The sequence below is a fragment of the Anastrepha ludens genome, chromosome 3, assembly GCF_028408465.1.
Source record: "Anastrepha ludens isolate Willacy chromosome 3, idAnaLude1.1, whole genome shotgun sequence".
NCBI lineage: Eukaryota > Metazoa > Arthropoda > Insecta > Diptera > Tephritidae > Anastrepha > Anastrepha ludens.
This window is the reverse complement of record NC_071499.1, coordinates 107354586-107426674: the sequence shown is the minus strand read 5'-3', so window position 1 is coordinate 107426674 and position 72089 is coordinate 107354586. Positions and strand designations below refer to the sequence as shown.

The 72089-nt window shown below is 37.3% G+C and overlaps 4 protein-coding genes across 4 annotated transcripts; all 4 read right to left on the bottom strand.

Moving 5' to 3' along the window:
* Positions 1-17934: 17934 nt before the first annotated feature.
* On the bottom strand, positions 17935-18354 carry LOC128856688 (eggshell protein 1-like). The gene is made up of 2 exons (XM_054092003.1): positions 18244-18354; positions 17935-18161 (listed from the first exon to the last, which is right to left on the bottom strand). Exons 1-2 carry the CDS (start codon positions 18296-18298, stop codon positions 18046-18048), a joined length of 171 nt encoding a protein of 56 aa, XP_053947978.1. The 5' UTR covers positions 18299-18354; the 3' UTR covers positions 17935-18045.
* A 15090-nt stretch (positions 18355-33444) lies between these two features.
* Positions 33445-34240, bottom strand: LOC128856687 (uncharacterized). The gene is made up of 2 exons (XM_054092002.1): positions 34087-34240; positions 33445-34006 (listed from the first exon to the last, which is right to left on the bottom strand). Exons 1-2 carry the CDS (start codon positions 34166-34168, stop codon positions 33498-33500), a joined length of 591 nt encoding a protein of 196 aa, XP_053947977.1. The 5' UTR covers positions 34169-34240; the 3' UTR covers positions 33445-33497.
* Positions 34241-40309: 6069 nt separating this feature from the next.
* On the bottom strand, positions 40310-40576 carry LOC128857644 (uncharacterized). Its single transcript, XM_054093391.1, has one exon. It carries the CDS (start codon positions 40574-40576, stop codon positions 40310-40312), a length of 267 nt encoding a protein of 88 aa, XP_053949366.1.
* A 6258-nt stretch (positions 40577-46834) lies between these two features.
* Positions 46835-47760, bottom strand: LOC128858727 (uncharacterized). The gene is made up of 2 exons (XM_054095207.1): positions 47541-47760; positions 46835-47237 (listed from the first exon to the last, which is right to left on the bottom strand). The coding sequence occupies exons 1-2, from the start codon at positions 47611-47613 to the stop codon at positions 46840-46842; spliced, it is 471 nt and encodes a 156-aa protein (XP_053951182.1). The 5' UTR covers positions 47614-47760; the 3' UTR covers positions 46835-46839.
* Positions 47761-72089: the final 24329 nt, after the last annotated feature.

Genomic DNA, 72089 nt, shown 5'->3' with positions numbered 1-72089 from the left:
GATACTATTTCAGATATGTCCAGCCCATCTGTTGGGTTTCATTCGAATTATTAACAGCTTATGTTGGTCTTTTCGTTGTAACAAAGTCCGTTATTAGCGACCGTTTTTTGCTTTTTCGAATTTTTTATACAAGGTGGAGCAAAATTAATCACCCTATCGGAAAACTTATAATTTTAACAAATGTCATCGTACGTCAGTCATATTTGACACTTGTGAACTAGACAGCTGCAGTACAGGTATAAAGAGACAGGCAATGGAACGCGTAAAAGTCAAATAAAGATTTCCATCATTCAAACTGTGGGCAAAAAGTAAGGTGAATTTGGTTGTAAAATGAAAAATCTTTATTTATTCTTGTAAATCAATTTCATCCCCTTCCAAATAATCCCCTCTCGATGAAATACACTTATGCCAACGATTTTTCCAATCCCCGAAACATGCCAAATAATCCATTTCCGCACCTTCTTCGATTCAGCTTTTATCTCCTCAATCGACTCGAAACGCGTTCCCCGGAGTAGCCTCTTGAGTTTTGGAAATAGCCAGAAGTCACACGGAGATAAATCAGGCGAATACGGTGGTTGCGGAACGATATGCATGGAATTTTTGGCGAAATGGTCACGAAGAACGAGTGCAGTGTGAGACGGTGCATTATCGTGATGCAAAAACCAAGAGTTATTGGCCCATAATTCTGGTCTTTTTAGACGAATTGCTTCACGTAAACGACGCATAACGCTCAAATAATATTCCTGGCCAGGTGGAAGGAGTTCACAGTGCACCACACCACGAAAATCGAAAAAAAACTGTCATCATGACCTTTATTTTTGAACGACTTTGACGTGCTCTTTTCGGTCTGGCCTCGCCTTTAGCACGATATTCGCTTTATTGGTCGTTTTTTTCCGGGGCGTAAGCATATATCCAAGTCTCATCTCCCGTAATGATGCATTTGAGCTTGTCCTGATAGTCTGAACGCATTGTTTCACACACATCAACGCGACGACTCTTTTCCTAGGAATTGAGAGTTTTCGGTACCAAACGAGAGTTGACTTTTCGTAGGCCCAAATGGTCTTTCAAACTGGTTTTCACAGATCCTTCTGATATTCCGATCATATCAGTAAGGTCTTTAACAGTCAACCGACGATTTTTGAGCACTAACTCCTTCACTTTATTGACGTGTTGGTCATCTGTTGACGTCGATGGTCGTCCGGAGCGCTCTAAGTCATCAACACGTTCTCGACCCTCTTTGAAGTCTTTGTACCACTTATAAACATCTTTCTGCGACATGGTCGAATCACCAAATGCCTTCTGCATGTTAAACGTTTCCGCAGCCGAAATTTCATTCCGCAAACAAAATTTGATGGCACTTCTCTGCTCAATCAAATCAGACATTGTAAAAATCGAAAAATGCACTCTTGGTCGTTTGGTAAACACAAGCGTAAATATATTACTGATAATGACATTCACATGAAAGTTGGCCCAGATGTTATTAACAGTGCTGCCAACTCATGAAAAAAATAACTAGAGCGAAATTTTAATCCCGCGAAGTTTGATAAATAAATTCACCTTACTTTTTGCTCACAGTAGTAATTTGGTTTATTCAGTAAAAAGTTAATTAAGCACAAGATTGGACGATTAATTTTGCGCCATATTGTACAATAATTGTTATCCTACACGCTACTTAAACATTGCGATTAAATTGGAATACACAGTTGGGTCTGGTTAGTTCTAAAATGTACTTCTCGCATCTTTACTGAACCTTAGACGAAAAATTTTTTACTTAATAAGGCATTCTTTTAGAAATGATGTTTTGTTTAGAAATATTGTTGAAAATATTGTTTTCAGATTCGCGAAAGAACGAAAATTTCGTGAAAAAAATGTAATAGTAAACCGTGGTATTTAAAAATCGTGACAAAAGGACCGTTTCAAAAGAGAGTTGGGTGTAAATGCATATTTAAGTAACTACTACAGAAAACTGCTTAAAATTTAAGGGAAGGAATGTTGCCAAAGAAAAAAAATACTAAAAGTTCATTATAAATTTGTAGAAAAATATTGTATTATATTATAAAATACTGCCAACTTGCACCCTAATTCTTTCATAGCTGATGATTTGCATGAGGGTACTATACTGTCCACCATTAACGAAATAGCTGAACTTGGTGTAGGTTTTCACTCCAAATTTATTTTTCATAGTCATTTTGTTTATGCTCCGATTCAGCTCGGATTTCACGAATCCTTAAACTCTAATAAAAATAAGCGGCTTTTGTATGTATTCACCGAGATCTCGAAGTTCTCATAATAGCTGAAGAAATCCTAAAAGCATGTCTCATCACACAATATAAGACTTCAATCGCACCCAACCCCCTTTACCAAAAACCGAAACACCACCAATTCAAGTTCCTTTAACAGATTGAAGAGGAAATCAACAGCTTCCTCTCAAAAAGCTGCATTGTGAAGTATATCAAATGGATACCAACAACGTGCACTACATGACAGCCTCAATAGGCACTAACGTCTGTCGCGATAAATAATCGTAGGAAGGTTTGGAAGCTACTAAAACTCATTGTAGATTTTTGTTTAGTACTCGTAGTATTTCGGAGGGGGATACATAGTCGTAACCAAGCTCCTAAGGTTAGGTTAGGTTACGGTCGCTTTCTGGGCGTATAGAGAGAAGCTCATTTAAAGCTGAAAGTCCATCACTTATTTGGACTCAAGTTTCGCCTCTTTAATTATAAAAATAATTAAAAAATCATTTCATATCTCTTTAAAAAGTCGAAATATTGTGAACTGCTGCGGATTCTAAGTCGATGTCGCGTTTCGGCAAGAGCGACAGAAAAATGATTCAATACTCTTTTCTTCCTCGTTCCTACAACAGCGACAGAAGTCATAAGTGGGGAACCCCATACCCTTTCCATATATTCCGATTAGGCAGTGCCCGTTAATTATATCAACTATTGCGCTAATGAAAGTTCGGTAGAGGTACATGAGGGATCTAGATTTTTTTTAAATATGTAACAAACACAAAAATTGGTTAAAAAAATCGGTTAAATGAGCCTAAAGCCTCACTAGTGCTGAGTGGACCTTGTTAAATTCTCTCAGTCAAAGTTCCATAACTCGCTCAGTTTTCCTCTGATTTGCTTAAAATTTTGGCAGAAAATTACGCGAGATTTAACCTTTTTAAATATGCAGAAAACACAAAAATTCAAAAAAAAAAACTGTCCACCGAGCCTAAACTCTCATTAGTACGAAGTTGTCATTGAATGGGCTTCGTGATCCAACTATTTTAGGCCTATACGGGCACGAAAACCGTCCTAATACAAAGCTTGCTTGAGAATAAAAGAATGATCATCTCTTGGATAGAGTAGACTGATTTAAGATCAGTTTTCCTCCTAGCCAGCTCGCGTTGCAATTTGTAGTGTCTATATCCAGACTTCCAGACGAAATGCGAGCCATATTAGTACGCAAGAGCGGGCTCAAAAAACTTTTTTACTTTGATCTGTCCAACTTTGCGTATCCTATTCCTTCATGCGGAGCTAATTAAAGTGTGCTAATTAACCTGATATCCTTTTAGTGCGGAAGAATTTTACTCCCTCTCACCTTTGTCATCAACATAAGAAAAAGTATAATTGGATCTATATTTCTCTTTCTTTTCGTGGAAGCGGCCACAAATTTTGCATTACAATATTATTTTGGGTAATAATTTATGTAAAAATATGAAACAAATTCTAAACAGACTAAAATCCTTTGGCTCATAATTCTGTATCTTCAAAATTTTATAAACATAAAATAATGTTAAAATTATTATTCTGGGTATGAAATTTGATTTAAACTTTCCATTAATACCACAATATATTTGGGTGATGGGCAATGGGGGCGGGACACTGCCAACCATCAGAAAGAGGAAGGAAGCACAATTCTAACTATGAAAGTCCCCCCTTCCTAGGGTCCCTATAGAACCCCAGAAGAAGCGGTTGAAAAGAAATATACAACTCAATTGCTAATCCAACAAGCATTTGACAAAACTTTATAGTTTATAATTTTTATGAAAATATAGTTTTATCGTAAAATGTATGAGTATATTTGAGCCCTTGATTTTGAAAGCGGTATAAGTCATATTTTTCTTGTTTCGAGATATAATATTTAGAGTTTTGCATTTTAAAGGAATAAAAAATATTTTTGTATTATGGAATATGTTTTTTCGATAGTAAAGTAGTGCCAATTGTGATTGTGAAATTTATAACCATTTTAATAATGAAATGTGGGTTTGAAAGGTTGGAATAACTTATACCACTTTCAAAATTAACTGCATAACTTTTTAAATGACTGCTGATAAATAAGATTTTAAAAATTTTTGACTTATACCACTTTGAAAATCAAGGGCTCATATAAAAAATATAAGCGACACAGGCGAACATTTTGGACTACAAAATCGCGGAATTTTTTTTCGAATCGTCACTATTTATAAAATTATTATTTTATAGTAACATTTGTATATGTATGCATATTAAAAAAAATACGCAACGCCGGTGAAAGTTTTGGTTTATCTAAAGTCAGTTTAACTCATTTTAAAGACGACAAAAGTTCCAACGAACTTCAAGTTTTAGTATTTTCCAGCGAAACAGTGCCTATGCATTGCTTAAACCTCAAAATATTTACATTTAGGCAAGGTTTTATAATACTTAAAAGATAAAAGAAGTAGGTATTTGTTGAACTTTTTGAAATAAGTGTAGAATAGCGACTCCGCATCTCTAAAAAAATAAAAAGTTAATAGCGCTTAAATTGGGCCTGCGCACTTAGGCATTATAAGCAAAACTTTCATGTTAGTAATGGAAAGCCAAACATAATTATTTTTTAAGGTACTGAAAAGAAAAAAATGTATGCCATATTTTCAATGAAGAAATTAGTAGGTATTTATTAAAAACTCAAAAAGAAGTGAAAGCAATTGGGAATTCAACAATAATATATCGATGTTACAAATTGCTAAAAGTCAAACCACTGTCACATATTTTGCGATGCAATTACGCGATGTTAACGGATGACAATCGAGGCAGATACGATATGTCAATGTTTGAATATGGAGATGTACTTATCTCTTGGATTAAAGAAATATGATATAAGGTGCAAAAAATTAACAATTAAATGTTTTTTTAATTGAAGCGTTTATGAAATTGTCACTAGTTTTTTCAATAATATTGCCGTAATAAAGGCAGGTTAAATTTCAAGGGTCACACCTAATCGTCAAGTCTTTTTCTGCAATTCATTTGACGTTTATATATATACAGCAGGTTCTGTTTTTATGCGGTAGATACGTTCCGCAAGAAACAGCATAAAAAAAGCTACTAGTTCTATAGTAAAACTATAGATACGTTTCAAATGCTAAAACCGCACAAATCTGAAATAATGTAATAAAATCGCATAAAAAAGGGCACTAGTCCCATATTATAACTATAGATACGTTCCATAGACCGCATGAATCTGAAATAATTAAATAAAATCGCATAAACAAAATATTGTATTTTTGAAAATTATATCTTTATTTAAGAAACGTCAGAATAGAAAAATAAATTTAAGACAGAAATAGAATCAGACAATACCCACATGTTTCGCGTTCGTTTAAGATTTGGCGTAAAATCACTTTCGTCACTTTAGGAAATGCACACGTCTGATCTAGATAGTTATGCAGGCGGTTCCATACTTGTAGGGTTAGCATTTCTGATGTAATCTGTGATGAGTTTTTGCTTAGCTGGTTTAGAATCTTGTTTATATGTACAATTCCCGATAGGTTGACATGCATTTTGTAATTAAAAAAAAAACCGCACTATTTCAAAACCGCATAAAAAAAAGCCGCATAAAAACAGAACCTACTGTATTCGACATTTTTCAATTTCAGACTAACTCAATTTGAACCATGAAAAGATACACAATCGAGCAACGCGTTAAAGTTATTCAGGCTTATTATGAAAACGGGCGTTCCCATCAAAATGCATATCGCGCACTTCATCTTCAGTGATGATTTGGGCGAATGATAATCCAAGAGTGATTACCGAAAAACCAATGCACCCACAAAGAGTGACTGTTTGGTGCGGTTTATGGGCCGGCGGCATCATTGGGCCGTGTTTTTTTTCCAAATTAGGGCGGTGAGGCAGTTACTGTGAATAGTGTTCGCTATCGTGAGATGATAACGAATTTTTTATGGCCCGAATTGGAAGATATGGATGTGGACGATATGTGGTTTCAACAGGACGATGCCACTTGTCACACAGCTAACGAAACAATGGCTCTTTTGCGCGAAAAATTTGATGGCCGAATAAACTCACGTAGGGGCGATGTCAATTGGCCGCCAAGATCATTTGATTTGACACCGTTGGACTTCTTTCTTTGAGGTTATTTGAAAGAATAGGTGAACGTCGATAAGCCAGCAACAATTCAAGTGCTAAAGGATGAGATAATTCGGCATTTTAACGGCATAGAACCTCAATTATGCCTCAGCGTCAACGAAAATTTGAACCACCGGATGGAGGTGTGCCGCCGAGGCCGCGGCGGCCATATGGTTAATATTTTGCTCCGTGCGTAATTGAGTCATACTAATATTATCATAATAAAGAGAAATGACAATAATTTCTTAAAAAAAATGTATTTTATTCAAAATCAACACCGGCCCTTGAAACTTAACCAACCCTTTATAATCTCCTTTACAGAAAATTCTGAGAACCGTGCCAGAATGTCATTTATCTCTTCGTTGCCTGAGTAAGTTCGCGTATGTATTTCACAATCTGTAGCTTACAAATGCATGAATAAATGAAATTAATAGAAGAAAAAATTTTGTTTGAAATTTTGATTTCTATCCATTCGGCGGTATTTTCGTTAACCTGAAGTAACGTAAAGTAACTTGGCAGAAGTGCTACTTGTAGGCTGGATATGAAGCAGCCTGCTATTTCATAATGGGTTAATGACCGATTTTGCAAAATTTTTTAATTCGTAAAGTATTCCGTGTTTCAATAACCAACAAGAAAACCTCGCTTGAAGTTGGTGTAAGATTAAAGTTATGAGTTTTTCTTAACTTACAAAACATGCGCCGGGTATATAGAATTTGGTTCTACCTGAGCTTAGAGGTGCATGCTTTGTGCATGCGTATGTTGTTTTCCAAAACTGGTTTTAAATGCAGGCTAGGATGATATGCTAAAATCATTGATTGTTGTTTTCATTTGTTATTTATGTGTAGTCATCAGCAAACTGCGCATCGAGTCCAATGACTGACTGGCTGGCGCGCTTTCACCCTGCTTTACCTCCCATGCACATAATTACTCGTATAGGTGCATATAAAGAAATATAAAGAACGCAATTTTGCAACAGAAAACAATTAAATATATTTTATTGCTAATTGAATTGGAAGTAATTAATGCAAATTGACGCATAGTGCACAACAATTATGAACTTTTATGTTTACACCAGAAATACGCTTTTTAATTTTAAAGGCTTTAGAATTATTTACGAGTACAAGGAAATTTAAGTACACAAAGCTGAGTTTCCGCGTCGCCAAACTAAATGAAATATCTGGCCTTACAAAATTATGTTAAATAAATACCTTTGGTCATGCACTTGAACAAGAGTTTTATTATTTGCAAATTAAAAGGTGGTAAACATGAACAGATGATGATTAATACGAGTGTGGAAAGAAGAGGGCGTACTTAGTATTATTATTTTTTGGGCCAATGTTCTGCCTTACGACAGACGCTACTCTGAACAAAGAAATGTTTCATTTACCCCGTTCATTGTATGCCTTTTTTTGAAACCCACAATGAGTTTGTAGCTCAAGTGTTTCAAATTCAATATTGACTTTTTTATGACAGATGAAAGCCTGATTGTGTGAAGTAAACAAGGAAAAAAATAAGAGAATTTAAATAATTTCGATGTTGACGCTGAAAACCACAATATGATACGAGGGGTGCCTTTTATATTATATGTTGGGATTAGAGAACAAAAACAAATTTTAATCATCGAAAATCACTTTATTGTTTCTCAAAATATTCTCCATGAAGATCTATACACTTTTGCATGCGTTTGAACCAATTGTCGAAGCACTTTTGCCACTCTGAATGAGGTACCTCCAACACATGCATTCTGAATGCCGCAACCGGTGTCGAAAAACGTTGACCTCTCAGTTTGTTTTTTACGTACGGGAATAAAAAGAAGTCATTCGGTGCCAAGTCAGGACTATACGTCGGATGACCCATTAATTCGATGTTTTGGGTGCTCAAAAATGCAGTTGTTTGAGCCGATGTGTGAAAGCTCGCATTGTCCCGGTGAAGAGTGATCCGTCTTTGGCGCTTGGTTTTCCTAATTTCTTGGAAGACAACTGCAAACAAATGGTTGTGTACCACTCAGAATTTACTGTTATGCGTTGTTCTTGTGATACGGTTGCGACATGTCCAGTTTTTCCAAAAAAAAAGGCGACCATTTACTTGGAAGTGCTTCGTGCGCGAACAACTTTTGTTGGATTTGGCTCATCTTAAAACCCCCATACAGTCGACTGCTGTTTACTTTCGGGCTCATACGCGTAAATCCATGATTCATCACCTGTCACGATGTCATAGACGTGTTTCGAAGCCCCGCGATCGTATTTTTTGAGCATTTCCTTCAACCAATCGACACGAGACTTTTTTTGGGCGATTCACAAATTGTGTGGGATCCAACGCGAACAAATTTTTTTGACAGTCAAATGTTTATGCAATATTGAATGTATGCTGGTCCCACTAATGCCTAAGATTGTCTCAATCTCACGATAGGTCACATGACGATCTTGCAATATCAGTTCGCGCACAGCATCAATGGTTTTCGGAACAACAACTGATTTTGGACAACCTTCACGAAATTCGTCTTGGAGTGAACTACGACCACGATTGAACTCACCATACCATCGATAAACACTGGTCCTTGATGGAGCTTCATCGCCAAAAAGTGAATTAAGTTCATCCACGCAATGTTGCTGAGTTAATCCACGTCGAAAGTTGTAAAAAATAATCGCACGAAAATGTTCACGATTTAATTCCATTTTTGGACCGAGATGAATCTTTTAAGTTACTGTAAACAACACAAATAGCGCTAGTATGTATTTCAAAACGCTCTGAGTACGTAAAAGCCAAAAAATGTCAAACTTTGCGATACAGCTGTCAGTTGCCAGATTGCACACCAGGGTTGCCAAATCCCGAATTATAAAATGCGCCCCTCGTATTTGAAATTTGATTTCGTCATCTCAGAATCAGTTCACCGACACATTTTTCAAAGAAAATTTTATTTATTAAAACGAAGGGTTATTTTAAGTTATGGTTAATGGTAGTAAAGGGTTAAGGTATGAGACTTTAGCACTGCGACCATATTGATCTATTGTGCACCCTATGCTGTCTATTGACTGTTAAGTATGCTTATGAATTGTACCAGCTCCTCTGAGGGAGTGATTGAAGGTCTTCATCTGTAAGCATGAACTTGTTTAAAAACCTTTTCTTTCTATGCTTCAACCCCGGACATTCGATGATGAGATGTTCTATGGGCTCCTCATCTTCGCTGCAAATCCTGCAGGTGCTGGTGTTAGTTATGCCTAATTTATGTAGGTGTTTGTTGCAGGTGAAGTGACCCATGAGGGCGCCTGTGAGAGTGCGAATGCTCTTTCTGTTTAACGTGAGGGCCATGTTAGCTCTTTTAGCGTTGAAACTTAGGAACTTTTTGGAGTGTCTAAGACTCTCTACATTGTTCCAATGCTGATTTAATAGAGTTTTGGCCCAGTATTTTACTTTTTGTTTTAGGCTGTTTTTGTTAAATCCAAACATGGGACTAGGTCCGATGAAGTTTTCATCTGCCCCGTTTTTGGCTTGAACGTCTGCCTTTTCGTTGCCGTCATATCCCTCATGTCCCGGTACCGAAATTAATGAGACATTGTTTTTGGATGCCAGATTATTGAGTGCCTTGTGGCATTCTAAGAGGGTTTTCGAGTTGTATGTATAGCTATCTAGAGCTTTTAGGACTGATTGGCTGTCCGAGAGTATTTTAATTCTTACTCTCTTGTGGTTTCTGCGTTGCATGATGTTTGCTGCTTCGATTATTGCGTATAATTCCGCTTGGAAGATGGTGGTGTCCCAGGTGAGAGTGAATGATTTGTGGATTCTGGGCCCCACTATTCCTGCTCCTACACCATAAGGTGTTTTTGATCCATCAGTGTACCATTTTTGTGAATCATCATTCATCCATTTTGGGTTTGTTTTCCACTCGATCTTCTCAGGAAAGGTAACTGTGTATCCTTTTGTAAAACAGAGGGTTGGGTCAATGTGGTCTGAAACCTGAGCCATGCTTATGATGTTTTAGACTTTATTTAGGACTAACAAACCCGGCCCCCTGCGCTGGGCACACTTAAATAGAATAGATATGGTTTAGAACAGAAAATATATGATTTTCATATTAATAGGTCTATTTATAAGTTCGTGCGGTTTTACAACAGATGGCGTAACTTGATTATTATTCCATCGATCCACATTTCCAAACATTCATTGGAGAGCTACTGTCGTAAGGCACAAACGTCAGTATAAGTTTTTTATTTGAAGCGTAAACAACAATATTTTTACCACACTTGAAAATGTCGAATTTCGTGCCAAATAATGTGTTTTTGCGGGGAATTCTTCTTCATTATTTTAATATGAAGAAAAAAGCAGCCGAAAGTCATCGTATCTTGGTGGAAGTTTATGGTGAGCATGCTCTATCTGAGCGAACGTGCCAGAAGTGGTTTGCACGCTTTAAAAGTGGTGATTTTGGCTTGGAAGACGAAGAACGCGAGGGTGCGCCGCCAAAGTTCATGGATACCGAATTGGAGGAATTGCTCGATCAAGATCCGGCTCAAACGCAAGAAGAGGTTGCAAAAACTTTGGGAGTTGATCAATCAACCATTTCCAAACGTTTAAAAGCCATGGGAATGATCCGAAAGGTAGGCCATTGGGTGCCGTATGAATTGAAGCCAAGAGACGTTGAACGCCGTTTTATGGCATGCGAACAACTGCTTCAACGGCACAAAAGAAAGGGTTTTTTGCATCGAATTGTGACTGGCGATGAAAAGTGGGTCCATTACGACAATCCAAAACGTCGGGCAACGTATGGATACCCTGGCCATGCTTCAACATCGACGTCGGCGCAGAATATTCATGGCCTGAAGGTTATGCTGTGTATCTGGTGGGACCAGCTGGGTGTTGTGTATTATGAGCTACTGAAACCGAATGAAACGATTACGGGGGATGTCTACCGACGACAATTGATGCGTTTGAGCCGAGCACTGCGAGAAAAACGGCCGCAATACGCCGATAGACACGACAAAGTTATTTTGCAACATGACAATGCTCGGCCACATGTTGCACAAGTGGTCAAAACATACTTAGAAACGCTCAAATGGGATGTCCTACCCCACCCGCCGTATAGTCCAGACCTTGCGCCATCCGATTACTATCTCTTCCGATCGATGCAACATGGCCTGGCTGACCAGCACTTCCGTAATTACGATGAAGTCAAAAAATGGATCGATTCGTGGATTGCGGCAAAACCGACCGAATTTTTCACAAAGGGAATCCGTGAATTGCCAGAAAGATGGGAAAAAGTAGTAGTAAGCGATGGACAATATTTTGAATATTAAATTTGTAACCATTTTACGTCAATAAAGTTTCAAATTTCGAAAAAAAACCGCACGAACTTATTCATAGTCCTATTATTTATTTCTTTATTCTTTATTCAAGCGCTTTGGCATAAACAATATTTTTTGTTTTTCTATTTGTTTTTGAGTAAATATAAAATATAAATTGAAAATCAGGAAAAAGAAGATTGTTTTTAAATTTCAAATCAACGCATATGAATAACTAAGAAACAATCGTCTTTTTTCCTGATCATCCATGAATTTTTCGTTTGAATTTATATGTTTTATTAAGCATTGGAGCTTGTTTAACCATTATCCATTTATATTTTTCAAAAAAAAAAACGAAAAAAATTTTTTTTTCCACGAACACATAATTTCATTCGGATTTCACATTAAATTCTCAAATTTCGTAAGAAATTATTCACTGTTCCAAAATCCACTCCAAAAAAATTCACAAACAATTTTTACATGTTGCACTTACGTTTTTTCCTTATGGCATCCAAATCAGAAAGAAATATTGACACATTGTAACTCACACTGTCAATTTGACAGTTCAGTTCCGCCCCAAGCGTTAAAAAAGTAAGCGACATTATGGCTGGTTCAAAAGAACGCTGCACCCGTTGCCAGTGCTCCGAATTACAACCAAACTTTACGAAACCCATTTTCAATACTTACTTAACAATGTGCATATGTTTGGTTTAATTCGGGGCAAAGACACAGCGGGTCCACGTTTTGGCATATATTTCGAGACCCTAGTCATCAATAGGTATGAAAATTACCCCGTATTAAAGCACTTATCAACAGCTTCAATTTGATATCCATATTGTACAAGCACATTCTAGGGTCCACGTTTTGGTCTCTATCTCGAGACCCTAGTCACGAAGCGGCATGGAAAATACTCTGGACTAAAGCATTCACCAACAGCTTCCATTTGATACCCATATTGTACATACACATCCGAAGGTTACCCGGGTCCACGTTTTGACCTATATCTCGAGCCCTATTTCCAAAATAAAATATAATCCATGTTACTCGTGGATGATGTAGCTTTCGAATGGTGAAAGAATTTTTAAAATCGGTCCAGTAGTTTTTGAGCCTATTCATTACAAACAAACAAACAAACAAACAAAGTTTTCCTCTTTATAATATTAGTACAGGTATCCCTTGTATAACGCGGTCTTATACAACGCGGTTTCGATATAACGCGATTTGGAAAAATTAGGTTTCAGTACAACGCGAAATTTAGGCTTATATACCGCGAAGGGGAAAATACCTAATTATAAAATCTGGTAACACTAATTTGCGTACTACATATATATAATATGTAGTGTATTTTTAATGTAAACCGGGAATTACCCTTTTTGCCTTCACAACATGTGTGAGTATACCAGAAAAGGAGCTTAAAAAAACCACCCACCAAAAACTGATAACAGATTTTGCAATTATAAAACCAGTAGAAGAACCACAAGGTCCCACAACTAGTTTCTTATCCAATAGCGGAAACTATGTTGAAGAAATATCTTCTGATGAAGCTATTGCTCCCCCAAAACGCCCACGTGCAAAGATCTTTGAAGACAGTGAAACAGATTAATTACCATAAGAAGTTTGAAGAATAACAATAAAGTGTTTAATAAACCTTTAATTTGTTTTAGTTTGTTTTTAAATTTTTTAATGTGCACATAATTATTTAAATTTTGTTTTTTGAATTTTGAAATATGTATGTACATATGTATTATTATTCATATCTTGTGTTTTTAATTGTATAAGTAAGTCTGAACTTTAGTATTGAGGTGAAATATATGTGCATCTGTTATTTTGTATGTATTTTATTTAAAAAAAACCTATTGGAACATAACCCCCAAATTTTAATGAAAACTATGTTTTAGATAACGCGGAATTATATAACGCGCAATTCTTCTGGAACGTAACTATCGCGTTATACGAGGGATACCTGTATAGATATTTAGGTGACCGGTGAGGTTGCCTAATTTGAAGTTTTCTTTCATGTGTAGCATGAGTGCTTGCGTAGCTGCTTCCTCTTGGATTGCTATATGAAGTGGTGGGAGATTAAGGAGTGCTTCCATGTCAGCTGTTGGGGTAGTTCTCATAGCCCCTGTCATGCATAGGCAAGCAAGCCTTTGTAGTTTTCCCAGTTTGGTTATCGCTGTTTTTTTGGATAGATTTGCTCCACCATACTAGTGCCCCATACAGTATGATTGGTCTAACCATTTGGGTGTATATCCTCCTTGCGGACATCCCTTTACTGTTGTTACATTAAGTTCAGCTTGGCCTAACGAGGCTTTAATAATCCTCTGATTAAGCATTTGGCTTATCCAATGTCTTAATATAGGGTTTGCACCTCTTTTCTCGAGTGCTGTTTCCATGAATTTGTAATTCGCGTTGTCGAAGGCTCCCTCTATGTCCATAAAGGAACAGAGGGCTTTTTCTTTTTGATTTAGAGCCTTTTCTATATTGACAACGAGTGTGTACAGTGCTGTGACTGTGGATTTCCAATTTTGGTAAGCAAATTGCAGCTTATGGAGCGGTTTTTTGAAGATTACTTCTTCTCTTAGATGGTATTCAAGTAGTTTTTCCATTGTCTTTAACATGAAAGACAATAGACTGATTGGTCTGTAAGATTTTACATTTTTTGCTTTTTTTCTTTCTTCAAAGAAAATTTTGTTTATTAAAACGAAGGGTTATTTTAAGTTAAATTATATTAATATTATAAAAGAATTTTATAATACGTGGTTTTGAATCTATCAGTATTATTATTTTATAATTATTCGTCTTGGAAATTTACTTATAGCGCAAGAACTTGTAAGTTCCACATTTTTCGTTAAACCCCGTCCACTCTTGTCATGGGATCTTATTTAACAACCAGGCTGTTGACATATTCGCCGATTCGGCTTGGGAAAACATATGCAGCCTGCCTGCTTTCCCGTCACTCCTTTTTTTATCCAGAGAAGGTTCAAATCGAAAATGTCAGAAACATCATCATAGGTGTCGTCGCACAAGTGGAATATGGAGCATGCTCTCATTAACACTATAACATTCTTCCTTTGCCGGCTGATTCCACCCTGGGACTGCTAAAAGCATGTGATCAAGGTGCAGCCGTGTTTATACCGGTTAGACACATCAGGTAGCTGCGTCCAGGAAAGTTGCTCGATATCGACTTTTCGTCTGTTTAGGTTCGTCTGGAGACTTACTTTTGGCGTTCGTGCCTGTCTTCTATTCGTAAATACAGTAGCCCCCTCAGGATATCTGCTTCAAAACGGCTTCTTTGGATGACGCATCTGTTGGATGTTCTAGCTCGGTTCCATTTACTTTGCTTCCGCTTTGTGCTCCCATTCTAAGTTTCGGAGTTTTAATACAACCCTTGCTGCCAACTTTTTTACTATTTCCCATTTCTTTTTCGAGTTCAGCTTTTGCGTTACCATTACCAGCTAATAGAAAACCGGTATTTGATGTCACAGGTGTCTATGAGTTCCAATTTGGTACATACGCGCTTTATTGATGATCTCCATAACACCAGAGATGTGGTTAATGTCATACGCAGCTTGAATTGGACAAAGCCGATTGATGTAATCCCAGGTGGGAGAAAGCGGGCTGATTTCGTTAAATTAACTAATATTTTGGTTTCGGTAATCCAAAGAGTTTAATGCGAGTTGGGAATTGGCCTTCCACATCCGAGTCCTAATTGCCAGGCTTCAGGCTGGTAGCGCGAGAAAAGTTCCTCTTCTCGGCTCGTAAGCCCTGATTTTTTCTTATACTGCCCTGATTTGTCGATAGAGTCCTACGTTCCATACTTTCCAAGTGAAGGCTAAAGCTCTGCCTAGGGACTACGTGTAAATTTCTGTTTTAAATATCATACATTTTTTTTGTCAAAAAGGTATCGAGATTTGGTTAATAAAAGACGAAAAAAAATATTTATTATCATTCACATTTAATGCAAAATAGGCTACTTCTGAAATAATACCTATGTATATGCACTTATGGTAATTTTTTTTTTTTTTGGCGGTGAGGTTGGATTAAAAATGCCTTCGCACCATATAGTAACCGTCGCTACTACGTATGTGGTGATTCCACTAAAAATATCCCTCCTCTTCTCTTGGAGTTTTCTCTCCACCCCGGGACTGCTTCCGCATTGCTTCGAGGTAGAGGGCCAAGACAGCGTCCTAAGAAGGACACTTACTTACTCACCCTGCGTCGCCTGTTTTGAGAAACCTATGCTCAATGCTCTTCAGCATAACTTTCCATTTCGCGCTTCTTTTTTCGGATAATATCCTCCACAAAATTTGTGACGGCATTCCATTTTTCTTCGTCTATCATCATTTTGTCGATCATTTCTTCAGGTGTAAATACACCAATAGCTCGTTGCAGACCTGTTTTCTCTACGTTCCACCTCTCGCATTTAAAGAAGGTGTGCTCCGCATCATCATACTCAGTATCTCCATATATGCAATTTGGTTGGCTCACTTTTCAGACACGCCACAAATACTTGCGAAATTACCCATGTCCGGACAAAAACTGTGTGAGGTAATAGTTAACCTCCCCGTGCTTTCTTTCAACCCACTTTTTTAGATCGGGTATTAGTCTCGTTGTCCATCTACCATACCTTTCAGAGTTCCATCTTGCCTGCCAAAGTGTGAACACCTATGCCAATGGGTAACCAAATAATCAAACAGCTTTTGAAGGAATCGAGTTCTGTTACCTTCGCGAGTTATTTTTTATGTCTTCCATTGACTGAAAGCGTGTATATCGACGTAGTAATTTGTGTTTTGGAAAGAGAATATGGACAGCTCTTCGATGAAATTTGTTGAGTTCTTGCCCAGAAAAACATTCCTATTGATAACTTTGTGAGATGGTGCTTTATAGTGGTGCAATGTCCATGACAAATTCGCTTTTACCTGAAGGTTAAGAAGTAGACAGAACAATGACCGCTTCATACTACTAATTAAATCTACTGGCAACCAATCAGGTGCTTATTTGATTACGGCTATTGTCGCTTAGAACACACTGCAGTGGTCCAGTAGTCTTAATTTGAGTTTGATGGGAGCTCTTCACAACACATTCTTCCACCGACCCTTGCGTCGAACTTGTCGTCATCTACGAATAGTTTTACCAGGTTCTAATTACTAACTGAATCGTACCCCTGCTTCCTTCTAGGGAATATGAGGGGATAATATTCCGCTCGGTGCCAGCGAGGTTGTGCATTCATCGGTCAACAAAGTTTCTAAGTATAGCCTTAATCTAGCTCGTACCCTAAGCGTATCACTCTACAACAGTATTGCCTCTAATATCAACGTTACTTACCACACACGTCACTCCTACACCTTCTTTGGGTGCTTGGCCGAGCTCCCCCTCCCCATTGTGGTGTGCGTCTTGATGTTGCTCCACAAATAGCGGACATGGTGACTTCTCGTTTTAATCTAGAAGATAATTCGACCTGCCCTGAATGCCACAGCAAAGATGAGAGTGCAGAACACGTGACTCTTCACTGCATCAGATTTTATGAAGAGCGCTTCGGGCTTGCAAATGTCCTCGGCGTCGTTCCTACACCAGCTAACCTTGTAACGCAAATGCTGAACTCGAAAGCGAAATGGGAGGCAGGAAGGATATTAATAAAACTCCGAAACTTAGAATGGGATCGCAAAGCGAAAGCCAAGCGAATGCAACCGATGTGGAACACCTAACAGATGCATCATCCAAAGAACCTATTTTGAAACAGATCTCCTGTGACATCAACACGGCTCCACCTTGATGAAATGCTTTTGGCACTCCAATGGTTATAGAGTCACGGTGTGACGGCACATTTGATGATGTTGCTGACATTTTCGATTTTAACCTCCTCTGAAAGAAAAAACTAGAGGAATCTACTGCGTTTGACTTGTTTTATATGGCTACCTGTCGACAACGGTCTTACGCCACAGTATTCAAAAGTACAACGGATCACGTCCAACTAGTTTAGAAATATCTCCTTTGGACAATCTGTATTTTAGACTGCGCACTTTTCAACGACTGCCTACTCTTCGACAAATAGGTACAGTAGCTTATGTTGCCTTGTCTGATTATGATACATACTTAGGCTCAGAGGTAGACTGCACCCAATCTGCCTCTAAACCAGTTTCAGCTGAGCAAAAATTTCAGAAGAGCATTGACTTTCAAGGAATGAAGCTTCCAGCTTTAGCGAAGAATACGGACCCTTAATCTTCCGTTTGCAAAGAGCAAGCCTTTGTGCAGAGATTGAACGCAAAACCAATACGAGTATCAGCTAAGTATTTAGATATTAGAACTAAAACTTTTATTTTTGTTTAATTTGTATTTATTTTCATTATCTAGTGTCCATATATGTACATGTTCAGCCTTGATCTGGAAGCGTTGTGATGAAATCACTTGCCACCACCGCCACCGCCACCGCCGCCACCTCCAAAACGACCGCCACCGCCACCTCCACCGCCGCCACCGCCGGGCACAGGTTCAGGATTTGGCAGTGGATTTGGATTAGCTGCAATTTATATAGAACATTTTAAAATTATGAATAATTAGATTAATTTATGGTGATTTATGAAAAGTTGTATGCGACTCACCAAAGGCTAAGGCCAATAGAGCCAGGACAACAGCAAAGAATGCGTACAACTTCATCTTGCAGACGATGTAAAGACAACGAATGATTTTCAACGATGTGGGATGCGCTTTTATATGTCAGATTTCTTCACAGTTCTTTATGTATGATGGAATTTTTGGGGAAGCACAAAGCAAAAGAAATTCGGCACCGCACTGCTTCTTGTTATCACTTTGACGTATTTTCCCATGCCCACTTGGTGCGATACGGTCGTGTGCGCATGAACGCCCACTTGTGTGTAAGTATGTTTGTATGTGGGTATTCAATATTATCGCAACGAGGCTATTATGTGTGGATTGTGAATATTTTTTATTTTTATTATTGGTTGAATGGGTATGACATTTAATCTGCATCCAGGGTGGGTGATCTGCACAATACTCAGATGCACACACATGCATACATACATAGGTTGACTTAAGGTTTTGTTCTCAGGTTTTCCCGAATCGAAGCAACACTTGTACATACACATACACATATGACTTTGTTTACAATTTAAATGCACTTGTAATTGATTGATTGCGAAAATAAAAAATGTTTGTGGGTTTTAGCGAGACTTGCAGAAGCTGATATGATTTTATTTACTCAATGGTTTCTGTACATAGGTACACAATAAGGGTCGGATTTCTATTGCATTACCAAATTAACCACATTTTAAAATATCTACAATATAGAAATGGGGATCTACAATCTTCACGTAACGCAAGAGTGACATAGCTTTACAAAGAATTTCAATTAACATTAAGAGTCGGTTTTTCAATGGTTGGTTCTTCCAAGAAATCATCTGTATGCAGATATGAATGAATAGAAACCAAGGATAAGTCTGGTAATATGCACATAAGTCGAAAGTTCGTACGTACTATGAGCTCTGCGCATCACCCGGTAATGGTGTGGCGACAAAGTACTTTCAATGAATCCAAAAACAGACAACTCAGGTACCATCAATCTGGAGAAAGAAAGTTAGACTCAACTCTAGGGAGTAGAAGGATCAGTTTTTTTAAGGAATCAACAACATAACTTTTATTTATTTATTTTTTTATTTACTTATTGCCTTTGAATAGATACATTCTTACAGACTATACACTGCTGGTCTTAGGTTAGACGCACGTTTAGTTGCATACAGCTTTGCTTCATATTATATTTATTTATTAAAGGACGATAGAAAAGAAGTTGATATGCAAAAACATTTCTTATTTAATGATACTTTAAATAAAATATTCAAATGATTATACATACTTAACAAAATTCTGTTTTTCAAACATTTTCTTAAAGCTACCCAAAATAAGGCGAATTTTTCTTGGTCATTAGAATAGACGCACTTTGGCTTTTTAATTTTTATAAGAAAAGTATTTGGATTTTATTTTATTTGATTTATTTGAAATAAAAAAAAGATAATTTCAGTAATGAGTACTGCCTCCTTTGTTAGTAATAACTTCATAAATCCGGTCCTGCATAGAATGATACAAGGAATCTATGTAGTTCAAGGAAATCTCGCTCCAAGCACGTTTAATATCTGCAGTTAATGTTGCCTTATATTCGTATTGCTTTCCTCCTTCGTATACCTTCCGTGTTAGCCAGCCCCAAACATTTTCAATTACGTTAAGATCTCGAGAATATGGTGGCCAGGTCATGATATTAACGTTTTGACTCGAAATAAAAGATTTTACTACTCGAGAGTTATGAATAGGAGCATTGTCTTGTTGAAAAATCCAAGGAATTGGTCCAAAGAGATCTTTTTATTTTGGAAATACGGACTCCAACAATATTTTGAAGCGATCGTCGTTCATCTTTTGATCGATAAAAATCAAGCCAATTGTTCCATAAAACGTGATAGCACCCCACACCATTATTCCCCCTTCTCGGCTATGGTGGCGACTTAAACATAGCTCATCTTTCCGCAAATCGTGATAATAATATTGAAACCCATCAGGGCCATCTAAATTAAAACGTTTTTCATCAGTCGAGTGTCAGATTGGACAGTCCACGTCATGTATTCTTTCGCGTCTTGAAGCCGGGTTTCTTTGCAATTGCATTCACATGCGGTTTTTTCTTGATTTTTAGACGCTTCAGGTGTTCTGCATTTCTGATCGTACATTGAACAGTTGATAGGCTTGCTTTTACTCCGGCCAATTCCTTGATCTTAGCAGCAGATTTAGTCGAATTCGAAGCAATTCTAACAATTTGGCGTACTGCTCGTTTTGATAGTGCCTTTTTTACCCCTTTGAAGTTATTTCCATATGCCTCTGGATCCTTCAAATATCTGTCAACAGTTCTGGAGCTGCGATTTATTTGTTTGGCAATGATCCGATTGGACAGTCTTTGCGAGTGAAGAAAGTCTACTTTTTGACGTTTCAATAAGCTCATAACAGCATCTTTTCATTCCCATTTTTTTCTTCAAATGCAGCTCGAAAACACTTTATGTGTTTATTTTTCATATTTTTTCAATACGAAAGTTTACACTTGTCCACGCAATACGAAGAAATTTAAGCTGCGTCTAATTCAATGACCAACCGAAAACACGTGTGATTGCCATAGAAATTTCTATAATCCCTGAATGTACAGTTATTTTTTCGCAAATTAACCAGCTGTCAGCATTTTTTTCGAACAAGATTCGCACTTTGATAAGAAAAGCATTTTGGACAATTAGAACAAGCATGATAATAAATAATTGATTTTGTTTAAAAAAAATGATGGTGCGTCTAACCTAAGACCAGCAGTGTATTAAGCTAATGTACAATATTTTCGTAGTTACTAAGAAAAGAACGATTTAAGATGATTGACTAAGATGCCATACGGCCATGTAAAATCAGCACCAGAACAATTGAAAAACATATTTAAATCTGCACATTCCCCTGGAGTCGGAGCATTCACCCCATAGTTGGTTCTTGAGAAGCCAATTTTAAAGGTTTCGTACTGTCGGAGCCTCATATTAGGTATATTAAATTGAATTTTACTTAAAAGGGAAGGACAATCAATAGATCCAGAAATGATATGAATAATAAATGAGCACGATAGAATAGATCGTCTGCTATCAAGTGGTTTTAAGTCAATCAACAAACATCGAGAGCGGTACGATGGTACAGGTTCAGAAAAGTTTAAAGATCGGAGCGCAAAACGAAGAAAGACTTTCTGAACTCTCTCAATCCGATTAGACAGACCTATTTGGTACGGTCCCCAAATAACAGCGGCATACTCTAATCTTGATCTAACAAAAGCACAATACAATGTTTTGAGAGTGTGTGGGTTGGTAAATGCAGAACAATTTCGGCGTACGAATGATAGCATCGCATATGATCGTCTAATGACGTGGTTAGCATGGCTGGTGAAATTCAGCTTAGAGTAGAAAATAACGCCTAAGTCTTTAATTTCCTCAACGGATTGCAAAGTTAAGGCAGCAATACTATACGAAGTATGCAAAGTATTGTTTGATTTAGCATATTTTACGTGAAAGCATTTGCTAATATTTAGTGACAAACGGTTTAAATAGCACCAGTTCCGGACATTGTGCAAGTCGGTTTGCAACTTTTCAGAGTCCCTTACACTGTTAATCACCGCAAATATTTTAAGATCATCAGCATACAACAAGTGTTCAGCAAAAGAAAAGCAAGAACGTTAATAATAGTCCTGTCAAAAGAGACAAAAAAAAAAACAACCAAGTAAGTAATTTTAGGAGTATGCGAGTTTATGGTTTTATTATGTAAAAGCCATCACCGTGAACTTAAATTTGAGTTTTCGGGGTCGGGTTGTGTCCCGCGGCCACCATCTTAGAAATAAGGGTGCAACTGGTTTTTGCGTTTATCTCGTGAACTCCGAAAGTTACGAAAATTTTGTAAAATACTTTTTTGTAGATAATAATATTATTAAAGATCGGAAGGCAGGCTGCCCATACACTGAACCTGAATCGGAAGTGTTATACCACAGGTAATAGCAGGACTGGTCGGGCCGATGTCTTTGGTTCGATTTTTAAATTAGGGCTATAGCTAATGGGCGGTTATCCCACAGTATTTCGAAGAGGCTAAATTTCGAAGCGCATTAGCCAGATACTGGCGCAGTCTTATGTGCACTATAGTTTCACAATAAAAATAAATTTAAATAATAATAACAAATTACAATAACATCCAAACTCGTTGAGAAATGATTCACTTCCTTAATACCGTGGGAGTAATGACTACAGTTTGTTCGGCTGGGTACCTAGACATAAAGGCTATGATGGCAACGAACAGGCGAACTGCCAAGAGAAATCAGGCGCTAATTTAAAATTATATGAACCAGTACCTTTTTGGGGCGCACCAAAGCACACTTAAAGGGAATTAACAAAGGAGACTGGGAAGACAAGAACCGTGGACAGAGGCGGGGTTAAGTGTTTTTAACCGCTTCAAGACTGAATTGGGCAATAAAAAGACCTGGGAAGAAATGCCTAAAGCCTCCAAGATAAACCAGAACTTTATAATATAATATATGGGCGGATCCCGTCTTAGGCCAAACTAACTTGTTCTCTCTAGAATTGCGACCACCACTGATACATATGCGGCAAAAACAACTGGGTAAACTTATTTTACTTGTGGAGAAAATGAAACTAAATAAAATAGGACAAAGGGGTCACAATAGATCTCTCCTGTTCTTGCATAGTTCTAAATTTCCCCGTAATAATAATAAGAGGCGAAGTGTTTAAATTATATAAAGGATCTCTCAAAAGACGTGTCTAGATGTTGGTTTAAAATAAAACACGTACAAATTTAGATTATTTCAGGTTTCACTACTTTTATTCTAAATACGACTGTTAACAATTATATCTTAAAAATTGCATCATTTAAATGTCCACGCCTATGAGCACGTCTACAGACTGTCTTACGAGAATTAAAATTTTCAAAGACTCTAGGCCAGTTTTTCCCCATTACGTGAAATTAATCGATCTGGAAACTTAGATTGCAAAAACGCAATGTTTTCCCATGTTGTGTGACTTCTGGCCCCATCCTATTGAAACTAAATATAGTCTCTGTCTATTCCTTCAAGCTCAGGTCATAAAAAATGTTCAGTTAGTGTCTATTGCGATGCCCGTTGGCTGTAACAGCTCTTACATTTTCATCTTCGAAGAAAAACTAGCCAATCATTCCAAAAACTACACCAAACATTAGACTTAAGTGAATGTAATAATTTTTCTTCTACCCAGAAATTTTGTTTGCTGACCTCATCACTAAAAATGATTTTGCGTCAGAAGCAAGCATCACGTCAGCCAGCCAAGTCACGAAATTTCTAGTGGACTCAATTCTTGTGTTAGTTAAATTTTGCAAAAGATGCAAGTGCATCGAAATGTCGATGTTGAATGTTTGTCAGCAACATTGTGCGCTGCAGCAGCAATACTCACAACAGAAGGTTCAGTGTCAGTTTTTGGTCTGCCAATCCTTTTTCTACACTCGACAGACCCAGTTACTTGAAATTTTTTCTCCAATTTTTTTGTTGTTGACTCATTCATTCACTATTTCCACCAAAAAAAGTTCAAACATTGCAATATTTTGTTCTTAAAGATCGCCCATTTTCATCATAAGTTTCAATAACTTTAACGCGTTGTTCTATCGTGTAAAACTGTGCATTTGTATACTTGACAAATATCAAAGATGACATAAAAACAGTTACTGTCTAGGAATTATTCACTACTGACAGCTAGGCATCATTTTTGAAGGACCCTTCATAATGTGCCTGTATACATATTATATATCTAATATACTGTGGGCAAAAAGTAAGGTGAATTTATTTGTCAAACTTCGCGGGACTAAAATTTCGCTCTAGCTATTTTTTTCATGAGTTGGCAGCACTGTTAATAACATTTGGGTCAACTTTCATGTGAATGTCATTATCAGTAATATATTTACGCTTGTGTTTACCAAACGACCAAGAGTGCATTTTTCGATTTTTACAATGTCTGATTTGATTGAGCAGAGAAGAGCCATCAAATTTTGTTTGCGGAATGAATTTTCGACCAAGTCGCTGAAAAATGTTTATAAGTGGTACAAAGACTTCAAAGAGGGTCGAGAACGTGTTGATGACTCGGAGCGCTCCGCACGACCATCGACGTCAACAGATGACCAATAGGTCAATAAAGTGAAGGAGTTAGTGCTCAAAAATCGTCGGTTGACTGTTAAAGACCTTACTGATATGATCGGAATATCAGAAGGATCTGTGAAAACCAGTTTGAAAGACCACTTGGGCCTACGAAAAGTCAAATCTCGTTTGGTACCGAAAACTCTAAATTTTTTGGAAAAAAGTCGTCGCGTTGATGTGTGTGAAACAATGCTTTCAGACTATCAGGACAAGCTCAAATGCATCATTACGGGAGATGAGACTTGGATTTAGGCTTACGACCCTGAAACAACCGACCAATCAAGCGAATATCGTGCTAAAGACGAGGCCAGACCGAAAAGAGCACGTCAAAGTCGTTCAAAAAAAGGTCATGATGACAGTTTTTTTCGATTTTCGTGGTGTGGTGCACTATGAATTACTTCCACCTGGCCAAATTGTTAATAAGGAATATTATTTGAGCGTTATGCGTCATTTACGTGAAGCAGTTCGTCTAAAAAGACCAGAATTATGGGCCAACAACTCTTGGTTTTTGCATCACGATAATGCACCGTCTCACACTGCACTCGTTCTTCGTGACCATTTCGCCAAAAATTCCACGCATATCGTTCCGCAACCACCGTATTCGCCTGATTTGGCTCCGTGTGACTTCTGGCTATTCCCAAAACTCAAGAGACCACTCCGGGGAACGCGTTTCGAGTCGATTGAGGAGATAAAAGCTGAATCGAAGAAGGTTCTGATGGCTATACCGGAAATGGACTATGGCAGGGTTCGGGGATTGGAAAAATCGTTGGCATAAGTGTATTTCATCGAGAGGGGATTATTTTGAAGGGGATGAAATTGATTTACAAGAATAAGTAAAGATTTTTCATTTTACAACCTTACTTTTTGCCCACAGGTATATCTAACCTTTAAACTTTGTACAAAACTCACAAGAATACAATAAATAAATATAAAAAAATTGTCGTCAAAATTTCAATCTTTCTAATTTAAAAGAATACGAGTATGCAGTTTTGTAGCCCAATGAATTTTGATACAATAAATTACTCGTTGAAGTGACTTAATATTTGCTTTCATTTTTGATAATTTTTTTTGTTGCCGGTCTTGCGTATTGTTTCACCTATGTGGGAGAACCTATAGGGACAACCTGGTAGGATATATCTAACAAAAGGTGCACTCAAGGTGTAAGACATACTATATGGGGGAGGAAGAGTTTTCATGCGTCAATCAGCGCACCGAAGGTGGTTTATCAACTCCAGCAATGATGAGAGTCTTTGATGAACTGCAATTGCAAATAACGCGTATAATGAAAAACACTGAAACGGGTGATTTTTTAGCTATTCTCTTTTTAAACAGTTGGTTTAAACAGCTGATGCACGTTTCGTGTTTTGTTTCACTGTCAAACATCTTCAGTTTGGTCTATAATTTAACCATGAATCGTCTTACAAACGAACAACGCTTGCAAATTATTGAATTTTATTATAAAGATGCGTGCTCTGTTAAGAAAGTTTATCGCGCGCTTCTTCCATTTTATGGTCAGTTTAATCGACCCACTGAAGCGGCTATTCGAGCTATTGTGACTAAATTTAGAACCAAATTTACATTATTGGACATCAAACCACCAACACGCTTACGTAGAGTGCGAACTGAAGAAAATATCGCAGCTGTATCGGCCAGTGTTAATGATGACCATCAATTACACAGGCCTGCGAAATTTAACTTCTTTCAGTTTCTAGAATGGCTGTACTTGTTTCTTGTAGTTTTTTATGCGCTGAAAACGAATCTGACCTTCAAAATGCTACATCACGTCAGGATTTTTGGTAAATGAAGCCTAAAAGGTCAAAAAATGGCCATTTTAGCCATTTTTGATAATTTTTTTTGGGATAGAAAATTTTTTTTTTTCAATTTTCGACGAAAAGGTCGCATACTACAACTCTTTAGCTTTAAAACCCATTTTTTAAAATTATTGTACGATTTTTAAAAAAAAAGTTATGACATTTTGAAATTAACAGTTTCAGTTACGTATACGTTGGGTATAACGTCTATTGGCGTCTATTGGAAAAAAAATTTTCTATCCCAAAAAAAATTATCAAAAATGGCTAAAATGGCCATTTTTTGACCTTTTAGGCTTCATTTACCAAAAATCCTGACGTGATGTAGCATTTTGAAGGTCAGATTCGTTTTCAGCGCATAAAAAACTACAAGAAACAAGTACAGCCATTCTAGAAACTCACTCTCGCAGGACTGTGTTATCGATTCGTCGCCGTTCGCAGCAATTGGGACTCTGTTACTCAACAACGTGGAAAATTTTGCGAAAGGATTTAGGTGTGAAGCCTTTCAAAATACAGCTAGTGCAAGAATTGAAGCCCAACGACCTACCGCAACGCAGAATTTTTGGTGAATGGGCTCTGGGAAAGTTGGCCGAAGATCCACTTTTTTATCGAAAAATTGTGTTCAGCGACGAAGCTCATTTTTGGATCAATGGATACGTAAATAAGCAGAATTGTCGATTTTGGAGTGAAGATCAGCCGGAAGAATTGCGAGAGCTACCAATGTATCCAGAAAAGTTCACAGTTTGGTGCGGTTTATGGGCTGGAGGTATCATTGGACCGTACATCTTCAAAGATGCTGCGAATCGTAACGTAACTGTGAATGGTGAGCGCTACCGTGAAATGATATCCAACTTTTTTTTGCCCAAAATGCAAGAGCTTGACTTGCATGACATGTGGTTTCAGCAAGACGGTGCCATATGCCACACAGCACGCGTAGCAATGGACTTGTTGAGAGGCGAGTTCGATGAACGATTGGGGTACAATTTTCCCAAAATCACTTTCCCAAAAAAATTTTTTCCCAAATTTTTTTTTCCCAAAAAATAATTTTCCCAATGCCATTTTTCCCAAACTAAAAATTTCCCAATAAATTTTCCCATAAAATATTTTTCCCAAAATATCGTTCGTCTGTAAAATATCGCATATACATTTGCAATGAATGGGCGAGTACATTTTTTATTATTTGAAAAGAAATGATTTTTTGCATTCAATTAATTCCGCCATAATTAGAAATTTTGACTTTAGGCAGCAAATTTTGGCTCATGAAATTTTGACACGAAAAGAATGACGTGAAAAAACTTGTTTATATGAGTGAAGTTGGATACATTCGTTACCTTGTCTTTTTATCCGAATTGAAAAATGTATATTGAAAAACTTTTTCGAATCTTTTTCGATTACTTAAGTATAAGATTTTTGATTATTATATACACTCATATTGTCGGAATCGTCGAAAAATGTGAAATAGTAGAATAATAAAAATTAATTTCAGTAGTATTTGTTCGGGAAAGCTATCTATTGGAAAAAAGTTATTTTGGGAAAACATGCATTCGGGAAAAAACAATAAAGCGGGAAAAAATATTTTTGGGAAAAAAAATATTGGGAAAATTATTTTTTGGGAAAAAAAAATTTGGGAAAAAATTTTTTTGGGAAAGTGATTTTGGGAAAAATGACCCCCCACCCGATGAACATTTTATTTCACGTTTGGGACCTGTCAATTGGCCACCCAGATCGTGCGATATAACGCCTTTAGATTATTTTTTGTGGGGCTATGTTAAAGTTCATGTCTGTTCAGACAAGCCTGCTTCAATTAACGCTTTGGAAGACAACATTAAAGCATTTATATGTATGTGAGATACCGGCCGAAACATTGGAAAGAGTATGCCAAAATTGGATTAAGCGGATGGACCATTTGAAGCGCAGTCGCGGTCAACATTTGCATAAAGTAATCTTCAAAAATTAAATTATATGTACTGTACTATCGATTTAAATAAAAATTTCATGCAGTTTTCTGAATTTGACATGTGTTGAAAAACTTTCCTATAGCTCTTAAAAAAATCACCCTTTATTTTATGAATGGCAATTTTCACAGAGGCTGTACACAACTGTTTTTGTATACAAATGGCGATCGCCAAATAATAATTCTTTTATTTTACTAACAGATTTGACTTGATTCGGACCATTGATTCTGACAGTAAGGCCGAGAGTTAGACTGAGAAGTTTTGATGCGTGCCTGTGTCATGTAGTCACACAGACATTTTCGATGTCAAACAGATGTAAGATATTATTAAATCATTTTTCACTTGAGCAGCAGCTAATTCTACTGGAATTAAAAATATATAAATAAAAAACTAATAAATAATTTATGTAAGAAACAGAATATCGTGAGAGCTACTGTCGTAGGGCTTTTATTTGTGGGTACTTTTGATTTTACTTAGAGGGTGTGTTTTTTAGAGGCGCAGGCCTTTAAATGGAAATAAAACACGCAGATATTTTAATTTAATTCAATTTACAGGATTTTTTTGGGCATTAATGATTTCGCCTAACACTATCTCCAACACCAATATCTGGGCACTGACAGAACAAACACCTGTTCACCTCGAAATTAGGCGTCGGAAGTGGTAATGGATTGCCCCACTCTATTAACAAAGCAGCCTTAGACTAGAACCAGCAAGGAAGTCACAGATGTGGCATACCATCGAACACATGGATGGGACTAGTAGAAGTAGAAGTGCCACAGTCAGGCCGCTCTTGGCGGCAAATGAGTAATCAGACTTTATTCCGGGAATAACGCGTCGAAAGTTAACTTCCAAGTGCTCAATCGTTTCTGGTTTATTAGCGCAGAGTATTCCGATGGACCATGTTTTATTATTATTATTTTTTATTTATTTAGTGACACTAAGTCGGTTGTCGAAAAAAAAAAACAAAATCTTACATTTTATATTACATATGTTACTATGGTACTATGTATTGAATTCGCTTAAAATTAATTTTCTATATTCTGTAGCATCAGTGATGAACTTAAATAAGTTATTATATCCAGAAGGGCCAATACCATTTAAAATTTTTATGATTTCATATCGGTTTAAACTATATTTTCCAAAAAATCCCTGACGAATTCTTTTAAGTATCGGGCATTTTTCCTAAGAAATGTGTGATGTCTTCTAATTCATTTAAGTTACATAAAGTGCAATTTAAATCCCTTTGGCTTCCCAGGTATATTAAATCACATCTGGCTTTCATAATCCACATAATTTTATAGATTCCAGTATTATCGTTAAAATAGCTTCTGGTGTTGTTATGGTCTAATTCCTTATATAATCGGGTGCTTTGGTGTGCCCTTTCCCATAAAGTTCGAATATTCGAATCATGAAGATTTTCTATTATTGAAATTATATTTCTATTCCACTCTCTTTTATTTGAAGTGCTCAAGTTACATGTTATATTTAACTTTTGTGCTAGATTACTAATTTCTTCAACCCAAATATCTGTTTTTCTAAAATCTTTTTTGATAGTATATGAGGCAAGCTATTATCATCATATTCAAATAACGTTTTGAATATATATTTTAAATGAAGCTGCAGTGTATACAAATGAAAACTTGGAACACTTGTCTCCAAGAGAATGCAATAAGATGGCGTATTACTCGGGAGATGAAGTACCCTTTTTAAAATATAAAGTTGAATTTTGTCTACTTCTTCAAACAATGAGTTTCCCCATACCTGAGCAGCATAACTCTGGATTGCTCTAGTCACCGCTAAAAACAGTTTCCATTTTGCCGACAACTTAATTTTATTTTTGCTAAGAAATGTGCGCCAAGTTGCATTTATGCTATTTTCCGCTAGAACATTTCTATTTTCTATATGTTGCTTGAAACTGAGTTTTGATGTTAGCTTTACACCCAAGTAATTATATTCTTTCGTTATTGGTATAATTTTGCCGTGAAAAAACCACTTTTCTTTTTCTGATATGGACCATGTTTTCCATCTAAAAAAACTGCATGGGTGTGTAAGGAATTATGAAAGTTTAAAATTTTCGTCATATTGAATTCAAATGTCGCATAAAATTTGTGTTTTGACACTTTACCGTTGACAAATCAATTACTACTTTCTTTAAAAATAAAATGAAACGTGGCAGCTGTCCATCAGTGAACTGTAGTTTTTTTCTTAAAATAAAAAGAATCTTCTCGAAAGTTAGATCCCTTAGGCCTTAGAACGGGCCCATCGCGAATACTATAAAATTGAAATTTTGATAGTTGAGAACTGTCAAATGAACTGTGATATTCTCTAAAAAAAAAGAAGGAATTTCCCAAAAAGTGACACCCAACTTGAAAGCTTCTTGTTATGGACGCACTAATCAATTCTGTAAATCAAATATGGTAGAGTATGAGTAAACTTCAAATTAGGACCTCACAGGACATTGTCTCATAGAAAATCACGTAAGGAGATTAGGCGTTTACATGCATGATTTTTGCCGTAGCTGTAAGAATGAGGAAGAGTTGGAAACAACTCAACACCTTTTTTGTACATGGCCGGCTCTAGCCAGAAGCAGGAACCTATATTTAAGATCCTACTTCTTATTGAATATAGATAATCTATATACTTTAGGTATCAACAACCTTTTACGCTTTGTCAATAGCTCAGGATGGTTTAATCTTGAAGAGGATATGTAGCCCAGCCCTTGCTGACAGCTGTCACTTTCTCTAAAAATTAAAAAAAAAAACAGTTAGTAGAATAATATGAACGAGCTTACACTTTTCTCCTAAAACAACATTAATTTCTGAATTATATAAAGAACTGTGAATTCGGTTGTCATAGAAAACAGTTTGGCCAATTTAAAGTTCGCCGCTCCTATAAAAAACACTCGCTATATACTCTAACCCCCCTTGGACATCTTTGTAAAACCCTTGGTTGGTCACTCGGGTCTGGCCTTTTTTCGTCCTGTTCGAGGATCCTTTTTGAAAGGATATAACCAGAAATCGATGGAAATTAAATTTTAGGAAGCTACCTGGAATCTCAAGTCGTTAGCTATAATAAAAATAGGTTAAATTCACGTCCAAAGTCGAAAAAGCTAGTCTGGCCAGACCCTGGTGCCCAATGGAGGGTTAAGGTATGCAATTCAGTTAGCACACCCATAACACTAGTCTACAAGGAAAAGTATCCGAAATAATTTAAACTAATATCTGCTTCTCTGTCCATGCAAAATTCGGATTGATAACTAAAATTAATTTATTAGTTTGGGTTTTCGAGATATCCTAACCTAAAAGTGCAAAAAACCCCATTTTTGCCCATATAATCGAATATATCATGTCTATGTTATCTTAATCGATTTTCAGGTGTAGGAAAATTTCGAAACATGAAAATTTCAAAATGCGATATCTCTGCGAAAAAAAATGATATTTGAGCAAACAAAACGCCATTTGAAAAAGATGCCATCCTTTAATTTTGGTGAAAGAAAACATCTGCAAGGCTACATAACCTCAAATATGGGCAAAAATGGTGTTTTTTGCACTTTTAGGTTAGGATATCTCGAAAACTCAAACTAATAGAGCAATTCTGAGGCCAGATTTGGATTCAGCGCATCATAAACCTTCGGAAATATATAGTCTGGTTTCTGGGTCTGAATGTTGGTTAAATTTTGTCGGCCTGTGTAATTTATGCCAGTTTTGTAATAGAAAAAATCAATTCGTGAAAATAAGCTGCTATGTGGAATATTAAGTAGTAAATGCGCTCAGCTTGCTGAGAGTTGGAATAAGAATAAAATAAATAAAACATTTATTTACTACGTTACGATGCACAATTTATAATAAATGCATTTGTAAGCATTTATTTACATAGGATGTCTCAATAGAGATATAACACACATTTTTCAGTGTCCAATCAGAGCAAGCTGGCCTCTTTAAATGATCAAGAGGCTTAATTTTCCACGCAAATTTGGTATTTCACGCAAAATTCGGATTAATATGGATTCATACCATGTTCGGACAGACATTGAAAATATGTTTTTGTGAAAAGATGTAGTTTTCGATTGAAAATTCCTGTTTTTGCCCTTGCAAAACCTCCAAAAAAAATAGTTTTCGCTGCAAGCTACTTGAAAGCTTACGCCCAACTCCTTCAAGTCTGTCTCTGAGCTAACTCTTCCGATAGATTTATCAAAATGGTCGCATATTTTGTCATATCTAGACTTGCATTGAAATTTCTGATTGTCAGCTAATAAATATCAGAAAAGACAATGTAGAACACTTTGTGTAAAGTGAAATCTAGAAAATTCTTCTGCTCGAGATACGGCAATCGAAAATTGATTATTTTGAGCGGGTTCCACAAAAACGGGCATATCATTGAGGAGAGGAACGGCAGATTTTAAAACATGCAAATAAATAAATAAAATAAATACAAGTATGTTTTTTCTTTCGTTTTCGAATAATGTGGAAGTATTTTTTATTAATAAACATACCGAACTCTGATACATATAAAAAAAAATAAGTAAAACATAAATCGTTGACACATACATTTCTGTTCTCCTCCTATTTCTGACTTGCGCCTTGATGTTGTTCCAGAAATGGATATATGTATATGTAAGATTATATTACATTTTTACAGGTAACAACTCGATCTCGAGACCAGCTAATACAGAGCTGTTGATTTGTGTGGACGATCCTCCTCTTTCAGGCGCTTTTGCTGTATCACCATTGTCATCACTCATTTCAATTATATTAATTTAAGTTATTTACCATTTTAATTTTCTCTTTGGATTAAAAATGTTTAAAATACTGTTAGCTATGTCCACGAAAACACTTATGGCTAGTACGAACAGCCTTAAACCCACAACTCACAAAACACCTTTTCATTTTTTGTCATTTTCGGTCCCAACATCGTATTAGAGGAGCTGTTATGCTTTCGGTACTTCGACAGCTGCGTTTTCTCACAACTACGGGAGCATTTAGAATTGAGTTCATCAACGCATGCACAGTCCGCATCGAAAGAAAATTATTACAGCCGAAAATTTGAGTAAGCGCTCGGTATACAAAATTGCGATAGAGACTCCTCAAACGCTACCAGCTGTTGACTTCGCCGAGATAAAACTGTAACCTTGAAGGTTGTTCGTATCGCCGAATAGTAGACAAATTTAAAGATGGGCTTGTATGAAAATACAAATATATTTTGCGTCCCTTTTGAAATACCCTTTACATATCCCGCCTATTTAATTAACACTAATAACCAGTTGCATATTCTAAAAAAGCTGACTCATAACTAATAAAAAAAATCAAGTTTTATATTTTCAATTGCCTTTTATTTGCATGGAAAATAAACCTAAGACGGTTTTATCCTCCGCCGCCACCTCCGCCCCCACCATAACCGCCAGGCTGTCCAGGTTGGCCAGGTCCGCCGCCGTAACCACCATAACCACCGGCACCGCCGCCAACACCGCCACCAGGACCACCAGCTCCACCATAGCCACCATAACCGGGTTGTCCGGGCTGTCCGGCCCCACCGCCATAGCCACCATAACCGCCTTCGCCACCACTATAACCGCCCCCGCCACCACCATAACCACCTCCCAGACCACCGGCGCCACCATAAGGCCCACCACCTGGCTGACCCGGTTGCCCGGGACCACCACCAAAGCCGCCAGCACCACCATTGCCACCATAACCTCCAGCACCACCATAGCCCCCAGCGCCGCCATACCCATTGCCACCAGGTAGGCCCGGTTGGCCATATGGTCCACCACCGCCGCCACCTCCACCTCCTAACGGCGACCGTTTAGCTCGTGGCGGCCCTACTGGCCCTAAATCAGGCAATTCATAAGCCACTGCTGCTCCATTTTGAGCTGCAATTAAAATACAACACAAGGTAATTAAAAGTAATTAATATGGAAATTATGTTTTGTAAATTTGCATTGTGTATTACCGTTCGCAAGATCGCAGCAAACGACAATCGCTAAAACGAGCGCAGCGGACGCCGCCAACCACTTGACACTCGCGCTTCGCATCTTCCAACACGTTTTTAATACAAAAGCAAAGCTCTGCGTTCAGCTGAATCCGAACGACGAGTAAACATTGAACGTTTCGCGTAGATGTTTTATAGGCGTTGAGTTTTTAATTTTGTTTTGCCTTCTACCTCCATGCCACCCCGGGGTAAATAAATGCACATTGGTTTAGTAAATATTTTGTGGGATGGTTACTGAAGCATGCGAACTTTATCCAAGCAATCAACCAATATGGATCAGTTTCTGCACGACTTTTTACTTTACTTATTTTACACAATGCGAAGTGCTGAACAATTTTCAATCGATATGAATTCTTGGAATTGTACCAGCAGCTTCGATGCGCCTTATTGCAAATGCAAATGCCTCTATATAAACAAAATTAATATATTAATATGTATGCATGTATTTGCGCATATAACACAGAGTGCTTTTTAGAGTCGCATTTAACAATAAATTTACTAATTAATACATACATACATGAATTTCAAATGAAAATATTCCAAAGAAACAGGCAAAATTTTGCAGTTAATATAAACTTTCAGTAATGAATTTCTACCAGAATATACACACTAGGCCGGGTGGACTTGTGGGGAGGCAAAAAAATCGCCCATTGCTCAGTGAAAACCATATTCTAGGGATCAAAATAAGAAACTTTTTAGTTTCTTTTCTTATGTAAAGACCGAAAATGGTGATATTTTGAAATGATTGTAAGGGGAACCCCCCAGGGGAGTTCCAGGGGGTGTGCCACTGGCATGGGTGGATCGGCCGCCCAAAGTTAGTGGGGGTCGGTCATACATTTGGACTCGATTGGAGCACTCTAAGTCAAAGTGGGATTTTTCGTTCGACCCAAATTGGGGGACATCAGAATTCGTTTTAGAGGTATGGTTCCTTCGGCAAAGTTTCTTATTTTGATCCCTAGAATACGATTTTCACAGAGCAATGAGCGATTTTTAAATCGACCCGCCCTAATACACACGCAAAGGTAATGTACCCTCTGTCCTCGAAAATATGAACGATTTCGATTTGTTTGACAATAAAAAAACGTATAAGTAATAAAAATGAAAAATAAAAATTTTATAAGTTTTATTTCTGGCATCAACTCATCGATTTTTAATATACATATATAGGGTGGGCCATGTAAAATTTGCCTTTTGAATCGGCTATAAAAAAAAAAACCAATAAATATTTTTTCAAACTTTTTTCTTTATTTTGAAGATTGAACATTGTCATTTATGTATGAAAAATAATATCGTTCAAATGACTGGCTTCACAGTAGGCCATTCGATCAACCCAATTTTTAAGCGCATTTTCGATTGTTTGGGGTCCAATTTCATGAATGGCAACTTCGATTTCGTGTTTTAAAGCATCAATCGTCTCTGGATGGTTCGCATAGGATTTGTCCTTAACGGCTCCCCACAAAAAATAGTTCAACGGGCTTAAATCACTGCTCCGAGGCGGCCAATTGATTTTGGAATTTCGGCTGATTATTCGGTTTTAAAAAACGGTAGCCAAAAGTTCGAGTGTAACATTGGCAGTGTGATAAGTTGCACCGTCCTGTTGAAACCAAATGTCGTCCATGTCATCCTCTTCAATTTTTGGAAGCAAAAACTCGTTGAGCATGTCACGGTAATGCTCGCCATTTACTGTAACCGCGGAAGAAGAAGAAGACTCACCACTTTGGAAATAGGTTTTCAATATTTCCCAATTTTGTTCAAGCGTATAGCGTCCCATTTCGTAAATGTCAAACCTTTAAGTAAATTACGAACATATTTGACATGTCATTTGTGTTACCATTCTCAAAAAAATAGGTGGTTCAAAAAGCAAACGCTATATGGCCCACCCTGTATATATATGGGGCATTCTTTCTGAACGTGAGACCCCCTGCCCCCAGAATAGATTTTGACGAAAAGAGGTCTATGAGGGCTTAAAATCATTTAGCCAATTTAAAGACTTAATTAAATGACAGGTGTCACTATTGCTGTCAATAATTGAAAAGTCATTTAATTAAGTCTTTAAATTGGCTCTAAAGGTTGTATAAGTCGTAGAACACGATCTTCCTTAAATTGCGCAAGCAAAATTTTCTTGTGAGCAAGATTGTGGAGTATAAGGAAGGAAGGATCCGCCATTTTGAATTTCAAGAAGTGCCACTTTGCTTTCGAAAGTAAACATAATTACCTACATTTTAAGCCCTCATAGACCTCTTTTCGTCAAAATCTATTCTGGGGGCAGGGGGTCTCACGTTCAGAAAGAATGCCCCATATATATAAATATATATATATATAAGTATAAATATAGAATATATATATATATATATATATATATATAAATGGCACGCACACCCTGTTTGGGTGTTTGGCCGATCTCCTCGTCCTATTTGTGGTGTGCGTCTTGATGTTGTTCCACAAATGGAGGGGCCTACAGTTTCAAGCCGACTCCGAACGGCAGATATTTTTATGAGGAGCTTTTTCATGGCAGAAATGCACTCGGAGGTTTGCCATTGCCTGCCGAGGGGCGACCGCTGTGTTTGTTTTTTTCTTCATTTAGGTGTTTCACCGAGATTCAAACCTACGTTCGCTCTGTGAATTCCGAATAGTAATCACGCACCAACCCATTCGGCTACGGCGGCCGCGAGCTAACATAAATAGGGCATCAAATAATATGCATTAGGTAACAGAAAGAGTATTACAATACATTATAGACAAAAATTTAGAAGAAAGCGATGTTCACTGCACAGGAACGATATCTAAACTGAACCAATAACAAAAAATTTAAAAATTATGACATGCATTTAGTTATCTTGGTATACCACCTTGCATACAAGCTCGACTCTTATAAAAACATTTTTTGAGTACACAACACATACCAATGCAATGATTGTGCTAGGAAATTTCATTACTAAAAATTTATTGCAATAAATGAAAAATTTATTTATTTATTTATTTATTAATTTCATCAATTAAAGTATAACTTAAATATATTACTAATACTAATGCTTAAATATAATATATGGTAAACAATACTGTGAGACAAATTAGTCACAATTCAAAAAGTGTATCTCCAGATTAAGTTTTGATTTGAAAGTCTCTCGTGAGTTAGAGAATATATCCAATATATTTGCATAATTGGTTAGACTGTCTTATACAACGTGCAAGCGGTTCATTTCGACTAAAATTGGTCTTGTGATAAGGTAAATGGAACATATTGCTGAGTCTTAGGTTACGAGTGGGGCAATTAAAGAGTATTAGCTCCAGCAAGAACTGACATTTGATATGATTCGCAACTATGTCCCTTATAAACATTACCGATGAAGTTTTTCTCCGCTTTTCTAAAGTTGGCAATGCTAACAAAAGACATCTACTTTTATATGCAGGCAAACTGCAAGGCCAACGAAGTGAATGAATAACAAATCTAGTGAAACGTTTTTGAACCTTCTCAATTCTTAAAGATGAACCCATATAGAATGGATCCCAAATGATGCTGCAATATTCGAGGTTTGATCTCACAAGAGAAAAATATAAATTTTTCAGCGTAGAAATATCCTGGAACTCCCTTGAATTCCTTATTACAAAGCCAAGCATAGATCTAGACTTGGCAATCATAAAGTCTATATGTTTGAAAAACGACATTTTCGATGTAAATATGTCCCCCAAGTCTTTCTTTTCATAAATTTTTGTGAGGGTGGTAGTGCCCAACTTGTAATCGAAATCAATCGTAACTTTTCGTCTACCGAATGACATGTGCTGGCGTTTACCAGCATTAAGAGGTAAGGAGTTATCATCACACCAAGCTTCCAATCTTGTTAAGTCTTCGTGAAGTCTTATGCAGTCAGTTACGTTCTCTACCCGACTGTAAATTTTCAGGTCATCTGCATACATCAGACAACGTGATGTCTCAAAAACGTCTGGAATATCATTAACAAACATTAAGAACAATAGTGGCCCTAGATGGCTACCTTTAGGTACGCCTGAGGTAACTTTGATGGCATCAGATTTTATGTTATTTATACGAACGTATTGAGTTCTATCTCTTAGATAAGATGCAATTCACTTGAGTAAGCTCGGATGAAGACCAAATGAACCCAGCTTTTTAAGTATGGTGAATATGACATCGCATTGTTGGCCTATTTCAAATTGGTTTAAGACATAATTTGTAAATAACCCTAAATTCGTAACAGTAGATCTACTCTTAACAAAGCCGTGCTGATTAGGCGATATGAGATTTGAAATTTGGAAGAAAATCAAATCATAAACTAGCTTTTCAAAGAGTTGAGGTATGCAAGAGATTTTGCAGATAGGGCGATAATTTTGGACTTCCGACTTGCTTCCAGGCTTATGTATCAGTATGATAAACGATTTTTTCCAATTATGTAAAAACTCACCAGAAGCTAGTAATTTATTGAAGATAATCGTTAATGGTTTTGCTAGTGATGTAGCACAGTTTTTTAGTAATATAGGAGGGAAGCCATCTTCTCCAGGACTTGGGTCATTTGCCAAGGCCGATAGGTTCCTGAGTACATCATTAGATAAGAGCTGGAAACCTTTATTTGTTCGTGAGCTGTTAAAAGAGGTATCTTCTATTCCGGTGTCGGATTGACGAACATAAACACATCGAAAAAAATCTGCAAAAAGGTTACTAATTTTTTTAATGTTCGACAACGTTTCCCTCAAATAATGAATTTTTTCTGGAATTCAAGTGGTTTTCTTTTTACCGTTAATGAACTGCCAAAAAGATTTACAATTTTCTTTGATACCACTCTCTACTTTAGAAATGTAGTTCTGATATAAAAATTTGTTCAGAACATCGAATTCTTTTTGCAAACGATTGTACGCTTCATAAAGTTTTGCGTTATTTTTAGATTTGCGGTATAGATTGTATTCTTTGTTTTTTTTATTGTTAAGATTAATGAGCCTAGAATTGTACCAGGCCGGTTTGGACTGATTTTTTGCAGACACTATTGGAACAAACATATTAATTGCCTTTTCTAGTCTTCCTACGAAATCATCATACATCTGTGATAGTACGGGTTTATAAACCATAAAGTCGTTCTTTGACAACCATGGTCACCAATGGGTTAATTTTTCTCAACTTTTTCATACGAAAAGTGACCTATTTTGAAAATGTCTAACCATAAACTAAATTTCCGGTATATCACGGATGTTGTTTTTTTTTCCTGACTGCCACGGTCACAAAAATTCAGAGCTGGCATTTCCATTGTCCACTACTAAGCCCTAAAACGAAAATTAAAAAAGTAAGAAAGTTTTTTGATGCTCCTATCGTTAAGCGATTTCCAGCTTATGGAAATTTTAATATTTTTCCGAAATGCTTTGGTCGAGGTCTAAAAATATAACAAATTTTATAATTCCGATTGAACAGTACCGATTTCTTTGTACGGAGAGTGATGTGCCCTAATAAATATTCATATTTACTGTGAGTGCCTAAACTAAACATGTGTTTTGAAATCGCTTAACAATAGGAACATCAAAAAACATTTTTTCTAAGCAAATCCAACTTGTTTGCCTTTTAGTACGTGGTACTGGGCGTTTGGATTTCAAACTATAGAATTTTGTGATTTCGGCAGCTAGAAAACATTTGTGATGCACCAGAAATTTAGTTTATGCTTAGACGTCTACAAAATGGGTCGCTTTCCACATGAAGAGAGTTGGCAAATATTAGCTTCGACTATGGAAAATCGAGAATGTAGTAATCAGCTGAGGTACCCTAATGTAAACAGTAAATATAATCTCTATGTTTATACTATGCAACTAACTCAATTCTATTAGTCTGATCGTCGTACAATAGCTGTAATTCACTGGGTTATACTAAGTATTCATCTACGCCGCTGGAATTACTAATAGAAGCAACTAATTTAGAACTTTATTTATTGTCAAATAAATTAACATTTTTATTAGTTTAGCGTCAACGTGAACTCCTAACACCTTTAGTTATACCCACAAGTATATAAAAACTTATAAACTCATGCATACGTACATAGGTGCCATACATACCTGGTAGATGCCTGCATAAATAAATATTGAACGCCATTTATAGCTCGCTATCTCTAATAATTTGCGTGATATCTTTATTTACAGTTTGCATCAATATTCTCATGTATGGAATACAATCACCTTTTGTTAGGCAAATTTGTTAGGCATATCCCCCACCACCGCCGCCCCCATAAGGCCCACTGTAGCTATATCCGTTTCCACTGGTGCCGCCGCCGCTACCACCAGGTCCGTAGTATCCGAAACCACCATTTCCTCCTGCGCCACCATAAGGTCCATTCGGTCCATAACCACCATAACCATATCCTCCATTACCACCACCACCACCACCTCCACCACCTCCACCGTACTGTGCTTGACAAATGAAAATGCAAACGAAAAAAGTGGTTAAGAAGAGTACCAACTTCATTGTGAGAAATTTCGCAACTTTTGGGATTGATCGCTCACTTTTATATGCCAACTCTGGAATAATTAAAATGATAATCAGCATCGGAAATGAAATGCTGATTCGTACAGTTGTGGTAATTAAAAGCTTTGATGGTGTGAGTGTGCAATGTGTTACGTTATTCAGTGCTTTAATTTCAATATTCCCTCCCTACACGTTTTTCAAGCAATAAATACGAACATCTAAATAATCAAATGTGCATTCACACATACATACATACTTACGAATACTTACTACTTAGTAGTAAAAGCAATCGATTCTGTGTGCCAAAAGCTTAATTTTTCACATAAATCAATTTTGTAAAACTAATGCGATAAAATTTATGATTCAATACAATGTTTTGCTCTATGAGTACAGCTCTATCAAAGCAAATGACAAAATACCTAGCCCTCATTCGAGTGTGGCTTTAAGGGGGGAGCCTGGTTTATGAGGTCTAAAAATTGCATCTCTTTGCGTTTTGTTTTTTAAGGAAAAAATCAATTCAGCTCTGCAAAGCTTTTTCTATCTTTTAATGAACATTTAAGAAGTATAAAAAAATTTTGTACTGGTTAAAATAAGTTGAAAAAAATGTTTAACATAGAAATTAGTAGAGCGCTGCAGCGCTGGAGTTTCCAACTGGCGTACAAGATACAGCTCGTAATTATTATCTAAAGCAAAAAATTCCAATGGATTTCTAATTATCATGATTTTTTATTCTAGATGAACTAAGAAAACTGAGAGAAATTCCAAAATTTCAACGTTTTGAAGGTTTTAAGGAAAAAAATGGCTTTCTATAAAAAAAAAAATTCACTTCAACTTGGTATAAAAATCTTGAAAAATTTTTTTTAATCTATTTTGTTAGTTCAAATAGAAGAGAATTTAATACTGAAGGGAACAAGCTATGATTCATTTCAAAAGGTTCATTAGTTTTTTTCATTCATGTACACCAATTCAAAGAAATCATAAAAATGAAAAGTCGAGAAAAGAAGATAAAGTTTGTACTACTCGTATAGCTGTCCGGTCACAGCGTAACTACCTAACGCTCGCCTACCTTTGGCTTTGTATCTACGGAAATATTGACAATTAGGCTCTGTAACTTTGTGTGAATATTCTGAAATAGGTTATTATATTAGGAATCGCTTAAAACGAAAAAAAAAAATTTGATTTTTTTGACCTTATAAACCAGGCTCCCCCCTTAAATAAATATGATTCGTTCCTGCTACGTGTTTCCACTTGTACTTAATTCATGGCTTTTCATTTATTTTTCTTTTTAATTAAATAATTTAATAAAAATCTCGAGACTAAAAGCTAATAATTACTTTCAATTAGTACACGTTTATTGAACGAAGTACTGTATCTCTCCTACTCAAGTTGGCGCAAAATGTTCGTGAGATTGGCTTGCAAAAACATAACACTCACGGTCCTCGTCGGTCCGACGGTCCAGACGAAAATAAGGCAGCAGTGCCGGAGAATACATACAGCTTCATTCCCTTGATCTCCATGAGTCATCTTTCTGATGAGAATTGTGCACAATAATTTAAATCAGGGTCTTCAAAGAAAATCCACGGCTGTGGGCACCAAAAACCTCCAAACATAGGGACGTATTTAATACGTCAACAATACTACAATGGACTTTTCTCGCAAAGGGCCTGTTCGCCGATTTTGACTTCATCATTTTCATAGTTATTAGAATCACAAGTAACAAGAAATTCGGGGTTATAGCCTAGACAGACGGCGGCGTAAATCGGAATTACCAGCGCAGTTAATTCTGATTAAAATTGTAGTGTGACAGACGGTTGCTATGCGGAATAGCGAACAGCTGATTTATTTATTGAATAGATTTGTCAGTAAAAAATGGATCACCGGCTACAAATCTGGGTATTAGCTGCTCTGTTACCAAGAAACAATTATTTATTTAAAAAAAATTCTTAAATTGCAATTTTGTCAAAATGCTTCGAATAACGCCACCATCTGTCTACGCTATTAGAAAATTTTGGAGATTGGATCAAGCACACTGTCATACAGTAAACCTGCAATTTCATATTTACCACTACATTTTGTGTGAGTTATAATTGTAATAATAAAATTACATTTATTAGTTATTCATTCGACAGCGGCCGCCGTTGCTGAATGGGTTGGTGCGTGACCACCAGTCAGAATTCAGAGAGTAAGTAGATTTCGATCACGGTGAAAGATCAAAATGAGGTAACAATTGTTTTTTAATAGCGGTCGCCCCTCGGCGCCCCTCCGGCGCCCCTCCGAGTGTATTTCTGCCATTAAAAAGCTGCTCATAAAAGCTGCGACTTAAAACTACAGGTCCCTCCATTTGTGGAACAACATAAAGACGCACACCACAAATAGGAGGAGGAGCTCGGCCAAACGTGTACGCGAAAATTATATAGGTATATAGAGTTATTCATTTTGTAACATATTGCTTACAGTGTCGCGGCACATAGACCAGAATGTACTTAGTCTTGCCATAAATACTGTGACAAATTTTACAATGCATACGGCAAGATCAAAATCGCAGCAAAAAGTTGCGTTATCTTTGGTTTTATTTGCATGTATTGTCTACTCATAAATTATACTCAGTTTCGTGCCAAATTTTGCTGTGAACAATGGAAGGGGGAACTCAGGAAAATCGAATTGCAGTGATTGCATTTCCATATGTGTGGTAAAAGTGCCAGTAAGATTTACGGATTGCCGAACAAACATCTCGAATGTTAGACAGAAAAAGAAGTGGTCACCCTCGCTTGGTTCGAGAAAGAATTCGCAGAAATTCTGTAAGAAATCAGAAAATCCTGTTCAGGGGAATGAATGCATCGACTAGATCCATGTCAGCCAACAAATTAGAGATGATTTCCACATGAAAGCCTTCCGCTTGAAGAAAATTAGGCTCGACAGCTGCAAGCAGCTTCTTAGAAGGCACGCGGCCAACGGACATTTAAATATTATTTTCACAGATGAGACAATTTTCACTGTTGCAGAAGTTTTATTGCGCAAAACGGTAAAATCTATGCTAAAGCTTCTAAAGACGCAACAAATATTACTTCAAGCGTTCATCAAGGCCATCATCGAGCCTCCGTAATTGCTTGTAGAGGCGTTACATTTCTGCGAAAAGTGGGTTAGGACTGGGAAAAAATGTCCCACCAGGATGTCTTAGTAAGCGTAGTGAAGCAGTTGAGCAGTATTTTCTTCAATGGAGAGCGTTGGATCTTCCAGCAAGATTGCGCTCCATCCTATAGGGCAAAAACCCAGCAGTGGCTAAAAACAATATTCCTGGGTCCACAGCTACAGAAGATTGACCGTCTGGAGGTCCAGATCTGATTTGTGGTCAGAATTGGAGAACATGGTCTGTCGAAGGCCTTACAGAAGGAGAGTCTCAAACAATCTTTGGTGCGATCAGCGACGTCAATATCCATGTCCCCCGTGCGTGCTGCAATAGCTGAATGGCCTAATGGTTTGCATGCTCGAGTAAAAGCAAATGGTGACCATTTCGAACGAAAATTTAAATTTTTTTTATATTTTAATATTTGCATAATTATATTAAATAAAACTAACGGACTTGACTTGTAACAGAACTTATGGCAGGACTGTTGTTGTTGTTGTTGTTGTTAAGGTGGTTGAGCATTTCTGAGCTAAAATGCTCCTAATTAGTGACCAGCACCGTTTTACTACCACTATCTCGTGTGATGATGATTTTTTTTTTTTTGTTTCCAAGTCAGATCCATTTGGTGAGGTCCAGGTATAGCAGCAAATCCTTTATCTCGATGTCTGAGATCTCCTTAATTTGCTGTAGGGAAGGCTTACCGAAGGATCGAAGCCGTGCCCTGGCTAGTCCCGGACATTCACATAAATAGTGAATTCCGCTTGACAGCTTCTACAGATAGGATTGAAAGGTAGATTGAGTCTAGCTGCATGATCCTCTACTTTCCATTACCTGTAAGGGTTGCAGTGATGCGTGAAATGTTTGGCCGAGAACATCCTAGCAGGTCATTCGTCCTTTGGATTTTGTATGACGGCCATGTGTTTTTTGTTGTAATACATGTAGGTATTTGCTTCCATCTTCTTTCGGCTAAAGCATGATAGTGTGAAGCAATGAATGTTTTTAATGTGTCCAGTGGGGTGGAGACTGCCACCGCCTCTGCTATGTCTAGTGTCGAACCCTTTCTTGCTAGCTCATCCGCGATCTCATTGCCCCGTATGTTCCTATGACCGGGAACCCATATCAGAGTAATTTCAAACCAATGGCTGAGCATTTTTAGCTCCTTTCTACACTGTAGGACCAGTTTGGATGAAATGCAGTTGGAGTCTAAGGCCTTAATAGCTGCTTGACTGTCTGAGAAGATAGCTACTCTTGCACCAACTTCCTTGTAGATTTTTAGGGATTTGCATGCTTCTCTGATCGCTAAAAGTTCTGCCTGGAACACGGTGGCATAATCAGGAAGACGAATTGATTGAGATAGGTTGAGTGGCTCCGAATGGAAGCCAGCTCCCACACCATAGTTCATCTTAGAACCATCGGTATAAATTTCGATATCTATATGGCAGGACTAAGTATGTAGAACATTTTTGCCCAAAAACGTTTCCCAACTACTGCGATATCTTGGCGAAAACGCCCTCCTCATAACTAACTACGCCTAAGTTTACGGAGTTGTACTCATAAATTGTGATTTTAATTCAAGTGCTGTGTGTAATAAATAATGGGCTCCAACTTACCTGTGCGCTGCTTTCCCATCTCATGTAACCCTGCCTTTGCGTAATGAAGCCTTAAGGGGTTACATGGGTTTCGTCGGGTAAAAAAAGGCCTATTTTCAATATTTTTTTTTTTTTCTATGTAAAAAACTATTGATTTAATTCAAACTTTTTTCTGTCTTATAGATACATATTTAAAGAATATTTTCTGAAATTTTCAAAAAAAAAAAATTAAAACTCCTCCATTGTGACGTCATTTCCGGTGATCCCTCGAAAAAAGGTGCGCCCGCGTTGTCAGCATAACTCCTGGCAGACTCATCAAAAACGTGCTTGAACGCAGGAAAGAAAAAAAAGTAAAAATTGGAATTTTGGCAGACATTTTTCCAAAAAAAATGAAAATTTCGGTCAAATTTGCTTGATATTTTTTTTTTTAAATAGTTGTAATTGAGAAAAAACAAAATCCTTCGTTCAAGCACCAGTAAATAGTATCTCGAACACCTGGGTAAAATTTCATCAAGATCGGTTGAGTAGGTTTCGAGAACATTTGACAACCGACTTTGAAAACACGGTTCCGAGAAAAACGCGTTTAAAGTTTTGAGCAACAATAAAAGTGGCTTGGACCGGATACCTTCCAAAGACTGTATCTTCGAATTTATTATTCGGATCGACTTGAAAATTTAGGATAATATTCCTGAGATGTTGTAGAAATTAATAAGCCAAAGAAAAATAAATCGATTTTTTGAACCAACGAAACGCATGCAACCCCTTAAATCTTTTCAAGCATTTGCTTACTTTCAACGTAAAATCGATTTTTTTTATTATTTCTAATTTGCGAAAGTGCTAAAAACTTTTTTTTAACTAATCTCATTGCAACTGAAGTGAAGACGACAGACAACTCCATTGACAGCCATATACACATATCCACACACTGTCGTACATTACCGTACAAAAGCACGCCACAATCGGTCACCACGACTACTCGTACCTGGCCCTGTACGGTGTGCGCACCAATTAGCATTTGCGGTCAAATACAAACACAAATACAATGAAGCCATGTGTCGCCGCAGCCCACGCGCTTGAGAGTTCAAAATTTTACGGTCGAACTGCGGCTTGACGGCACAAACGCCTGCCTCATGAATTGTCATGCCAAATGCAAATAAATTGAACACTGTAAAGTTCGCAAATCGCACTGGCGTTGTAGACAGAGCTGAGTGGAGTGGAACTTAGTGCCGTGATGTCATTCATTGTCCGTGAGACGCACTGGAATTACAATAAAAAGAGAGCAAAACAATTGCTTACGGTGCAATTATATGTATATTTGTAGGTGTATACATTTTTTACTTGTATTATAATGCATGTACGTAGATCTAAGATTATAGTTTTAGGTACATAAACTACTCTGTAATTACAATCTAGTGCGATCGGCTAGTGAATAATGCAATAAAAATGAACTGATGAAATTCTACATTTGTGTAAATAAATTACAACTGGCATGCCTGCAGCTCGCTATAACTTTTCAATTTTTTTGTTTATTACGACTATTTATAGTCGTTTTATAAAAAACTCGCAAGCATAGCAAATGGCATGATGAGCCACAGCCAATGTGTTTGTGTGCATTTGGCATTCGCTGACGATCTGTAGCGCTGATCATAGTAGCCACCGGGATAGCCGCCGGGTACTCCAGGTGCTCCTGGTGCGCCAGGATATGCGCCAGGCGCTTCTGGCATTCCCGGCATGCCAGCTGCACCGCCACTGTACGCAAAGCGCCGTCCCTGATCGTCTACACCGCCTGCATAGTAGCCGCCATTGCCGCCGGCGCCGCCATAAACGCGACCTCTGCTGTCTACACCGGCATAGCCGAAGCCGTAGTCACTGCCGCCGGGCGCACCAGGTGCTCCTGGCGAGCCCGCCGCTCCGCCCCAACCACCAGCACCGCCCTGACCACCTTGCGCTGCAATAAAAAGTGAAACGTATTGATTAATTGTCAGTGCCCTTGTCGTTTCTAAGAAATCGCTAATAAACATAAAAGTATTTATAGTTGCATTCGCATTGCATATAAATGGCGACGGGTGCAGCGACCGTGTCAACAGGCGAATTACATAGCGCCGCCATTAATTCCAACAGATATTCTGTTGTTAGAAAACAAGTTGTTTACTTGTTAGCGCTCGCCAACACTTTTTATTCACAACACTTTGCACATACTCGTATGTGAATTATGTATGTATGTATGCATGTGTGCATGTATTCAACTCACCTGAGCAAAGTAAGACGCAATTTAATGCCAGCACAATCACGCCCGCCTGTCTAAGCTTCAAACTTGGTTTCATCTTCCCGCTAACACTGACACTAGTCGACTAAACAAACTTGGCCCAGACCAGGCGGCTTTTGCTTGATTTTTACAACGCCACTGGGCATCAGTCACTCTACGTCGTTCAGGTGATTCAGTTCGAAACTTCTCTGCCTCACAAATTTTCTCTCTTTTTTCCCAAAGTTTATTTTGTGACTAAATATTTTGTTATTTACTAAGTAGATAAATACATGGCATGTCTGATTGCCTTCTGAATTGCTCGCAATTTATATGAGTAAATTTCTACATATGTGTACATGTGTATGTGCACGCCAATTTACATCTTTATAAGTGTTTGAATATATAATAAATAAATTACATACATATGCAAACACCTGCGCGTAGATGCATACATAACTTGAAAAATTTTCACAAGTGAATGATTAACACTCTCTCACGCCTTCTGACAAAATTAGAAGGGAAATGAAAAAATAGAATATTCAAGTAAACGACAATTTATTTTGTAACAGAAATTATTATAACTAAAATACATTCTAAGCTCACACATACTTGTATAAATATGTCCATATACATATGTATGTTTTACATATAAGCGAAATGTGATATTTTTCTATGCTCGCTATATACACCAAAGACGGCTTTGCTAAATTGTGTTGAATCTTGGGATAAAATATGGATTTTACGAAATTGAAAGTATTGAAATTCTCACTTGACCTTCACATCACGGGAGCAGGCCTGCTAAGTAAGCGTAGTTATTAGCAGTACAACATTTCTACCACGATTTTGTGTTTACCTATTTCGACCAAAAGGTGTCTTTTGACACCTTTGCGTTTGACTGCAAATACATGTGGAAATAATACTGGCACACAAAAAAAACAAAAAAGTTGTCTGTACACCGGGTGCCACCTATCTACGGCCATGTTTTTCGACCCGCTGAATACGAATTTCAAGTCAGTTTGGGCCGTCCAGCCTTCAATTACGAGTAAATTGTAAAAACCCCAAAAATTTGCGAAAATTTGAATAAAATAGCAAAAATAGCAATAAATGGATAAAATAGCAGAAAATTGCTGCTGAAAAAATTGAAAAAAATCTTTTAAACACAATTAAATAAATTTTTTTGTATTGTTTATTAAAAAAAATACAAGATTAAAATCTGAAAATGCAAAAAACTTGTAAAATCTACGAAAATGACGTATAAAAAGAATTAGAAGAACGATTTTTCTAACTTTCAAACTGTTGTCCGGTGGTATCGAACTCTTTTATTTTCAAATGATCTACGGAGAGGATTTCTCTTTCGTTTGTTATTATCTTTTGGTATATCTCTTTTGAGTGTCCAGCAATAGTCTGCCATCATGTTGATATTCCAATTTCCTTGATACCTAGTCTCCATTTCACTTATGTCTTGATGAAAGCGTTCTCCCTGTTCTTCACTGTACTCCCCAAGATTCTCAGGAATGTAGTCGATGTGAGAATCTAGGAAGTGTAATTTTATATTCATTAAGCATCCTAAGTTTATGTAATTTGTCACTAATTCTTCGACTATTGTCCTGTTATTTTCACTTTTATTATATTATTTCCTAAAAAGTTATGACACACATTTTTTAAGCTTACCCAAGCTGCTCTCTTCGTATCATTCATTTTACCTAATTGTATAGGTCCTGAAATAGAGTTCTAATTTGGGGTCCATTAAAAATTCCTTGTTTTAATTTGGCATCACTTATCGCCGGACTTTTCTCTCAAGTATATTACTTAAAACAAACACCATCCTTGTCCAGAGCTTTGACATATTGTTTCATAAGACCTAAATTGATGTGAAGTGGCGGTAGCAGATAGCTTGAAGGCTGAATTAATGGTGTTCGTATTACATTTTGAGTACCGACATTTAATTGCACTCTCGTAGGCCATTCTTTTTTCACATTGTGATTCTTTCTGTCTCTGCTATCCAACAAACATAGATAGCAAGGATATTTTGTGAATCCTGATTGTTGGCCTAAAAGAAGTGTCGCGATTTTGAGATTCCCGCAAATTTGCCATTGGTGTTCTGAATACTTTATCTTGTCCAATACAATGTCCAAATTTCCATAGGTCTCCTTAAGCTTCGTCGAAAGTGCTATTGGAATTGGCGCTAATATGTTTCCAATGTGAAGCAGGACAGCTTTGAGACTTCTAGTTGATGAATCTATAAAGAGTCTCCACTCATCGTCTTTATAGATATTAGGTTTTAATTCATCAACCAAGCTTTTAACATTGGAACAGTACACCACCGAGTTCTCATCGTCCTTTGTGAAAAACTTCCGGAACTCCTCTTCTCTACTCCGATAGAATTACGAACGATCGAAATTAGATCAAAATACATAAAAAATTATGCTTTCCTTAGATCTCAAAATTTTTTTTTTTTGCCAAAACATCGAATTTTCGCTATTTTTGGATTTGTTTGCAATTTACTCGAAATTAAAGGCTGGACGGCTCAAACTGACTTGAAATTCGTATTCAGCGGGTCGAAAAACATGCCCGTAGATAGGTGGCGCCCGGTGTACAGATAATTTTTTTTTTGTGTGTCGGTGTAATTATTAAAAAAAAACATTTTTTATTTTAATTATAAAATAACGAAATAAATAAACATTACAAACTTTCAGTCTGCAGATATAAAAATTTAATATTCATTATAAAAAATAATAATCATAAAAGAACGCTGTGCAAAAAATAATTCTTTTTTCAATACCACACCTTTTTCTTATGAATGGTTGATCAACTAAACACCTTCCGCATGTATACAAGTATTTCCTACACAGACGGCAAATTCTAATTGCTCTATTATCTGATCAACCCATTACCCTATGATCTGAAAGTACCGGGAATGTTTAAATAAAATAAAACAGAGTTAAATTACAGGCAAATTTATTTTATCTCCTTCAAAATATGAAGCGACAGACATGTGGCAACGTTTAACCCAGTCCTCCAAATTTATTGATGACTCGTGACATTTTTTTTATAATTTCAGCCTTTAATTTCAAGCTTTTGAAGGCTTAAAAACTTTATTTCGCGCATAATTATTATGCAAAGAACTAAAATAATAATTAACGATGACTTGAATTTTTTTCTCATTCTTCATTACTTCTTTTGACTTAAATTCTTTCTTCATAGGTATAATAGTGAAGTCTCTGGTTTTGATGTATACATTTACTGTTAACGTAAGTGAATATTTGTACGTTCGCCAAAACAGATCTTTACATACATACATACATACATATGTATATACCCACATGTGTTCTAAAGCGGTGAAACAATTATTACCTAACTTTTGTTTTGCTTTCATTTTCAATTTTGTTTGTTTTGCCGGTAGCTCCAGTCAGCCGGTTCATTTCAACCAATTCATAAGTATTTATTATTTTTGGTGAGTCATTTTACCTGCCTACCCAACCAGTCAACCAATAAATAGAAATTGTTCGTGCCTTCACATTTTCAGTAAAAGTAAACGAATTAGATAAGCATATATTTAAGTAGATATGTGTGTTTCCACACAATTTTTTTAAGTTTACTTTTTGTTGTAATATAATTTGCCAACGCCTCTTTTAGAGGAGAGGCGAATATGACAAATATTTTTACGTAAAATTGGCCAATCTTGTTTTTAGCTGTGCCCAATTTTTGGTAAACTTGCATTTCTCTAATGACAGATTCGACCCTCTTATTTTCAAATTTCGTCGGGTCTTATTCCTATTGCTTACCAGATTTGAGACGAAGTCGAAAGAAAAATTATAAATAAAAAAGAAATGGATTTTTGAATCTTTTTATTTATTTATTTATTTATTTATTGTCTTTGAATGGATACATTCTTACAGACTATATTAAGCTAATGTACAATAGTTTAGTAGTTACTAAGAAGAGAAGATTTAAGATGATTGATTAAAATGCCATACGGCCATGTAAAATCAGCACCAGAAGAATTGAAAAACATATTTAAATCTGCACATGCCCTAGGAATCGAAGCATTCACCCCATGGTTGGTTCTCGAGAAGCCAATTTTAAAGGTTTCTTACTGTCGGAGCCTCATATTGGGTATGTTAAATTGAATTTTACTTAAAAGGGAATGACAATCAATAGATCCAGAAATGATACGAATAATAAATGGGCACGATAGAATAGATCGTCTGCTATCAAGTGGTTTTAAGTCAATCAATAAACATCGAGAGCGGTACGATGGAACGCAAAACGACGAAAGACTTTCTGAACTCTCTCAATCCGATTAGACAGACCTATTTGGTACGGTCTCCAAATAACAGCGGCATACTCTAATCTTGATCTAACAAAAGCACAATACTCGTACAATGTTTTGAGGGTGTGTGGGTTGGTAAATGCAGAACAATCTCGGCGTACGAATGCTAGCATCGCATATGATCGTCTTATGACGTGGTTAGCATGGCTGGTGAAATTCAGCTTAGAGTCGAAAATAACGCCTAAGTCTTTAATTCGCTCAACGGATTGCAAAGGTAAGCCAGCAATACTATACGAAGTATGCAAAGTATTGTTTGATTTAGCACATTCCCACTTTTAGTTTATAAAGAAGCTAAGCAACTTGTTCTACTAAATCTTTCCAGTTTTTTCTTTTCAAAACATTATTTGTTCATATTTTCGCAACATTCGTGTTAACCTATATTCATATGTACATATGTATTGTACATGAAGAGGAAATCCAAATTTTTTTCCTTAAAATATCTCAAAAGTTATTTAATTGAAAAGTTCGTGTGCAAATCATCAGCATTTTTTTTAAGATTATTTCTATACTATAGATCTGGCGTAGTGAAAAAAAAGTAGATTTTTATCAACAGCCCAGGTTAGGGTTAGGTTAGGTAGTGATGGTTGCCCAGAGAGTGGGCCCACTTGGACGAAGAAGTTTGGTTCATCCTTTGTGATACCATTGCAAGAGGGGGAAAAGAGGTGAAGGAAAAAGAAGACGAAAGGGAAAGGGATGGGGAAGGTTGAGTGTTTGTGGATTACGAACGGTGACTAGTCTACTGTTGTTTTAACCTCTTTATGTTGCTGATGAAGCTCATCAGATTTTTGTTTTCAATACCTGCTATATCAGCAGGCGCTAATATGAGAAAGCATCAAAATGATCGAAAAAATCTACAAAATTGTTTTAATTGGACGAAAAGTGAATTTGCGTGAGTTAGCTGACACAGTAAAGATATCAAATGAACTTGTTGGCTTTAGCATATATTGCTTGAGCATTTGACTATGAAAAAGTTCTGTTCAAAGTGGGTGCTGCGTTAGTTCACTGTTAACCAAAAACAAGAACTTGTAGGGGATTCTGAGCCATGGCAAAACTGCAACTATAACTTCTACAATTTGAATTTCGAACTACTGGGAGTTCGCAGACCTTAAAAAAATGCTCGCCAGTAAGAAATTTTGCTCGAATAAAGAGGTTATCGCTGAAACTGAGGCCTATTTTCAACAAAAGATAGATCGTTCTAGAAAAGTGGTATTGAAATGTTAGAGCGGCACTGCAACGATTACGTGTTTTTTGATGAAAATTACATTGATGAATAAAACTAATTTTGAACAAAAAATAAAGTGTTTTCTTTGTTAGGCCCGGGACTTTTCAGCCCATATGTTAAAACACTCGTATGTGAAAATATATTTTTATTTGATTAGCGATCTTATTAGGAAGAGAAAAATTACACAGTTGCAAAGCTGGGCAATTTGTCATTACTGATGTTTCTTATAGATAAATGATGATAAAATCACCAGGTAGTAGAAGGAATATTCTCCTCCTCACTTTCGTTTTCGATTTGTTAAGTGGGGCGATTGACTCCACGTTACTCGAGATAATTAATTTCAATATTTCTCAGCGAAGCTTACGTCACCATGAGAAAGGGTCTTTCAAAAGACAAGCCTAATTAATTATTTTATCCCATCAGTTATTAATTAGTGAATTAATAATGTAGTATAGAAAGTAAACTACTTTTAAAATTTGTCCAATTGATACGTAAGGATCTTCTACAGGTCGTGCTCCGATTCATGTCAAGAGAATTATAGTAACTACGACAATTCTAAATAAAATTGGATTAATAGAAAAAAATTGAATTCCTTGAAAATTTCTTGTAGGAGTATTAGCTGGAATGAAATTATCTGGGTATCCTAATAAATATGGATTAATTAATAGAAGTTGGTTGGTTGGTTAAAGTGGTGATTCTTCCAGAATCCAACTAGCGCTTCCGCACCATTTTGTTGCCACATCCTCGTTACCAACTTGTTTAACGGTTATTTACAGCATAACTATATCCAGTCCTTTCTGTCCTTCTATAGGGCAGGGCATTCACAGAGGAAATGGAAGATTGTCTCCTTTTTCTCCGGTTGTTTGCAACTGTGACAGTATGTATTGTGAGGGATACCCATTTTGGCGGCTTGTTCTCCGATAGACCAAAAGCCAGTTAAGACTGCCGTTAGTCTCCAGGCGTCCCGTCATTTCATTCTTATTAATGCCGACGATTGCTTGAGATTGTAGGTGGGCCATAAAGTTCTGCTAATTTTGCATTTCGTCTGGACTTTCCACCTACAGTCAGCGACTCGGAGGTATTTTAGGGAAATTGCGCTCTTGACTGCACCTAATGGTGTGAGTACCGATTTTGCAAGAGCGTTATTCATGGCAGATCCCTCTCTTGCCAGTTCATCTGATTTTTCGTTGCCTTCAATGTTCCGATGTCCCGGGACCCAGATTAAGGTAACTTTATGGTTTTCACTCAAGATGGTGAGGCTATTCCTACTTTGTTCCACCACTTTGGAGGTTGTTGTGGCCGAACCCCGTGCCTGGATTGCAGCTTGGCTATCCGAGAGAATAGCGATATTACCCTTAAAAGAGAAATCTGCGATTAGTAGCCTACAGGCTTCCCCAATTGCCAGTACTTCCGCCTGGAAGACACTGCTGGTATTAGGGAGGCGCACAGATTTCCCAATTTTAAGTCTGTGAGAATATATACCAGCTCCAACACCGCAGCCCATTTTACTTCCATCCGTATAGACTGTAGTGTCGAAGTTGTTTAGAGAGAATCCCTTATTCCATTCTTCCTTAGTTGGAAAGAGAGTGGCAAAATTCCTATTGAAAGTTACCGTCGGGACGATGTAGTCAGTTCTCACCGAGATTAAGTGAGTTTGTCGTAATAATAGCCTAGCATGACCATAAGTTCTTTCTCTCCAGCGGCCCGCTTCGTTTAACCTAAATGCACTCATGGTTGCCGTCTTCTTAATATGTAGGTCAATTGGAATAACGTGTGTCAGTGCATTGAGAGCCTCTCTAGGACATGATCTGATTGCACCGACCGTTATTGCACATGCTGATCTTTGTATTCTGCCGAGTAGTTTGGTATTGTACTCTCTCCCTAGAGCCTTCCACCAAACTACCGAACCATACGATAGAATAGGTCGTATAACCGCCTTATACAGCCATAGTGTATGCTTAGGTTGAAGACCCCATCTTCTTCCAAGCATACGTTTGCAGGCATATAAAGCAATTTCTGCTTTCCTTACCCGTTCTTCGACGTTTAACTTCCAGCTAAGTTTGGATTCCAAAATTACCCCTAAGTACTTTGCACTGGTTGATAAAGACAGAGTTTGTCCGTTAATATTTGGTAGGGTAAACGTTGGTACCTTGTATCTGGTGGTGAAAAGCATAAGCTCTGTTTTACGTGGGTTTAAACCTAGGCCACAGCCTGTGACCCAAGAGTTAAGCTCGCCTAATGCCCTTTGGATGATCCCACTGATCGTATTAGGACACAGTCCTGACACCATTAGCACCACATCATCAGCGTACGCCACCGCTTTTACCCCACCTCTATTAAGTTTTGTTAAGACTTTGCTCCCTCCTGTGGGGTGCCTCTGTGGACCTTCTTGGTTATACTGATATTACCCATATTATTGTAGCTTTGATGATCCTGGTTTCTAGCACAGAGATGACCCAATTACTGATGCAATTGCCCACCTCTAAGTCTATCAACGCCCGTTGGATCGCATCTGTACCAACATTGTTAAAGGCGCCTTCTATATCCAAGAATGCCGCCATGGTATAATGTTTGTTCTCTAGAGAGCCCTCTATTGTTCGGATTACCTCGTGAAGCGCTGTCTAATAGAAGTACAGTTGACATTTAAAATTTGAGTTCTTGCTGTTTTCATTGCTTTATTCAAATCTTTTCACCAACCTTTGAAAAAAATCATCAATTTTGGGGTATGTTGTTCCTAAAGATCGACCATTTTTATAATAAGCTTAATATAATTTTTACCCTTTGTTCTACCATCAATATCTCTATCAATACCAAAAAATTACATAAAAAGGAACCGTCTAGGAATTATTCACCACTGATATCTAGACTCCCCTTTTGAAATACCCTTTATTTTCTGGTTGGGGGCTAATTATGAACTAATGAGAACTAATTACGCTTCCATTTCTCCGATTTCTAGAAGTTTGAGAGAATTTAATTCGTATTTAAATTTTGATTTGATTTTTCTGCCACAAAATACTATTTCAAAGTGCTATTAAATGAATTATTTAGCTACTTTTTAAGTTTTCTCAATACTCTGTCCCTGTAAACTGTAAGAAATCTTACATTTTCTACTTTAAACAAAATAAGAGAAGTAAAAGTTTAAATTGTTTTTAATTAAATTCTTATGTAAAATAACACATCCACCAGTTTTTCATAGTCCGTAAGAAATACTGCATTTCCAGATTATTGTTAATTAAAAAAAAATTAAATTAAATTTAAAAAATGTCACCCAAATTCCTCTGCCTGTATGGCACTAACAAAGTGCTAAGGCTTTACTCACTGCTGCACCCATTTTCTGATTGGCACCGGAAAGATGACAAACTCACGCTACTGTTGACTAACAACATGAAAATAAGTTTTTCAACCATTATTTAAAAGTCGGTCTGTTTGTAAATATTACAACATAAACAATGCATTTATTTACGTTTTTCATTTTATGAATACTCCGATAACTGCAGACACCGATAACTGAATTTGTTTATTCTGCAATCATTTTTGCTTGTGCGATATTAAAAACCTTTTAAGCACTCAGAATCGATCCATTCACTTGAGAGCTAAATACTGTTTTGTCATGTTTTGATATTATATTTATAAACTCATCAAAGAGAAAAAAGCAAAATAATAACAACAACGCAAATAGTCTGATGCGAGTATAGGAGAATAAGTGGCCGCACACGAGTCCAAAGAAAGAAGTTGATAACCGCGCAGCTTAAAATCCCGAAATTGCTTGCATTTTGCATGCAAACAAACCTTGCCATACATACATACATACACGTGTGCATATGTACATGATATTTATTGACTGCGCAAATGCAATTAAGGGAACAAAGCACCTTTCACAAAGCAAAATCCAATTCATCTTTTGTCATTCAATATTTATTCAATAAACTTTTTTCAAGTGTTTTGTTTTTTAGTTAAATTTTAATTGGTAAAATTTCAATAATGTCAAATCATTTGTTTTAATTATGAATACTTCATTTATCATTAAAGGGTTAAGCCACTCTAAAGTCCGTAAATAAAAGCTTTTTTCCGATTTTCTTTTTTGCCGGAAAGCTGAAATTAGAAAAAAGATTTTTTTTTCTTAAATCACGGGCTATACATAGTAATTTTTTAAAGGCCATTGATTTCGAATTGTTAGCTGTACAGCGTTTTGGCAAGGCATCTCTGTTTTTCGAAGGTCCGTGGGCGAGCGTGGGCTCTTGTAAATTTTATATTGGGTGGAGTCACAAACGTTGTATTTAGTTTTTGTTGTATTCTTGTATTTATTTTATTATAAAACGTAATTTAATTTATTATAATATATAAATCTAGTATTTTAGCCGTAATAAAAACTCCGGAAAACAAATGCACTTAGTAAGCTAAGCTGCGCGAGCAAGAGCAACACCTGTTTTGCAGCGGTCAGCCAACGCTGTCCACCCTGCATGATTGAATTATAGAAGGTTAGGTAGGTAATGACCATGATTCAATGATAAAAGGTTTGCTAGTAAGCAGCTTTCTCGTTCTTTCTTGACAAATCGGCTCCCTTAGGAAGACACTGGGTTGCTAGCTCTAGAAATGTTTATCAAAAGTGGAAGAAAAGTAAAATTTGTAGTAAAAAAAGTTTGCTTTGAAAAGGGTTTTTAAGCACAAGAACTTGCTCGGTATGTCCATAACCAAAACGATATGGAAAACATCTTGTCATACAGCCTAAATCAGGATATGGTAGCGCATCTTTTTGGGGCAATGAACGTGAAAGATGGACGTTTTGACAATTTGAGACCGATGCCTTTCAAATATAGGTTGGGAAAGTACTTACTAGGTTACTTTAAAAATACATAAGTTACCAACAAGAGCTCATTTAGCAATATGTAATTAATCACAGATTCCGGATGGCAGATGATGTTTATGAGGAGCTTTTTTATGGCAGAAATACACTCGGAGGCCGCCGAAGAGCGACCGCTATTACAAACAACATTTCCTATCGTTTGGTGTTTCAGGCTCGGGCCTTTGAATCATTGCACTTCCAAATGGTAATCGTAGTCACGCAGCAAGCTTTTCGGCTACGGCAGCTGCCGTCGATATAATTATAATTAGTTTAAATAAGTGCAGGTAGTTTGTTAAGTATTTATGAATATAAGAATATTCTTGACTGGGTGGTCAAAACTCCAAATTTACGTGGGCAAGGCATGGTAAAGTAAAGCGCCGTGAGAATGTTCAAAGTTTGTTTTTAGTCAACCAAATTCATGATGAATTCGCTTCTTCTATAAAAGAATTCAAGGTGATAATACTTAGGTAACATAATAGTGCGATAGTTCGTGATCAGTTTTGAATTTAAAAATTAATTCACAAAATATAATTCTGGCATTAAGTTAAACCATTTTTTTTTTAATATCATACTTGGCAATTTCCGTTTATACTATATATTTTTTTATAATAAACCTAAAAAAGATCTATTCTGCTACCATTTTAAGCAAAAAGTTATTTATATTTATATATATTTCCATTTTCTTCATCCTTTTTAAATGCGACCTTTTGTAAGGGGGCCAAAACCAGCAATCATGGCCATTGGCAAGCACCTAAGCTCTGCTCACCGCCGATTACCAAACGGAATGTGTTCTTTTCAAAAGCGCGCAGACTTTTTATAGGCAAATGCAATCCTATTATATTAGAAAATTCAAATTTAAAGTTTGAAAAAAGACATCTAACTAGCAGTCATTACAATTTTAGGGCATTGCCATATATGTAAGAAACTTTAAATTAAATCTTAACAAGTAGAAGGTATTGCCGTATAGAAATAAATACATTAATACTTATAAAATATAAGTATGCTACAGTATTTATTTATTTTTTACAATTATATGTATGTACATATATAACGATGACCAGAGAATTATGCAGGATTTGTTAGATAGATTACATTTAGTGGTAACAACCTTCCATCCTGGCATTGAAAAATTATCGCGGCAGCACAACACAAAATATTTCCATTTATATGATTGCCAGGGAAGCATCAGAGGAACGCCATGCAAAATGAACACCAATTTTCGACAACATTTGTGACACAAAACAGTGTCATTTGCAAAGTGCATCGATGGTTTGGCTGAGTATCGCTTCAAATGCGATAATACAAGAGTAAAAGTAAGTAAGAATAAAAGTATAGCTGATTGTGGAAATATTTCGAATAGAGCCCGTTTAAAGCTCCAGAATGTCAGTAAAAATTAAAAATTATTGAATGATAATCAACATGATTATCTTGTGAAACTACAAGTCTTTGTGCGCTTTGGCCTGCCGCACGTGGGACCTCTATACATCTCGACCGCTTTCGAGTTTTTTTCCAATTCCTTAGCCTAAGTTTATCAGCAATAGTCTTCTAGTTCGTCGGCCTATCTTGTTCTTGGTCTACCTCTTGCTCTAGCGCTGAACGCTCTAGCTTTCCAATTTTCTTCTGCGCCGTCGTACCGCTCATTCTTGTTATATGACCCAGCCATCTTAACCGGTGCGCTTCGATGAAGCGTACCACATTTTCTCCATTTATAAGCTGGTCTTGCTTGTCGTTCCACCTTATACGCTACTCGCCGTGCACTTTGATTACTCAAAAAAAACTTTCTGAATATTTTTCGTCCGAAGGTTTCTGGTTTTGCTTTATCTACGTCAATTAGTGTCCACGATTCAACTCCATGGTCTAATGATGGTTTTGTACAGAATCAATTTGCACTGTTTGTTTAGTAGTTTTCGATTTGAAGGGTTTCGTTAGTGACGCGTTCGATCTGTTAGCTGCTCGAATTCACTCATCGATGGTGAGGCTTGCTGAATTGTCTCTACTCAGTTTTTAATTTAAGTAATTTTTCTGGATGTTATCATATATTTCGTCTTATCTTCGTTGATTTTAAGGCCAATTCCACCAGCTATAATTTCAATATCCGCGAAGGTTTTGGGTAGGGCTTGGATGTTTTTGCTGACAATTCTTATGTCATGGGTATTTCTGTGGTATATTAGGTGAAGTTCAAAATAAAGAAGACTGGCGTCATAAAAATGTTTTTGATGGCGCCATGTTTTTGATGGTTGCATCCCTAGCTGACTTCCAATGACAGCTAGGTGACATTCGGTTCAGTGGAAGCGAAGTTATTGCATCTAAAGTGTCAGTATGTTTGTGTCATCGGTACAAACATGAGTTTTGTACAAATTTTGTTTTAAAATCGTTGTTTGTTTTACCGAAACATTTGAGCTGATGCACAAAGTTTAAGACGATGGTTGTTTATCTCGTGCCAGAGTACATGAGTGGCTTACACGTTTCAGAGATGTTTGTGAGGGCATAAATGACAATGAACATAACCAGTAACCACCGAAAGCTACATCTAAATTGTTCGTAAATTTGTCAAAAATGAATCGAAATCATCTTTGAAATTTATGGAATCGGATTTGAATATCTCCAAAACATCGATTTATCGCATTTTAACTGATCTTTTGGGCTTTGAGAGAAAGATTTGTGCACGTTTCATTCCGCAAAAGTAAACTGAGGACCAAAAATTTGCTCATAATTCAACATTCCAAAGACCTCATAAAAGAGGTGAGAAAAGACGGGAACTTTCTTTGCAACATTGTAACTGGTGATTGCACGAATAACGCGAAGTAAGAAGCTGGCGCTTATTGCATGACAATGCACCTGAAACACTATTTCGAAAAGCTTTTAGATCGCGCAAAATAGTGTATCGAGGCCAGAGGGGACAATTTTGAATAACTAAATTCGAAGTTATCAGAACAAAGCTCCTGGCGTTTCTATTTTAGCTTTTAGTTTTTTAGTTTATTTTGGTCTTCACTTTGTACGCAGATTAAAAAATTCGTTCGACAATTGTTACTTTTAAAGTGGCTTGAGCTTTACCGACACATATCTTACTTTGACCTATGGAATGTGATACATACTTACCAAGATGTTCATGTTTAATATATATATATAAATGAATCGAAATCATCTTTGAAATTTATGGAATCGGATTTGAATATCTCCAAAACATCGATTTATCGCATTTTAACTGATCTTTTGGGCTTTGAGAGAAAGATTTGTGCACGTTTCATTCCGCAAAAGTAAACTGAGGACCAAAAATTTGCTCATAATTCAACATTCCAAAGACCTCATAAAAGAGGTGAGAAAAGACGGGAACTTTCTTTGCAACATTGTAACTGGTGATTGCACGAATAACGCGAAGTAAGAAGCTGGCGCTTATTGCATGACAATGCACCTGAAACACTATTTCGAAAAGCTTTTAGATCGCGCAAAATAGTGTATCGAGGCCAGAGGGGACAATTTTGAATAACTAAATTCGAAGTTATCAGAACAAAGCTCCTGGCGTTTCTATTTTAGCTTTTAGTTTTTTAGTTTATTTTGGTCTTCACTTTGTACGCAGATTAAAAAATTCGTTCGACAATTGTTACTTTTAAAGTGGCTTGAGCTTTACCGACACATATCTTACTTTGACCTATGGAATGTGATACATACTTACCAAGATGTTCATGTTTAATATAAATGCATAATCAATACCATGTCCATTTCTGCGATTAGTTTCCTTTGCATAATGCGGAAGAAACGTTTAAAATGTTTCAACTACATACATACACATATATATCGATGGTTTTCGAGAAAAGTGGCATAATTCAAAAATACAAAATACTGAGTTGGGTTAGTTTTCTAGATAAGTGACGCGCCAATTCGATCACCTGACAAAACGACACTAACGCCATCTCTCAGAATTGCTTCAAGATTCGCTCATGACGCTTTTCCAGATAAAAATATATAAACTCTGTAGTTGATTTTTGCTTTTAACGGCAAAACTCCGAATTTGAGTTAATTTTGAGTTGTGTCGCTTTTCTCGAAAACCATCGATATATACGTGTCGTCGCCGCAATCGCCTATCATAACCGCTCATCGTTTTCAATTGACTCTCAACCTTCTTCTTGATTGGGGCCGATTACGTGATTTTGGCCGAGTTTAACCTTCCCCTTCCTCTGCTACCCCCGGCTGGTACCGCATCGAATACTTTCAGAGCCGAAGTGTTTGTATCCATTCGGACGTAATGATCCAGCCAGCGAAGCCGCTGTATCTTTCGCTGCGCTATGTCCATGTCGTCGTAAGGCTCATACAGCTCATTATTCCATAGACTACGATACACGCCAACGCAACTTGCAATGGTTCAAAACTCTTCCGCAGAATCTTTCACTCAAATACTCCAAGCGACGCTTCATCGGATGTTGTCATCGTCCACGCTTCTGCGCCATACGATAGAACGGGCACGACGACAGCCATGTAGAGTGTGAGTTTTGTTGGCTAATAGAGGACTTTACTGGGCAATTGCCTACTTAGTGCAAAGTAGCACTTGTTGGCAAGAGATTCTACGTTGGATAAATACTAGTATTTATTTTTGTTATAAATCATTCTGAGTCCAGGACAGTAATACAAAGCATATGCGACTGTTGGTTTTTAATTGTACTTCTTAGTTGGGTGGCAGATATCGATATTAAATTGTTGGCATATAAAATTTAGACTGATAACAGTATAATTGAAGACGAAGCGCTTCAGAAGTTTATACTGCTTTTAACAGGATTTTTATTGACTGAAGGGCTGGTTACTGGATTCCCAAATTTAGTTGGTTAGTTGCTGGTTTTTCGCAAATTTAGAGAGCAATCATTCCGAAGAAAATGGAGAGGCGAAAATATGCATTTAGCTTAAATTTAGTAACACAATTATCTGCTTAATTATATTTTTCATAAATTTAGTTTCAACAATTGTTTCATTTCAAACGAGAAATATGCTGTTTTTCAAAATAAAGATTAACCAAGCTATTTCATTAAAAAACTTGGCACTTTTTTGTTGAAATCTAATAAATATTTTGTTGCTTATCTAAGAAAATACGTGTGAAAGGCTATGTACATGTAATACACTCAAATATTGGGTAGGCAAATAAGTAATTGCGGATTTTTTTTAGAAAATCAAAGACAATTTTTTCATGGAACTAAATAACTGTATTCTGTAATGTATTGCCCATTTTGATCAATGACCTTTTACTATCTTTCAGGCAGCATCATAATCCCACGTTCATAAAACTTCTGGTTCTTCACGTTCAACTAACTTCATCATCATTATTGAAACTTTTGAAGGAGTTTTGTAAAGATCGAAACAAAAAGTAATCAAAGTAATCAGGATTATATGGTGGATGTGGCAAAATATCGCAACCAAGCTCCAATAACTTTTGCCGAGTAGCCAAAGATGTGTGTGGCCCTGCATTGTCATGATGGAAAACAATACCTTTTTGATTTGTCAATTCGGGCCGCTTTTCTTCAACTGCATTGTTTAATTTCGTTAGTTGTTAAATGTAGGCATCAGAATTGATCGTTCGGTTCGGTAGTAAGAGCTCAAAGTGGACAATCTTTTTGCAATCTCACCTTCCTTTGATGAATATCAGCCTTTGATGTTGTTTGACTTGGTTCACCTGGCCTGCTTCACGATCTTTTCCGCTTGATATTGACAAATCGCAGCTGTAAATGCGTTTCTTTCGGTTCGTGAGGAACCCACGTATCGAGTTTTTGAACATAGCCAAATTGTTTTAAGTGATTTTCAGTGCATGTAAAGGGTTTTCCCATATATATATAAAGGTTGTCAAAAAAGTCTTGCGGTATTTTTATTGAATTTTCAATTGTTCATAAAATTGGTTATAATAATGCGATTTAAGTCAAATATGCGCCGTTTTGTTCGATGACGAGTTCCCAACGAGATGCCAACTTCATAATGCCCCTCTTATAGAAGCTCGCTTCCCTATTGTCAAAAAACTCGGAGAGCCAATTTTCACAGGACTCTCTTGTGGACAACTTCCGACTACCAAGCTCGTTCGCCATGGACAGAAATAGGTGGTAATCACTTGGTGCGAGATCCGGACTATACGGTGGATGCAAAAGAACCTCCCATTCGAGCTCCCGGAGCTTCTGGCGCGTCACCAAAGATGTGTGTGGCCTGGCGTTGTCCTGATGGAAGACAATTCGGCCTCTGTTGATCGAAGATGGCCTCTTCTGCATGAGTGCTGCATTCAAGCGGTCCAGTTGTTGGCAGTACAGGTCCGAAATGAGCGTTTGGCCACGACCGTTTGCGCTTCACGTTGTCGTAAGTGACCCACTTTTCATCGCCAGTCACCATCCGCTTCAAAAACGGGTCGATTTTGTTGCGATTCAAAAGCGATTCGCATGCATCCATACGGGCAAAAATGTTTTTTTGCGTCAAGTCGTGTGGCACCCATACATCGAGCTTCTTTTTGAATCCAAGCTTCTTCAAATGGCTTATAACGGTTTGATGACTCATGCCCAGCTCTTGGCCGATGCTACGGCTGCTACTATGCCGGTCCCTTTCGATCAATTCACCGATTTTATCGCAATTTTTGACGACAGGCCTTCCGGACCGTGGCGCATCTTCGATCACCTCTGCACCAGAACGAAAACGTTGAAACCATCGTTGTGCGGTGGAAATGGAAACTGTATCGGGTCCATAAACTGCACACATTTTATTGGCAGCATGAGATGCATTTTTGCCTTTATCGTAGTAGTACTGTAAAATATGCCGTATTTTCTCTTTATTTTGCTCCAGGTTTGCGACATTATAACTCACGAACGACTAAAAGCAAACAACAATTAATCAAACACGTGTTAGCACGTGAAAAGAGCTTTCCAAAAAGCTCTAGCGTGAACCGATGCGACGAATACAACTAGAACTACGCGCTTGCAAGACTTTTCTGACAACCTATATATAATTGGCGCGTAGACCATTTTGGGTGTTTGGCCGAGCTCCTCCTTCTATTTGTAGTGTGCGTCTTGATGTTGTTCCACAAATGGAGGGACCTAGAGTTTCAAGCCGACTCTGAACGGCAGATATTTTTATGAGGAGCTTTTTCATGGCAGAAAATACACTCGGAGGGGCGACCGCACTCACGCACCAACCCATTCGGCTACCGCGGCCGGTGTTATTTTGTTGTTGTAACCGAAAATGGTGCTTAAAAATTTGGGTCTTAAGGCTTATAAAGTTCAGTTAACACAAGAACTCAAGCCGGCCGATCATCAACTACGTTGTGTCTTTGCTGATTGGGTCGTTGAAATGCATGAAAATTATTCGGAATTCCATCGAAAAATCATCTTGAGTGACGAGGCCCATTTCCGTCAACAAGCAAAATTGTCGTATCTGAGGCTCAGAAAGTCCAAGAGTTATTGTTAAAAAACTTCTCTATTCTCAACGTGTGACTGTTTAGTGCGGTTTATGGTCTGGCGGAGTCATTGGACCTTACTTTTTCGAAACTGAAGCTGGAGCAACAGTTACGGTGAATGGATTGCGCTATCGAGAGATGAACAACAATTTTTTATGACCGGAATTGGAAGGTATTGATCTGAACAACGTTTATTTTCAACAAGACGGCGTTACGTGCCACACAAGTAACGAAACCATTGATCTTTTACGGGAATAACGCCTCTTATTGGAAAACCCTTTATGTGATACATGAAGCTTATCTGCAATTTCACGTGTACTGCGTACTGTGCCTATCCGAATCGATTACTGCTTTGATTAGGGCGTCATCGACTTCAACTGGACGACCAGAGCGTTTTTCATCTTTGAGTAAAAAACCACCAGAACGAAATTTAGCAAACCAATTTTGACACTGCCGTTCTTTTAAGGCTTTGTCACCATAAACAGGACATCACTTTTTATGAGCTTGCGGTGCGGTTTTCCCTTTGCGGAAATAAAAAGCAAAATATGACGAAAATGTTCCTTTTGATTTTCCATTTTTCAGCGAACGCCACACGAAAACTACACAATCGATCCAAAAACTTTATCAAATAACAAAATGTGTTTTACATTTGTACTACGTCTGCAAACCTAAAAATTTAACTGAAGACATCTATGAGTGAAATCCGCAATTACTTAGTTGCCAACCCAATATATGTAATACACACAAATATATATAAAATAAGAGAACAAGTCCAGCTTGAGTTAGTTCACATAAGCTAGCGTCTACTGCAAATTAGAAGCATCGTAGAACAACAACATTCTAATCCCTGCATGTAAATGTGCTTGGTGTCTTTTGTTTCAAAGTCTCACTGAACGTCATACTCTCTTACCGACATAAATTCAAATAAATATGTACAAATGTAACTATTAAACTTTAACTTTGAGATTCAATCGCCAACAAATTCAGTCATTAACCGAAAATTAGTTTAAGCATGAAGCTGATGCCAATGTCAAGTTTACTGTCATGCTACGAGTATTATTCCCTCAAGGTTATCAACCGAAATTGAGTTTAACTTTTAATGCCTTAACGAATTGTAAATACAATAGCAAAATATACTTGCTGCGGAAAGCATACATACATATATGTATATCTATATATATATATGACACAGTATGTTCAATAAATAACAGAACTTTTTATTTAAATCATGGAACACGTAGATCTATCTATTAAACTTTGGTCATATTGAAAAGGTACAAGCGTCAGCTTTCAACCGCAGCCAACTTCATGTAAATCATTTGACAGGTTTGACAAGTTACGCGCCTTTTATTGACAGTATGTTTCGTGCTTGTGTCGTAAAAATACAATGGAGCAAAGAGAAAATATTAAATTCTGTGTTAAACTTGGAAAAACATTCAGTGAGACGTACGAATTGATGCAAAAAGTTTATGGCGATGATTGTTTAGCTCGTTCAAATGTATATAATTCATTTAAATGATTTAAAAATGGTCGTGCAGATTTGAATGATGATGAAAGACCTGGTCGTCCAGAAGCACGTAATCGTGCTGAATTGGTGGAAAAAGTCCGCGAAATCATTGCTGTTGACGGAAATTTCTCTGTAAGAATGTTGGCTGAAGAATTAAATTCATCTACTGGTACTATTGGGAAAATTTTAACTGACGATTTGGGTAAAAGAAAGGTTTGTGCACGCTTTGTTCCAAACCAATTAAATAAAGATAAAAAAATCGCTCGTGTAGAGCATTGTAAAGACATCATTTCAACAGCTGAAAACGATCCATATTTTCTTGATTCGATCATAACTGGAGACAAAACATGGTGCTTCAAATATGACCCTGAAACTAAGCGTCAATCTGCAGAATGGAAGACGAAAGGGGAGCCAAAAGCAAAGAAATTGCGTTTTCAGAAGTCAAGAATCAAAATCATATTGATCACGTTCTACGATTCCAAGGGTATTGTACACAAGGAATTTGTTGCAGAAAGTCAAATTATTAATGGGGAATACTATTTACAAGTTTTACATCGTTTGTGGTCAAGAATTGTTCGTGTAAGACCTGAATATCCAGAGGGGAAACAGCTGTTTTTATTGCATGATAATGCACCACCTCACAAAACCAAAAATGTTCGTGAATTTTTGATGCAAAAAAATATTTGTGTCATCGACCACCCTCCGTATTCTTCTGATCTATCACCATGCGACTATTTTCTGTTCCCTAAATTGAAACTGCCATGAACGGTGCGTTTTATGATGATATTCCAGCCATTCAAGCAGCCGTGGCACAGGTGTTAATGAACATTCCCTTAGATGACATAAAAAAGTCCATGCAGAAATTGGTTGATCGTTCTAAGCGTTGTATCGAGCTAAATGGAGACTATTTTGAATAAAAAATTACTTTCAAACACAGTACGATACGTAATTTATTCTACATCTGAAAAGTTATGTTATTTATTGAACATACTGTGTATATATATATATGTATACATCTCCTTATCATCTGGTATTTTTATTTACAACTAGGGGACCCGTCTGATGTTTTCCTGCCCTTAAACACACTTTCTTTTTCTTTTTTGTTCTGAAAAATACATGTTTTTAAAATACAGATTTTTAAAAGTTGAATAAATGTGAATTTAAAAATTAATACAATATTAAAAAAATTTAGCCCAAATAACTTACAAAGACAAAGAGATTAAAGATTTTGCTTGACATTGACTTGTATGAGGCTGATATTTATAGCAATTATTTATAACAAATAATGATTTTAATTTATGTAAACATTGGGTTACTAGGTTTTAACAAAATGTCTAACCGAATTTCTTCAGCAGATAGCTAAATTTGTGAATCATAAAATATTAAAATATTAATAATAATAATATTCTACTTACATACGTCCTATGTGGAAGACTTAAGCCGTTTGCCAACACACTGATCGGGCCTTATCAGTGCGGCTTCAGAAGTGGTAAGTCCACCATTGACCAGATTTTCACATTACGCCAAATCCTCGAAAAGACCCATGAAAAGCAAGTCGACACCCATCATCTCTTTGTCGACTATAAAGCTGCGTTCGAAAGCCGGAAAGGGCCATGTCTGAGTTCGGTATACCAGCAAAGCTCATACGGCTTTACAGAATGACGTTGAGCAACACAACCAGCTCCGTCAAGGTAGGAAATAACCTCTTCGAGTCATTCAGTACCGTTCGAGGTTTCAGACAAGGCGATCCACTGTCATGCAACCTCTTCAACTTCGTGATGGAAGGGGTGCTCCGAAAAGCAGGTGTGCATCGTACATTTTCTACAAATGTGTCCAGCTCCTTGCGTACGCCGATGACATTGACATTATCGGCGAGATGTCACCGCTGCGTTTTCTGCTATCGAAAAGGAATCATCACGATTGGGTCTGGCGGTGAACGAGGGTAAAACGAAGTATATGCTGTCTACAACGCGGAACACACGGCGTGTATGAACGCACGTCATTGCGGACAACTATACTTTCGAAGTTGTGCCAGAATTGATTTATCTTGGCACCGCCGTTAACAGCAACAACGATATCAGCCTGGAGATCAAACGGAGAATCACTCTTGCTAATAGTTGTTACTATGGGCTAAGTAAGCAATTGAGTAGTCGAGCCCTCTCTCGCATGACCAAACTGACACTTTACATGACGCTCATCATACCCGTGTTGCTTTACGGCGCAGAGGCATGGGTAGTGTCACAAAGCGATGCAGCCGCTCTTGGCGTGTTCGAGAGAAAAGTTTTTCATAAGATCTTCGGTCCTGTGCGCGTTGGCGAAGACTACCGTTCAAGAATGAACTATGAGCTGTATGAGCTCTACGCCGACATTAACGTAGTTCAACGCATCGCCATTCAACGCCTGCGTTGGCTAGGGCATGTCGTGCGTATGGATGAAGAAGCTCCAGCAAAGAAGGTGTTCGATGGCGAAGTCCAAGGGAGCCGGCGCAGAGGAAGACCATTGCTCCGGTGGAAAGACCAGGTGGAGGAAACCCTATGCTCGATTGGTGTACAGAATCGGAGAAGGCGCGCGCGGAGCAGAGGCGCCTGGAGAGAGCTAATGAGGTCGGCCGTAACTCGGTAACGGGCTGTTATGGCCACCTAAGTAAGTAAGTACTTACATACAAATTTTTTAAGATTTATTGAATTAAAAAGATATCAATCACATCATAGCATAATTTTCTCAATTTACGTAATTTATGTAACTTAAGAATCGAAAGTCAATAGTTCTCTGGGTGACTTTCTTATGGCTGTAGTCAATGATTTGGGCTTGAGCTGTGTCGCTGCAAAATTGGACCCAAGGGTCCTAAATTTCATGCAAAAGGTCGGGCCGAACCCGGGCGGCGCGGTTTTTCAGCCGAAGGAGCACTTCTTTGTAAAATGCCGCGTTTACGGTGCTTCCTGGAGGTACAAACTGTTCAGCTTTACGCAAAATTTGAGCGGGTAACGTTGCTCCAACGATCGCTGCATTTTCGCCACTGCAAAATCCTAACACACTTTTAAAACAGCCTTCACGCGCGGAGCGATGTTGACTGCACCGCTGTTGCCAGCGAACTAGGACCGGTTTCTAGTGGAAGGGGAAGGTCCAACGATCTTTTTCCCCCACCAGCCGATTCGGTTGATCGCTTGGCAGACGCTCCGCGCGGGAAGGCTCATTACTTTTCAATCAAACCCTGTATTAGGTATTTAGGCGTTATGAGACGTCAAGCAGTTTACCTAAAGCAATTCGCAATTCGCCAAAAAGAATGTATTTATGGGAAAACAACTCGTGGATTTTGCACCATGACAACGCACCGTCGCACAGCGCCACCAATTGGCGTGAATTTGTATATGGCTCCCTACATTTTTTCTGTTTGATCGAAAAAACCACTACGGGAAATGCGGTTTAACAGGCGAAAGGAAGTAATTGAGAAATCAAAGATAGCTCTGATGGCTATACCGAAAATAAAGTTCCAGAAAGGTTTGTTTCGAGAGCTGGATCAAACGCTGGCATAAGCTCAATTCAGTTAATGCGGAGTACTTTGAAGGTGATAATATCAATTTTGAGGAATAAACTATGCAGTATACATGTATAATTTGAATTTTGTGAATACTTTCCGGCAACTTTTTGATCAAGATAGTATGTAAAATTGTGTAAAACTTTAACCAAAACTCACCAAATGCTTCAGCAATCATATGGAAGTGATTGTTTATTGATTTCAATCGGACAAAGAAATGCTTAGTGACTATGAAAGACACAGGAAACATAGAAAAAGGGCGTGGTTTTTTTAAAAACCAAACTAAGAAATCGTCTGTGATACTCATTGAAATGGAATTGGGCCTCCTTAAACAAATGTGGATCGCATTTTTAAGTATTCCTGTGCTCAATAAATTGGTAGTTCGTTGCTTTTGCATGGTAATGCAACATCTAATCGATGAAGAGTTTTATATTAAGTGAATTTCTGGCGAAGATGCAAATTATTTATTTTCACCATTTACCTTACTAACCTAATTTGGTGCCCTGCGACTATTATCGATCTCCGAAACTGCATTTGGTGATGAAAGCAAGGCGGTATGGATGGATTGAACCCCTTCCAACCATAGTAGTCACCATTCTAAACAATATTTCTAAAAGGGACATATAGTACTCATACATAGGAAGCTCGTTTGCTAACTTGTAATATAAAACGCGCTAAATGGTGTATTGAAACAGACGATGAGTAAATAAATTGTTATTATGATTACGAGGGGTGCCTTTTATATTTCGGGATTTGGCAACCCTAGTGTTGCAATCTGGCAACTGACAGCTGCATCGCAAAGTTTGACATTTTTTGGCTTTTACGTCCTCAGAACGTTACGTAATACCAGCGCTATTTGTGTTGTTTACAGTAACTTAAAATATTCATCTCGGTCCAAAAATGGAATTATATCGTGAACATTTTCGTGCGATTATTTTTTACAACTTTCGACGTGGATTAACTCAGCAACATTGCATGGATGAACTTAATTCATTTTTTGGCGATGAAGCTCCATCAAGGACCAGTTTTTATCGATGGTATGGTGAATTCAATCGTGGTCGTAGTTCGTGAAGATCGTCCAAAATCAGTTGTTGTTCCGAAAACCATTGATGCTGTGCGCGAACTGATATTGCAAGATCGTCATATGACCTGTCGTGAGATTGAGACAATCTTAGGCATTAGTGGGACCAGCATACATTCAATATTGCATAAACATTTGACTGTCAAAAAAATTTGTTCGCGTTGGATCCCACACAATTTGTCAATCGCCCAAAAAAAGTCTCGTGTCGATTGGTCGAAGGAAATGCTCAAAAAATACGATCGCGGGGCTTCGAAACACGTCTATGACATCGTGACAGGTGATGAATCATGGATTTACGCGTAAGCGCCTGAAAGTAAACAGCAGTCGACTGTATGGGTGTTTCAAGATGAGCCAAATCCAACAAAAGTTGTTCGCGCACGAAGAACTTCCAAGCAAATGGTCGCCTGTTTTTTCGGAAAAACTGGACATGTCGCAACCGTACCACTAGAACAACGCAGAACAGTAAATTCTGAGTGGTACACAACCATTTGTTTGCCAGTTGTCTTCCAAGAAATTAGGAAAACCAATCGCCAAAGACGGATCACTCTTCACCAGGGCAATGCGAGCTCTCACACATCGGCTCAAACAACTGCATTTTTGAACACCCAAAACATCGAATTAATGGG

Excerpts from the sequence above, each read along its gene's own strand:
- LOC128856688 (XM_054092003.1), bottom strand. The coding sequence starts at position 18,298 with ATGAAGTTGTACGCATTCTTTGCTGTTGTCCTGGCTCTATTGGCCTTA. Across the intron at positions 18,162-18,243 it reads TCTATTGGCCTTAGCCTTTG|CTAATCCAAATCCACTGCCA; the intron begins GTGAGTCGCATA and ends TATAAATTGCAG.
- LOC128856687 (XM_054092002.1), bottom strand. The coding sequence starts at position 34,168 with ATGCGAAGCGCGAGTGTCAAGTGGTTGGCGGCGTCCGCTGCGCTCGTT. Across the intron at positions 34,007-34,086 it reads TTGCTGCGATCTTGCGAACG|CTCAAAATGGAGCAGCAGTG; the intron begins GTAATACACAAT and ends TTTTAATTGCAG.
- LOC128857644 (XM_054093391.1), bottom strand. The coding sequence starts at position 40,576 with ATGAAGTTGGTACTCTTCTTAACCACTTTTTTCGTTTGCATTTTCATT.
- LOC128858727 (XM_054095207.1), bottom strand. The coding sequence starts at position 47,613 with ATGAAACCAAGTTTGAAGCTTAGACAGGCGGGCGTGATTGTGCTGGCA. Across the intron at positions 47,238-47,540 it reads TTGCGTCTTACTTTGCTCAG|CGCAAGGTGGTCAGGGCGGT; the intron begins GTGAGTTGAATA and ends TTTTTATTGCAG.